Here is a 72089-nt window from a genome sequence, read left to right on the forward strand (position 1 = left end):
AGTCTAGACAAATTGAAAATACTGAAACTCCTAATGCTGCTACACCTGTTAATTCACCTGAGTCTGTTGAATATTCTAGTGATGATCTTGATGAAGATTATGTAGAGCTTGATGATGATTTTATTGAAAAATGCAATGCTACTACTGATGCAAGAAAAATTAAAAAGTTGCTTGCAGAACATGCTGTTAGATATAAACCATCTCCTGATCCTAAATTTGCCACATCTCCTATAAACATTAGGGATAAAGATTATGATTTTTCTCTTGATCTATCTCATATAGCTATTGTTGAGAAAACACCCTTTTGTGGTACTGAAAAAGAAAGTGCTGTTGAACACTTGACTGAGTTATCTACTCTTAGTGGCGTGTTTTCTGATGATGTCAAGATGCGTACTTATTTTGTCGCTAAAATTTTTCCTTTCTCATTAAAGGATGACGCTAAAACTTGGTATAATAATTTGCCTCCTGGTTCTATTAAAAGTCCAACTGACTTGCGTGATGTTTTCTTTCGAAAATACTTTCCTGCTAGTGCTCAACATGCTGCTTTGCAGAGAATTTATAATTTTGACCAGGAAGATGGAGAGAAATTGCCTGAGGCTTGGGCTAGATTTTGTTCTCTTATTAGAGCTCAGCCTGACCATGATTTAGAAAAGCATGATTTACTTGATATATTTTATAGTGGACTAACTATTGAGTCTAGGGCATACCTGGATAGTTGTGCTGGTTGTGTTTTCAGGAAAAGAACTCCAGGGCATTTATTTGAAGAATTATTGGCTAAAATAGGCCGGAATCATGATGATTGGTCTACACCTGAACCAACCCCGACACCGATAGTGAAGAAGAGGGGTATGATTAAATTGAATGATGAAGATATGATGGAAGCCAAGAAGTCTCTTAAGGAGAAGGGTATTAAACCTGAAGATGTGAAGAATTTACCTCCTATAGAAGATATATGTGAGACAATTCCCCCTTCATCCATGATTGAGGTACACTCGCTTCAACACTTTACTAGGGAAGATATTCCGTATTCAAAATCTCCTGCTCAATGCTTAGATGAATTTGATAATTATATTGTTAAGCAAGAAAACTTTAATATGAGAGTAGAGAATCATTTAATGGAAAATTCCTGAGCTATTAGTGAATTGCATGGTATTGTGGAGAGAACCTCCAATGATGTTAAGATACTTGTTAAACATTTTCAAATGGTTCAAACTCAAATTGATCAACTTACTAAAGTGCAAAATGACTTGTTAGGAAATAATTCTAAAGAAAAACATGCTTATGAAATAACAACTAGAGGTGGTGCTTCTACCCAGGATCCTCTATATCCTGAAGGGCATCCCAAAAGAGTTGAACAAGATTCTCAACTAATTAAAATTAGTGCTCCATCTAAGAAAAAGAAAAAGAAACATAAGAATGTTGTAGAATCCTCTGAACCTGTTAATGATCCTAATAGTATTTCTATTTCTGATGCTGAAACTGAAAGTGGTAATGAACATGATAAAGATAATGATAAGGATGATACTCCTGATAAAGAAGAAATCGAAAAAGAACCTGAAAAGCCTGCTAAAAATAAAAAGTACACTAAAGAAGACTTTATTACTGAGAAGCATGGTAATGAAAGAGAACCTTGGGTTCAAAAGCAAATGCCTTTTCCTGCTAAGAAACTAAAATCAAAGGAGGAGGAACATTATAATAAATTTTGTGATTGGATGAAACCTTTATTTTTGCAAATCCCTTTGACTGATGCTATTAAATTGCCTCCTTATTCAAAGTATATGAAAGATATTGTTACTAACAAAAGGAAAATCCCCAATGAGGAAATTTCTACTATGCTCGCTAATTACTCCTTCAATGGTAAGATTCCAAAGAAGCTTGGAGACCCAGGTATACCGACTATTCCTTGTTCCATGAAGAATAATTATGTTAGAACTGCTCTATGTGATTTGGGAGCAGGTGTTAGTGTAATGCCTTTTTCTCTTTATAAGAGACTTGATTTAGATAAATTGATACCAACTGATATATCTTTGCAAATGGCTGATAAATCTACTGCTGTTCCTGTTGGTTTATGTGAAAATGTTCCTGTTCAAGTTACTCAGCATTGCTTGATATTAACTGATTTCGTTGTGTTGGAAATGCCTGAAGATGATAATATGTCCATTATTCTTGGAAGACCCTTTCTTAATACTGCAGGGGCTGTTATTGATTGCAATAAAGGCATGGTTACTTTCAATGTTGATGATAAAGAACACACTGTCTATTTTCCCAAGAGGATTGATAAAGTATGTGGAGTCAATACAATTTTTAATGTGAAAACTATCAAAGTGGGATCCATTGATTGTCCTATATATGAGCCTAAAGAAGAATATCAAACTCTTGTGATTGGATCCATATCAATCCAATATAAGGTAACATGATTGATTTGAGGTTTATTTCTTCTTATGTCATATAAAATTTATTTGATAGCAAGACTTGATCAACCTTGTTAACAAGTATATTTTATTGCATAAAAGAGCTAAACAACACTTCTTTCTTTCTTTCTCCTTCCACCTATTTTATTTGCTGTAGCACTTTTATTTTGCAATATGCTTTAGTCATTTAAGATTTTAGAAATCATTTTACTGCGCAGTAATCATTAATTTAATACCCAGAAATGTGCATTTTTCAAAGTTCTCTAAAAATTACAAAAATTACACCGTTGGTCCTATTTTTCGACGAGGCACCTGGGAGCACCAGAGGATGACCTGTGGGGCACCAGGGGGTGCCACACCATAGGGTGGCGCGGCCAACAAGGGGGCCGCGCCACCATGTGGTGTGGGCCACCCCTTGCCCCACTTCACCATCTCTTCCTCCCAGCACCTTCTCTCTCCCGAAAAAACTCGTACCAAGTTTCTCTCACTCGTGTTTCTGCTCAAGAACTCGCGATTTTTCGATCTCCTTGCTCAGCCCAGATTTCTGTCTGAAATTTGGCACATTTACTCCTTGGTATGTGACTCCTTTGATTGTCCAATTAGAATTTCATTTGGTTGAGTATATCTTGAATATTTTGCTGCTGTAGATAACATGTTTAGTGAGCTTGCATGCTTGTTCTAAGTGGTAGAAATTAGTTTTGATGCATGTGTAGTACTCTAGCAAGTTCCTATAGTAGTTCCCTTCAATTACACACCTTGAAATCAAATTTTATAATGATTGTTGAAAATTTCAGAAAATGGAAGGAGGTGTGCCCCAATTGAACCAAGAAGAATTGGAAGTCCAGCAAGTTACGAGAGTCAATCGTGAGGAGGGAGTATACCCCTCTTACTACCCATGCGTGGACTTTATGAGAAGTGCGGGGATTTTACAAGATGTGCAAACTCTAATCTCTCGTGCAGGGCTGAGTGGTTTTGTTGAAGGAGAGCCAAGACAATATGCAAAATTAACTATGTCTTTTGTGCAGGACTTCAAGTTCAATTGGTCGCGATCTGACCCCATGGTCCAGTATAAAATTTACAATAAAGTCATCAACTTGTCATTTAGTGTTTTTTGTGCAGCAATTGGAGTACCGCAATGGGGATCCTGCGAGAAGATCAGGGGAACACCGCGGGAGCTCTCAGATCTTTATACAAGGATTTGTAATGGGAGGAGCCTCTCCAATGATGGTGGTAAGATTAGTAGCATTCAACATCCAGCCATCCGCTACTTTGCCTATTTCATTACAAAGTGCGTTCTTGCAAGAAGGACTGGAGGTAAATTATCTGTCCCAGACTTGGCTTTCTTAGCTGCTGCTTTGCAACAGGATAGGACTTATAATTTGGGTGCTTTAATAGCTTGTAGACTTGCTACTAACCGTGAGAAAGGAGGAATTTGTGGAGGTCTTATCGCCTCTCGCTTATTAGCTATGCATGGTGTAGAACCTCACCATTTAGATATTCCGCTTTCTATAGAGAAGCTTGATGTGGTTTCCATGATTAGACATGAGTTTATTTCAGATGCATCTAGTTTGAACAACCTGCATTATAGTATAACTTTGTATAAGAAAAGTTGGAGTATAACTAAGAAAATTGAAAAACTAGTACGATTGCCTGCACCTGCTTTGTTTAACCTTGATGCCAGGAACGGGTGGTCGATCACAGAAAATGAGCTAAATGCATACATAGAAAGAGAAAGCCGTCGTGCGAGGGAAAATGTGGAGGAGACCGAGGAGCATCCCGACTCTTCATCCGATGCAGCAAGCTCCTCATATCAACATCATGGTCACGTGGAGCCTCCACGATATTCTTCTGCACAGGGGCCCTATTACCACTCCATGTATGATCCACCGGCGTGGAACTCCGACCCTCGTTGGGAATGAACTCCACTTAGGCCAAAAGCCTAAGCTTGGGGGGAGGTATACCGGCATCACTCATTCTTTGCATATTTTGATTGCTGGATACTTGTACATACTTGTTTAGTCTCTAGAGTGGTTTTCTAATGAGAGGGAGATGATATTTGGGGAAGTGCTGTCCAAAAACAGATTCTGTGCTGTTACCAAAAAAATTCGTACGCACAGCCAGAACGTTATTTTGAGTTGCCAATTTTTGAGCATGTTCCCCAGGTTGTTATCTAACTTTAATTAGTTGAACACTTTTTGGTCTGAGCAATGGAAGATTTTTGTTAAATTCGATTTCTGTACTGCTGTCAGGATTTGGCAGATTTCTGTCATCCTGCTTTTCTGTGTTTCTGTTAGTTTGCATTCTTTAGTTTTCGCTTTGTTTCTCTCCTAAAACACAAAAAGACCAAAAATATTTCTGTTGTTTCTCTTCACCATTTGTTTATTTGGTATCTTGCTCTTAGTTTACTTTATTTGCTATCGTTAGTTTGCTATAAGAAAACCCAAAAAGATTTTGCTTTGTTTGCTTGTTTTCTTTCGTTCTTGTTTCTAATTCGAAAACACCAAAAATATTTGCTGTTCTTCTTTGGTTTGTAAAGTTCATCACGAGTTCAATGGTCTTCGGTGGCTGGAGCGTGGTTTTCATTTCATATTATCCAAGCTACACAAGTGAAAAGGGCAATAATGACGATCTACGACAATCTGATTGTGGTGAGAGGCTGGTATGAACTCTATTTGCTTTCATTTTTGTACATATACTCATCCATATGAGCATACTTAGTTGGTTCATGTGAGGTATATGTTATTTGAGAAAGTCTAGTAGCTCATGATCTCTCATGTTTAGTTCCAATTTATTAATATGAGTAGCATGTCATGTATGTTTGCTTGCATTGTTTTATTCATAAGTAAGTATGGCATTGTGGTATCCTCCTCTAAATAATTCATTTATATCGACTTGGCACATGCTCACGCATGCATATGACTGAACAAAAAGTCAATTAAGCCTCGATGATTTATATTGCTTCAGAGTTATTGTATCACTTTTATGCCTCCGTTAATTTATTTTGCCGCAAGCATGATTATGACAGTCACTGCTCTCTTGATTTGTCGCTCCCTAGTCTTTTGCTAGCCTTCACTTGTACTGAGCGGTGACGCCGCTCGTGCTTCCAAACACCTGAAAACCAAGTTGTTCCAAAAGCGTCCACCATAAATACCTATGCATGGCATTTCAAACCATTCCAAGTAAATTCTCATGCGCTACCTTTAAAACTTTCAAAATGCTTCTCAATTTGTGTTAATGTTTCATAGCTCATGAGGAAGTATGTGGTGTTTAGCTTTCAACCTTGTCATTTACTTTTGACGGACTCTCATATGGACTAGTGGCACATCCGCTTATCCAATAATTTTGCAAAAAGAGCTGGCAATGGGATTCCCAGTCCCAAATTAATTAACTTAAATAGACACTCCTCCATGGTTTATGATTGTTGGACGGCACCCGAAGGATTCGGTTAGCCATGGCTTGTGTAAGCAAAGGTTGGGGGGAGTGTCATCATCATAATAAAACTTAAATAAAAAGGCACTCCTTCATGGTATGTGATTGTTGGTAGGCACCCGAGGATTCGGTTAGCCATGGTTTGTGAAAGAAAGGTTGGAAGGAGTGCCAACCAAAAATAAATAAATGGGAGCCGCTCTTGTGAGTCCGGTTGATGAGGTAGTTAGTGTACCCATTATCATTCGTTGACAACAACAAACACCTCTCAAAAATAATTTTACTCCTGCTTTACAAATGAAAAGCTCTAGCGCATGTTAATCCCTGCTTCCCTCTGCGAAGGGTCAATCTTTTACTTTTTATGTTGTGTCTCCATTCTTTCTTTGAGCACTATCCTGAGAGCACGACTGTCATTCTTAGTATAATATGCTTGTCTCAAAATATGATTAATTGTGGTATAACTTTGATGCTTTTATCTTTGACAATCACTATTTCTAGTCTTTCTATGAACTCAAGAGGTGCCTCGGCATTTATGTTTTGCCGATCAAATACAGGCAAGCGAGATACCACTTTATCATATTCTCTTATGAACATTGCAATCTTGCTTATATACATGATTCATGGTGCTTATTATTAATTGTTGGTACCTCTCCATGATTGACATAGCTGTTGGATGATCTTATTTGCATGTATCTCATTATGAACTGCTTAAGTATTAGCCATAGCATGAGAATATATACATCATATGAGCAAATGTGTTCGTGAAAGTTCTTTTATCGCTCAGTTGTTAACTGAATTGCTTGAGGACAAGCAATAAGCTAAGCTTGGGGGGAGTTGATACGTCCAAAACGTATCTACTTTCCCGAACACTTTTGCTATTGTTTTGCCTCTAATTTGTGTATTTTGGATACAACTAACACGGACTAACGCTGTTTTCAGCAGAACTGCTCTGGTGTCTCGTTTTTGTGCAGAAATCCAACTTTCGGGAAAATCCTCGGAATTTCTTCAGATGGCCCTATTTTACCAAAATATTGACGGAGCCAGAAGGGCAAAGGAGGTGGAGGCCCGAGGGCCCCACACCACATGGCGGCGCGGCCCAGGGGGGGCCCGCGCGGCCATGTGGTCTGGCCCCCTCGGCCGGCCTCCGACGCCCCCCTTTGGACTACTTATCGGGTTCGACCTAAAAACGCACAGAGAGAAGTCGACATCGCCAGAAACCCTCCAGAGAGCCGCCACATCGCGAAACTCCGTCGCGGGAGCCAGAAGTCTCCGTTCTGGCACTCCGCCGGGACGGGGAATTGGAGGAGATCTTCACCGCCATCACCGCCAACGCCTCTCCATCAACCAGCAATGTTTCCCCCATCCATGTGTGAGTAATTCCCCCGCTGTAGGCTGAAGGGGATGGTAGGGATTGGATGAGATTGGTCATGTAATAGTCATAAGATTGTTAGGGCATAGTGCCTAGTATCCGTAGATGTCACTTTTATGATACTGTTGCAACTTGTTATGCTTAATGCTTGTCACTAGGGCCCGAGTGCCATGATCTCAGATCTGAACATGTTATTGATTCATGAAGATATTCGTTGTTTATGATCTTACCTATAAGTTGTATACACATGTCGCTGTCCGGAACCAATGGCCCCGAAGTGACAAGAATCGGGACAACCGGAGGGGATGGTAGTGATGTGAGGATCACATGTGTTCACGGAGTGTTAATGCTTTGCTCCGGTACTCTATTAAAAGGAGTACCTTAATATCCAGTAGTTTCCCTAGAGGCCCGGCTGCCACCGGCTGGTAGGACAGAAGATGTTGTGCAAGTTTCTCATTGCGAGCACGTACAACTAAATATGGAACACATGCCTATTGATTGATTAGTACTTGGATACCGTTTTATTATTATCTGCAAATGCCCATGCTTTGATTGTTACATGAGTTTCTCTCATCCATGCAACGCCCGTTAAATCCGTCCCTGTGCCTACAGTATTTTAATCCTGCTGTTTACTATAATCACTACTGCTGTCTTTGTTTCACCGCTGCTGTTATTTCACTATTTCCACTGCCATAAAACTGTTACTACTGATAAACTCTTGCGAGCAAGTCTGTTTCCAGGTGCAGCTGAATTGACAACTCCGCTGTTAAGGCTTACAAGTATTCTTTGTCTCCCCTTGTGTCGAATCAATAAATTGGGTAATACTTCCCTCGAAGACTGTTGCGATCCCCTATACTTGTGGGTCATCAATAATCCCCTCGTTGCTACCGTCTTCTAGATTGCATCTTGGCTTGGATTGCGTGTTCGCCGTAGGAAATTTTTTGTTTTCTATGCTACGTTATCCTACACAAAGGAAATATTCTCGGAATTGGACGAAATCAACGCCCAAGATCTTATTTTTCCCGGAAGCTTCCAGAGAGCCAGAGAGGCGCCAGAGGGGAGCCAGGGGGCCCCACCCCACAGGGCGGCGCGGCCCTGGGCGCGCCCCCCTATGGTGTGGCCCCACCAGGCCCCCTTCGAGGCTGCCCTTCCGCCTATATAAAGTCTCCGCCTCGAAAACCCTAAAAAGATAAGCGAAGATTCGGGGGACAGAAGTCTCTGTTCCGGCACGCCGCCGGGACGGGGAAGTGCCCCCGGAAGGCATCTCCATTGACACCACCGCCATCTCCATCAACGCTGCTGTCTCCCATGATGGGGAGGGAGTAGTTCTCCCCCGAGGCTAAGGGCTGTACCGGTAGCTATGTGGTTAATCTCTCTCTCATGTACCCCAATACAATGATCTCATGAATTGCTTTGCATGATTGAGATCCATATGATGAGCTTTGTATCACTATTAATATATGTGCTACTCTTGTGATGTTATTAAAGTAGTCTATTCCTCCTCATGATGTAATGGTGACAGTGTGTGCATCATGTAGTACTTGGCGTAGGTTATGATCATAATCTCTTGTAGATTATGGATTAATTATTACTATGATAGTATTGATGTGATCTATTCCCCCTTTCATAGTGTAATGGTGACAGTGTGTATGCTATGTTAGTACTCGGTTTAAATTGCAAAGATCTATTATGCTCTAAGGTTACTTAAATATGAATGCCGAATGTTGTGGCGCTTGTTTACTTCGGCTTGAGGGAGCTCTTGTAGCCCTACACAATGAATAGTGTTTGTTATCAAACAAGAGCATATGTAGCACAAGTGAGGAGAAGTTATTAATTTATTATGTGATCAATGTTGAGAGTGTCCACTAGTGAAAGTATGATCCCTAGGCCTTGTTTCCAAATACTCCAAACATCGCTTGTTTACTGTTTTATTGCATCTTTACTTCCTGCAATATTACCACCATCTATACCACCTGTGTTTTACTATCTCTTCGCCGAACTAGCGCGCCTATACATCTGACAAGTGTATTAGGTGTGTTGGGGACACAAGAGACTTCTTGTATCTTAATTGCAGGGTTGCTTGAGAGGACTATCTTTGACCTCTACCTTCCTGAGTTCGATAAACCTTGGGTGATTCATTTAAGGGAAAACTTGTTGTTGTTCTACAAACCTCTGCTCTTGGAGGCCCAACACTGTCTACAAGAATAGAAGCACACGTAGACATCAGGCGGCGTCCGCCAGCTGCCGGCGCCGCGCCTGGCTCCTCGGCAGCCGCCGGCGACCCTCCACCAGGAACCTCACCAGCCCTGCAAGACCGAGTAGACGACATACCTGCGCTCGCCGCCCGCGAGGAAGACTCCCAGATCCTAGACGCCGGAGTGGGGTAGCCCATCTCCGACCAAAAGTCGGCAGCCATCTCCTCGTCCGACCTGTTCCCTCGCCGCACCAACGTCAACCACTCCGGCGCCCTCGGCGACCCAACCACGTCCATGGCCACTTTGATCAGAACGTCGGAGTCACATGACTCGTCGTAAGAACTGTACGTGGCCGCATCCTCCACGAGGACGTAGAAAAAACTCTCGCCCCCTACCATAGAGGCTTCCTCAATCCCGCGCAGCTCGCCAGGGGCTAGGGTCTTGCGGCGGCGCCGCCCAGCAGCCAGGTCCGGCGGGATCCCGGCCTCCGCCGGTGGGGCGGCGAGAACGGTCATATTTTTCGGTCCATTCTTGAGTATCAATTCCCATTTTTTATTTATAGTTTGTTGGCAACCTTTTTACAGACAAACTAAAGTAAAAGCAACTTAAACACAATAGTGTTTCCTAAATACGGAGTACATATATTACAGTTCATGGACTTAACACTTGAATTTCTCTTGCCAACCTAATGGTAAATTCAGTTGTATATTTTCACCATTTTTTATAGGGTGTTTCTAACCCCGCTCAGTCGACTGGGACTTAACTTATACCTCAGTAAAATTACATCAACGTGTTTCAATGCGAGCCTAAACAAAGTACAAACAATAACAAATACGAATCTTCAAATAAAAAAAAATCCAACGCTGGAGCACGTGACTGAGACATAAGCTACGTCTCAGCTAGCTGAAACTTAGCAATTCCGTTTTTCATATCAGCTTGCAAGCCACGCTTTCCTACCTAGTAGAAAATAATGAACGGCTTAAAAGTACTTTACGTAGTGAGTTGTTTGATTGAATCCTATTTTACCGTTACTGAAATTCGTACCAAAATATTTAAATAAAATAAGATATTGCTTTATACGTGTCTTAGATGCCTTGGTTAGCCTGCCGCTTCTTTAGAGGCGCCTTGGGCAGGACGGCGCTGCTCATTTCTTCAACCTCTTGCAGTTTATATGGACCGAATTTTTTGTACACCGACGGCATTGGACAATATGCTGGAAATTCTGGAACGTACGCGGGGGACGTCGGTTTGTATACTGGTGATACTGGACTGGATGTAGGAGATGTCGGCGTGTATACCGGCGACACTTGACTATATGCATTGTTGAATCTGCGGTTAAAATCATCAGTGAACTCGTCAAATTGTGTTTCTGTTGTGGCATACTCCTGGACCGGAGCAGGGGACGACGGGATCACTACCCCAGAACCGTTGCTAGGGTCAACAACATGTCCGGCGAATATGACTGCATCTGACCCCTCCTCGATGATGAAGTAGGCAAACGGGTGGTCGGCGACGAAATTAACTCTCAGCCCGCACTTCGCTATACCAAATGACATGGTGACAGCGGCGGCTCTGGTTCCTTCCTCGTTGACCTCGATGACAGCCTTCTGAAATACCTCCTGCAGGTGCAACGGCAAGTTGGAGCCATCGTCCTCCAGCATCTGGGACAGGTTGGCCTTTGGACCGAAAGGCAACCGGAGCCCTAGATCTTTCAGCACGCTTGTGACGCTGCTGCAGGAGTTGAGCTCGAACTTGGGCACCCTGAACTGGCCGACCCCCACCGTCGTCGACTGTGGCAGGTGCTGGCGAAGGAAGCCTGGGGACGACGTGATCTTGTCCAGCAGGCTCCCAAGGCCGTCACGAGCGTCGGGGAGGAAGATGCACATGGAGTGGTGGGAACTGGTGTTCGGCGAGCTCTTGTAAAGCAGCTGGAGCACCTTGAAGCCGTCGTGCTGGCCGATGTAGTGCCTGTCGGAGTTGGTCATGAAAGGGACGTTGACGGCGGTGCCGTCGAGCCGGTAGAAGGGCCTGTTCTCGGTGTCGCTCGCGCAGAAGGGCAGGTCCCACTTGCCGCTGAAGTAGAGGGCGTTGGCCAGCACGAGCCTGGTGTCCGGGTGCAGAGACTCCCCAGGAACGGCGGACGTGATGAGGTTCCTGGTGGCCTCAGCAGCCCACGCGTTGATCTGCCCGGCTGCATGGTGTGGGTCGTTGAGGAAGTCGACGACGTTGGCCTCAGCCTTGTACGTGCCGACGACGGCCTCGCGGTAGGCCGGCTTCATCGGCATCGTCAGGTCGCTCCACACGCCGTAGGCGAACGCCACGCTCGGCCCGCCGGACTTGGACGTGTCCCTGAGGGGGCCGTCCAGGAGACGCGCCACGCAGTCCTCTACCTCCTTGCGCGACCGCGCGCCTAGGACGCGGAGAATTTCGTCCAGGGTGTCCCCGCCGGCGCCGGCGGCCAGGAGCGCGAGGACGGCGTAGATTGAGAGCGGCGAGAAGACCAGGTTGCTGTTGCTGTTCGCGTCCCCGAGTCGCTTCGTGAGGCGGGCGGCGAGATCGGCCATGCCGGACTGCTGCGCCTCCATGATAACCTATCGACGGGCACGGCGGCCGGAGATCTGAGATGAGTTGGTTTGACGTTGTACTCCGGCCTGACCGCCTGATATATGGAGTCGGTTGTGTTTTCTTTTCAATAGTCGGTTGTGTTTACCTTTTGGAATAGTCGAGTTCAATTCCAACACGGCCTGATTACCTGACTTGAACCAGATAAAATTTACGGAGGAAAAGATTACTTTGTGGGCGATACGGAGCTGTCCAAGAATTACAGAGGCAAGCGCCGCAAGGAGCACTGCATGATCACGAAGGATATAGCGACGTGCTCTCAAAAAAAAAGGAGATCGCGACGAGGATAGGAGAATTTCAGTAGGTGATGTTTTTGCACGAACGGCGAGAAGCTTTGGTTTTGTCCCGAGACAACTTAGGGGTTCTTCGCTAGTTGATCAACAAAGCTCAAGCTCTCCGTTCTACTAAAAAAAGATTGCCTGACTTGACCCGTGCGTGCGTTCTGAACGCCAGTGCATGCTACATCGACAGTTTCCAGAGTCTAGATTCATTCAGCTCAAGTAGCAGCATGGATCAGCAGATTCATTCAGTTCAAAAAATAAATAATCATCTAATTCAATTATATTTAATAGCATACAACCACTATATTTTACAGTCGAAATTTACCAAACACCATTTGAGGAACAAAAACCCACCCCATGTATCAAGCTTCTAGGGAAAAAAAAACACTAAACATGAATTGAACGCGAATTGACATGGAATCTGATTAGTGGAACCCACTAGTTAGAGCTGAGGTGGCAACATACTCCAATGAATTTGCTGATGTAGATTGGGTCCCGTGTGTCAGGTCAATTATGGGCTATATTTAGAGGAACATAGAAGACAGATTCTCATGTGAATAGTGTCACTTTGGTGAGTAATATGTCACACTATTCACTCCTGAATTTATTTATTTTTGACTCTCTAAATGTAAGCCAAATTTGAAGCAGCAATTTTTTGGTGTTGCGTATATAACACACACAGATGTATGTTCTATTTTTTTAGAATATTCAAATATGTTTTTTGTTTTCAGAAAAAAATAATCTTATAGATCCCATCTAAGCCCTGATCCTATCTAAGTTGTCTCCTCTTAGGCCAGGCCATCTTCAATGGGCCATAGAATACCGAAATTTGGGTTTGGTTTGTGGTGGCTGCAGACAGCATGCGTGCCCTCGCGTGTCTGCGCTAGATTGCGTCGGGCCCGCTCGTCAGTGGCTGGGGAGCCGCACACACATTGTATTCTTAAATGAAGACCCGACTTTCTCGAGGGAGCCACTCGCCCTCGAGAAAGTCGATTGAGGAGTCGCTCCCACTCCTCAAACCGTAGCTCGAGGTCATCACGAAGGGCGCGGTGGATGGTTCCAGCCTGGCCGCAATGATCACGAGGCCGGCGCGTCTCGCCAAGGCTGTTGCGGCCTCTTTCGTGAGGCCGCGCATAGGACACCTTGTCGCCTCCCTGCCGCGCTCGAAGCAACACGTGTACGTGGAGGTCAAGACCGCTTGCCATTTCGCAGAGGCCGGCCCGCATCTGCTCTGGCCCGACGTCCACCTACACATGGGTGGCACCTCAACCAGGCACGGGTACCGGTGCCCACCATTCCCGCGTGTGGGCCTGCTCTCCGGTGGGAGATCCTACGGCAGTGCGCGTACATGTTGCCAGATCTGAGGAAAGACCCGTCATACGCCGTGGACTCCCCATTGTGGGCTTGTTGGTTCGAGGCCGAACACGAGGAGCGGCGGGCGGGCATCGAGGCGCACCTCAAAACCCTCGACGACGAGGACGTGGACTACGAGGCGTAGCCAGAGGAGTGGCCCGAATACACCTTGCCCACAAGCGCCTGGCGTCACCGACTGGTCGTAGTACCCTGGGGGCCGGGGCCGTCATGAATTACGCCGAGCCGCTCCCGTGCGCGTCGTCGTTGGCGCCAGAGGTGTACTACCGGGCCAGGCTGGTGAGGGATATCGAGGACCCGCGTGGCCATCCAGCTCGCAGCAGGAGGCCGCATAGGTGCCACCTCCTCCTTCAGGGGACAATGTGTGGCTGCCGCAGGTCTTCATCGACCTCGGCGAGAAGGACTAGAAACCGCCGGCGAGAAGGACCAGAAGCACCCAGCGGCATTATCTGCATAGTTTTCATATTTTTAGCTATAAAAATGTGCCCATTTGGACACCTAATTAACGTAAATTATGTTTTTATTTTGTGTGGCCCAACTTTTTTGTGGTTTACAGCCGTTGGGGCCACTCACTGCCGCGCAAATGGACCGAGGCCTCAATCATATCCGCGGGCCACCGCATATGAACCAAAACGGTATGTTTACGTGTTCAAAATGTTGTTCCCAAAACGGCCCCCAACGGTGCCGGATTCGAATGTTTGGGGGACGCCTCTGTTTTGTGCCGTGTTTGAGGTACGTCGCTACCCAGTCACGGCCCCAAACATTAAATTTTTTTTGCATTTTGATTCCAATAGAGAGAAGGAATTTGTAGGTAGAATTGAGATTTTGAAAGTAGCGCTGAAAGGACACAGATGTCGCCTAGAAGGGGGGGGGTGAATAGGCGATTTAAAACTTTTACGAGATGGGCTTAACAAATGCGGAATAAAACTAGCGTTTACTTTGTCAAGCCCAAAGCCTATATACTATGGTTCACCTATGTGCACCAACAACTTATTCTAAGCAAGAGTTCACCTATGTGCACCAACAACTTATGCTAAGCAATACAAGCAAGTATGTGATAGCAAGATATATATAACTTCAAGCACGATGGCCATCACAAGGTAAAGTGCATAAGTAAAGAGCTCGGGTATAGAGATAACCGAGGCACGCGGGAGACGATGATTTATCCCGGAGTTCACACTCTTGCGAGTGCTAATCTCCGGTGGAGAGGTGCGGTGGCTTAGTGCTCCTGAACGCCACAAGAGGTTCACCTTGAGGTGTGGTTGCTCGATGCACACCAACGCCACAAAGGCCTCACCCCAAGATGCGGTACTCACACCACACACCGAGCGCTACGAAGGCGCCTCACCTAAATCTCCGGTGACCCTCGCCACAAAGGCCTAGGTCACGGTTCCACTAAGGGATTTCCTTCGAGGCGGAAACCGGGTTTTACACAAAGGTTGGGGCACACATCCACAACTTAATTGGAGGCTCCCAACAAATCACCACAAAGGTCTAGAATCCGTCTAGGGTTCCAAGAACCCAAGAGTAATAACCTTCTTGCTTTCACCACCACGAATCACCGTGGAGAACTCAAACCGATGCACCAAATGCAATGGCAAGAACACCACAAAGATGCTCAAATCCTTCTCTCTCAAATTCCAACAAAGCTACAAAAGCTATTGGAGGAATAAGAGAGGAAGAACAAAGAAGAGAAGGAACACCAAATTTCTCCAAGATCTAGATCTAGTGGATTCCCCTCACAAAGAGAGGGATTTGATTGGTAGGAATGTAGATCTAGATCTCCTCTTCCTTTTCCCTCAAAAAGATTCAAGAAGCATAGGAGGAGTAGAGGGAAAGGGAAGTTCTCAAGGTCAACAATGGTGGAGAGCACAAAGGGGAAGAGGTATCTGCCCAAAGAGGAAGAAGGTGGGCTTAAATACCCCCGCCCATCGAAATATGACCGTTTGGGTCAGCTCAGGCCGGATTTTCCGTGCCGGATATTTGCAAAATATCCGGGCCCCGAAAAATGGCTAAGGACATGAGAAAACTGCTCTCAGGATGGGGGCCGGACATTTGGCCGGATATTTGCCCGGATTTGTCCAAAAACCGGATTTTTTTTAAAGCTAGGAACAAGCTCTACAAGATCATGCAGGAAACCATCATAGTCCAACAAGGGAGGATAGAAACAAATGATGAAAGGTTTGACCTATCTAAAAAAGACATACCGGTAAAACCTCCAATCTTGAAAATGCAACAAGTTGCCCGTGCAAAAACCATTCTTGATGAACTAGAGCTTGTCATGAGAATAAGCACAAGCTTTAAATCATCGCATGGATAAGATCCAAATAATAACCAAGAAAGATGATGCAAGGATGCAAAGGTTTGAGCTCTCTCCGAATGATACGATCGAGTTACTCACTCGAGAGCCCTCTTGATAGTACGGCAACTAAACTATAAACCGGTCTCCAACTACACTATGAGACCGGTGAGAAAGAAACCCTATCAAGAGCAAACCTTATACTTGCGCATTCCACTTGAGCTTGATGACGACGATCTTGACCTCAACAAGATGGAACGCCTTTCTTGCTTGTGCTTGCTTGACGAAGTCTTGTAGATTGCTCCCCCATAAACCACCATGGGAGAGCTTCTTCTTCGGCGCATCTTCACATAAACATGACCACCATGTGGATTGCTCCCCCATAATCCACCATGGGAGAGCTTCTTCTTCGGCGCATCTTCACATATCCATGATCACCATATGGATGGCAAGACTCAAGCAAAGGATCTCTTCGAGATGGCTCATCTTGAACTTGCACATCATTTCTTCATTCTTCATCATGTTGATGTCTTGAAGTAACTTGAGGGCTCACTTCATCTTCATCTTCAAGACATACTTGACACTTGATATCCTTCATCAATTTCTTATTATTGCAACCTTGAAGCCAACATATGGTTCAAGAGTTGCCTATGGACAACTCCTACAAATATAACTCAATGCAAACATTAGTCCATAGGGATTGTCATTAATTACCAAAACCACACATGGGGGCTCCATGCACTTTCAATCTCCCCCATTTTGGTAATTGATGACAATCTCTTTGAGAGGGTTTATATAAGGAATTTAAGTAACAAATAAGTTGAATCTATAGAGCAAACTCCCCCATAATATATGCATGTGTGAATGATCTTGACTTTCATTGCATGTATTGGCATTCAAAGCCTAGTGGAGTTTCCTCTAAATATTCAACTATGCAAAGCAACAAGATGCAATGCAATAAAGGCACATGCTTAAGCACAAAGCAAAGACATAACCAAATTCCCTTAAACCCTCCAAACTTCTCCCCCATTGGCACCAATTGCCGAAATGGGTGAAAAATTTAGAGGGCCAATATAGTGAGAGTTCCTCCATAGCGTGTGCATTTCTCATAATTTGAGTGGAATCAAATGCACATATCCAATTACGAATATTCGGAAGGAGTCACACCATAGATAGGATCAAAGATTGCAAAAAGATAACAAAGTGAAGAAGCTTCAACAAATGAAGCAAGCAACCAAATGAACCACAAAGAAGATACCAAAAGAAAGAAAGATATTATGATAAGATCAAGAAGATTGCTCTAAATAATATGAGGAAGCTCCCCAAGGTTTGTGCACAAAACAAGACAATTTGCATTGGAGTATAAAGTGCACAAACATGGAATCATCACTCCCATAATATCATTCAAAAACAAAATATACCAAGTGAATCAAACTCTAATGATCACCAAAAGATAGTGCTCTAAATTAAATGAGGAAGCTCCCCAAGGTACATGCATAAATTAAAATGTTGTATTTGAATACAATATGCATAACATGGAATCCTCACTCCCTCATTACCATTTAAAACACAAACATTTGGAATAGATCATAGATAGAGAAATAAGCTTAACACTTGCAACAAACAAATAGTTGAGCAACAAGTAAGAGGCACCATTATAAAAAGGCTCAACCAAGAGGATATGTGAAAGGCATGATAAAGCATATTATAAGACTATTACAAGGATGAGCAAAAAGCATCATCATAGTCTTCAATGAATTATATTGCTTAGCATGACCAATCAACACGCAATAAATAAATAAATAAGATATCAAAAGGAGATGTATCATCTCTTATGTGTATAAGTTTCTCTAAGTGGGCAATATCACAAAGATATTTATCCACAAAGAAACATGCACACATAAAATAGATACGCAAGAAAAATAGTATGATATCCAAGACGAAGTCATGCAATATACCAATAAGAATTTTTGCTTAATAGCATGGCCAAAGGCTCAATTTTATCTTATTGTACATTCATGAACTTCAACCACAAACATCTAAAATACATCACAAATATCAACAAGGGATAGAAGATAGTTGAGATGCATTTAGAAAGGCAAAAAGTATCACAAGCGAGGATACCAAAAGAAATAACTAAATTTGCACTTTCATCTATATTACACACGTGAGAGCCTTGAGGAATTGATATGCAATAAAATTGCTAGATGGGCATAGATGGGATGGGTGAATCATGAGCATGATTTTATATACTTCCCAACATATGTACTCATCTCAAATTACTCACATTCGCAATAAAGAGGTTTCGTTAAAACTTTATCAAGAAGCACAATATTTGCAAATAAAGAGATTCATGCCAAGATGCAACCACATGGTTGGATGCTACAAAAAATATGCATGAGAAGATACTTGTTACCGAGATAGCATTGGTGTGGATGTAGTAGATATGTGTTCATTGACCATCCTAGCTTGCCTCAAGTTACCATTGAGTCACCACTTCTTCCTAAGTGTGAGACAAGCATTCAATGTATCTCCTTGTACCTAACACAAAGGTAAGTACAAAATGGTCCCAAACTAATTGGGTCCGAAGTAGTTAGACACACTACAACATATAGGACAAACTCCACAATACTATGTGCATATAGATATGAAATTGAATTTCATGCACATCTTAGCCAAATTAGGATTTGATGGAGTTTACCCTATATATTGGATCAAAGAAAGTAACACATGCCATAAGATAGACATAAATTAAAGATGCATGCACAATACTTTCAAGAACCAAAGGAAGATATAATTTGGAAAAAACACCAAATAAATCAAGAGACAATGGTTGTCCAAATTATATCAAAGAATCAAATCAACACAAGATTGACTCCAACGAATTATCTCATTATAAGAAGCTAATTAAACCTAAACACAAAGGAATGAGATAACCAACTCCCAAGAGAGCAAGGTTCCAACAAATAAACCAAACCCTCGAAACTTTTTATGATGGCACAAAGTACCAAAAAAAAGAAAATTTATGTCTCCCAAAACCAAATTTTTGATAATGATCAAGAGAAGTTTAAGCATTATAACAAATATAGGAGAGCTCCCCCAAGATTAGTGCATTATCTAGGATTTTGCATATGAATACAAAATGCACAAAACTAGGATCATCACGCTACCTATATTCTAAGAAAGTTTGAATAGACAAATTAGATCCATAAGATGCAAGGAAGACACATGGGAGTCAAAGCGCAACAAATTTATGGCAATAAATAAGGCAATATAAATACAAGAGCCAATGTAGATATGATCAATAAATATCTACCTCATAATTGATTACCGATTGTCCTAGGACAAGAGGTATTAGGAAATATTTCCCGGTGGTAGTTTGTAAGTATACATAAGATCATATTTACAACGAACAAAGCATATGGTAAAAGATAAGAGTTAACCATCATGCAAAGATAGTTTCTTGATAGCTTCATTTAGTCATACCAACATGCAAGGCAATTAATAGTATTCATACCAACATGCAAAGCAATTAATAGTATTCATACCAACATGCAAAGCACTTAATAGTATTCATACCAACATGCAAAGCAATTAATAGTATTCATACCAACATGCAAAGCAATTAATAGTATGACTTGAAGCATATGGTTTTCCAAGAATGTATCGAGGGACACATTGTGAACAACCATGCCAAGAAAAACTTTCACAAATAAGATCCACAAAGATATTAGCAATGAAGCCATTTAAGCAAATTGGACCTTGTTTGAGAAAACATGTCACATATGAGAGATAATTTACAATATCAATTCTATGTGACACAACCTCAAATGTTCACATTTCCTAGGCTTGTAATATGCACAAAGCTTATTACTCCCCCATAATGTGATAATGAATTTATTTTCACAAGAGGAATATAAGATCCAACTAGAGATATTAATGGACATTAGAATTTGAATTTCTCATGAAGATGACATACCACATAGAGACTAGATAATCTTGCAATATCAATTCTAAGTGATATTCCTCATGTACACACATTGTTAGGATTGTGAAATTCCTAAAGGCATATCACTCCCCCAAAATGTTATAGTCCATTAATCTCTCATAAGAGCCATATAAGATACAACAAGATGCAAAGAGGCTCCAACACAAACACAAGTACACGGTGTGCAACCCAACATACATAGACTTGATTTCTCAAGAAAAGCAAGTAGGAAGCACAACATATACAAACACATGCTAGGAACAAAACTAACACATGCAAAGGGGCGAGTAACTTTCAATATAAGTGAGTTGAGAACATGTTACCGCAAGGAGGAACATTGAATACATGATATAAGCAAGATAACCAAAAGACTTGGCTTGAGATAATATAAATGATGAAGATCCCTTAATTCTTCATGATGTAGCCAAGTCTCCAATGCCCTCCAATAAGCACCTATTGATCAAGTTTTGGATTGTTGGTCCCCAACTAAGTTGGGTCCTAAGAGGTTAGTCACAATAGGCTTGGCAACCCAAATGGTTCTTTTCTTGACACCACTTTGAGCACCAACAAATTTGGCAAACACATTGCCACCCTCATCCTTACGAAGAGAATAAACATCATCAACGGTGATAGAGTTGGATGAGGTACCAATAGTGCAAAAGGAGGAGATGTGGCCCATCTCACGGCATATGTAGCAAGTTCTTTTCTTCTCCTTCTTCTCACTAGATTTCTCCATAATGGGAGCATTGGCTTGGTTCTTCTTGGGAAGTGGCATTTTTTCAACTTGAGGTTGAATATGAGTTTGAGCTTGAGGCCGCTTCCCTTTTTGCTTCTTCTTCAAAGGGCAAGATCTAACATGGTGCCCTTCAATATTGCACTTGAAGCAAAACAATCTTGGCCGGGTCTTTGACTTGTACTTGGCCATTCTTATTCTTGTTGTTCTTGGACTTGTTCTTGTTGTTGGATTTGAATCCAAGTCCACTCTTGTCACTTGGGGATTGTTGCACACTCAACATCGTGTCAAGTTTGCATTTCCCTTCATGACTCTTTACCAAGTCATTCTTCAAAGAAGTGACTTGGGCCTTGAGCTCTTTGATTTCCTCTACATGGTTAGTAACAACACAAGTACTAGAGGAAGTAGAATCTTCATTGTTAGAGCAACAAGGCAAGGAAGATAATTCATCACAAGATTTAGCAATATTATGAGTGGATAAATTACTAGGACTAGCACATGGTAATATAGCATTTTGAGTAGTAGTGCTAGTATCCACATGAGGCTCACAAGGTGTTGCCTTAGATATGATAGCCTCATGAGCTAACTTTAGCCTATCATGAGAGGCTAGAAGATCCTCATGGGAGCGAGAAAGCTTTCCATGGTTTTCTTCCAATTTCCCATAATTGCAAGTTAGCAAATCAAGTTGAGCCCTTAGCTCAACATTCTCCTTCAAGATAGATGCTTCACAAGAAGTAGAGTTAGTAGCACAAGCATCATTATTAGTAGTAATAGGAAAAGGCAAGTTGGCATGCTTTTTTAGATAAGAAGCTTTAAGTTGCTCATGCGACTCGGTGAGTTTGGCGAGCGCACTCTCAATGACCCTTGAGCCCTTTTTGAGTTGCTCAAAATCCTCAAGGAGTTTAGCATTAACAAACACAAGCTTATCATTTTTTAGCTTTAGTTCATTTGCCATCTCAAGAGCTCTATCATGGTTTTCCTTTTCTCTAGACAATTCTAGAGCAAAGGTCTCCTCAAGAGCTTCCTTGATGGTTTGTTCTTCTTCAAGTTCATTCTTTAATGATGCTACATCATCGGCATACTCTCGTTCAAGAGCACCCTTTTTATCAATGGTGTTCTCATGCATCCAAATAAGTTTTTGGCTCTCAATAGCGGTAGTCAAGATTTCAAAGAAGTGAGTGCTAGCAATTTTATCTTTGCAAATAACCTTGAATACGCTCTTACCCTTATCGCGTAGAGAGACAACCCAATCATCTTCTTCATATTCATCCTCATCCTTATCACCACGAGACATATTAGGTTCCATGGTAGGAGGTACCGTGGAACCCTTGGCCATAAGGCATATATGAGGACCGTGAGATAAAGATGAGGAGTTACTTGAGGCTCCTTTCAAGATCTTGTCTTGACCAATAGAATCTTTGGTTTCCTCTACATTGTTAGACACACAACAACTAGAGGAAATAGAAGCATTTTTATCATGGCCACTAGACAATGCGAGCATATCATCATTAGATTTATTCAAGCAACTTACACATGATATGCAAAGACTATCAACACAAGCATGTAAATAATTTCTAGTGCTAGATGTGTTTGAGTCCGTAGATGAAGCATTGCAATGAGATAGAGATGAAGAATCATCACTAGTAAGCTCAATATCAACATTGCAATTTTCATCACCACTCACCATATCATTACCTTGTGTCTTGACACACTTTGGTGAAGTGGATGAAGATGAGAACTCATCACGGCCGGAAGTGGAAGCAATACAATCATCCTCAATAATATTGGACACATCATATTAGTCTTGAAGCTTTGTCCATAATTCATGAGAGCTCCCAAAAGGCATGATTGACGAAGTAACTACATTGCTCACAACAATGGAAAACACATGAGAAGCAAGAGCATCGAGGCAAGAGTTTTTCTCCTCCTCAAGAGATAAATTTTGAGGATCCTTAGGAGAAGAAAAACCCATGTCAAGATATTGCTCCATGTCCGGGGACATACCCCGTAAGATTTTAAGCACATAAATTTTCCATAGATCATAATTTGTGCCATCAAATATAAACAAGTTATTGTGCGCTAATCCCCTAACCGACATCTTTACTCTCAAGGCGGTGAAGCCTAATAATGAGAGACCTTGCTCTGATACCAATTGAAAGGACACAGATGTCGCCTAGAAGGGGGGGGGGGTGAATAGGCGATTTAAAACTTTTACGAGATGGGCTTAACAAATGCGGAATAAAACTAGCGTTTACTTTGTCAAGCCCAAAGCCTATATACTATGGTTCACCTATGTGCACCAACAACTTATTCTAAGCAAGAGTTCACCTATGTGCACCAACAACTTATGCTAAGCAATACAAGCAAGTATGTGATAGCAAGATATATATAACTTCAAGCACGATGGCCATCACAAGGTAAAGTGCATAAGTAAAGAGCTCGGGTATAGAGATAACCGAGGCACGCGGGAGACGATGATTTATCGCGGAGTTCACACTCTTGCGAGTGCTAATCTCCGGTGGAGAGGTGCGGTGGCTTAGTGCTCCCGAACGCCACAAGAGGCTCACCTTGAGGTGTGGTTGCTCGATGCACACCAACGCCACAAAGGCCTCAAGATGCGGTACTCACACCACACACCGAGCGCTACGAAGGCGCCTCACCTAAATCTCCGGTGACCCTCGCCACAAAGGCCTAGGTCACGGTTCCACTAAGGGATTTCCTTCGAGGCGGAAACCGGGCCTTACACAAAGGTTGGGGCACACATCCACAACTTAATTGGAGGCTCCCAACAAATCACCACAAAGGTCTAGAATCCATCTAGGGTTCCAAGAACCCAAGAGTAATAACCTTCTTGCTTTCACCACCACGAATCACCGTGGAGAACTCAAACCGATGCACCAAATGCAATGGCAAGAACACCACAAAGATGCTCAAATCCTTCTCTCTCAAATTCCAACAAAGCTACAAAATCTATTGGGGGAATAAGAGAGGAAGAACAAAGAAGAGGAGGAACACCAAATTTCTCCAAGATCTAGATCTAGTGGATTCCCCTCACAAAGAGAGGGATTTGATTGGTAGGAATGTAGATCTAGATCTCCTCTTCCTTTTCCCTCAAAAAGATTCAAGAAGCATAGGAGGAGTAGAGGGAAAGGGAAGCTCTCAAGGTCAACAATGGTGGAGAGCACAAAGGGGAAGAGGTAGCTGCCCAAGGAGGAAGAAGGGGGGATTAAATACCCCCTCCCATCGAAATATGACCGTTTGGGTCAGCTCAGGCCGGATTTTCCGGGCCGGATATTTGCAAAATATCCGGGCCCCGAAAAATGGCTAAGGACATGAGAAAACTGCTCTCAGGATGGGGGCCGGACATTTGGCCGGATATTTGCCCGAATTTGTCCAAAAACCGGATTTTTCCGGGGGGCGGATTATCCGCCCCAAACTTGGGCCGGAATATCCGCCCCCCTGAAAACTGGCAGAAACATCAAACTGAAACGGGCATAACTTTAGCATCCGGACTCCGATTTTGATGATCTTGGGCTTGTTTTAAAGCTAGGAACAAGCTCTACAAGATCATGCAGGAAACCATCATAGTACAACAAGGGAGGATAGAAACAAATGATGAAAGGTTTGACCTATCTAAAAAAGACATACCGGTAAAACCTCCAATCTTGAAAATGCAACAAGTTGCCCGTGCAAAAACCATTCTTGATGAACTAGAGCTTGTCATGAGAATAAGCACAAGCTTTAAATCATCGCATGGATAAGATCCAAATAATAACCAAGAAAGATGATGCAAGGATGCAAAGGTTTGAGCTCTCTCCGAATGATACGATCGAGTTACTCACTCGAGAGCCCTCTTGATAGTACGGCAACTAAACTATAAACCGGTCTCCAACTACACTATGAGACCGGTGAGAAAGAAACCCCATCAAGAGCAAACCTTATACTTGCGCATTCCACTTGAGCTTGATGACGACGATCTTGACCTCAACAAGATGGAACGCCTTTCTTGCTTGTGCTTTCTTGACGAAGTCTTGTAGATTGCTCCCCCATAAACCACCATGGGAGAGCTTCTTCTTCGGCGCATCTTCACATAAACATGACCACCATGTGGATTGCTTCCCCATAATCCACCATGGGAGAGCTTCTTCTTCGGCGCATCTTCACATATCCATGATCACCATATGGATGGCAAGACTCAAGCAAAGGATCTCTTCGAGATGGCTCATCTTGAACTTGCACATCATTTCTTCATTCTTCATCATGTTGATGTCTTGAAGTAACTTGAGGGCTCACTTCATCTTCATCTTCAAGACATACTTGACACTTGATATCCTTCATCAATTTCTTCTTATTGCAACCTTGAAGCCAACATATGGTTCAAGAGTTGCCTATGGACAACTCCTACAAATATAACTCAATGCAAACATTAGTCCATAGGGATTGTCATTAATTACCAAAACCACACATGGGGGCTCCATGCACTTTCAAGCGCAACATATTGAAACAAATTAAACATAAAAACTACGAAAAATATGTTCAAACTAATTTTTAAACTACTTTTTCTTTGATGCCCCCACCTCATCATCCATACGGAGGCGGTTCCTGTTCGTCAGCTCTTCCGAAGAGGTAGTGGCGTTTGACGCGTCTGATGACCCACAAGTATAGGGGGTGTATCGTAGTACTTTCGATAAATAAGAGTGTCGAACCCAACGAGGAGCAGAAGGTGTTGACAAGCAGTTTCGATGAAGGATTCACTGTAAATGCTCACAAACAAGTTTTCAGGGGGTTTTGATATAGCAGATAAATAAAGTACAAGTAAATAAAATACGAGAGAAATAATTGCAGCGAGTGGCCCAATCCTTTTTAGCACAAAGGACAAGCCGGTTTGTTTACTTATAATGACCAAACGTTCTCGTGGACACACGGGGATTTTAGTCTAGTGCTTTCGCTTCATATAGTTGATTAATCTTCATTGTTTTGATAAGTGTTGTGTGGGTGAACCTATGCTAATGCACCGCCCTTCCTAGGACTAATACATACTTGTGATTATACCCCTTGCAAGCATCCGCAAATACAAGAAAGTAATTAAGATAAATCTAACCACAACCTTAAACTCTGAGATCCTGCTATCCCTCCTGCATCGATATACCAACGGGGGTTTAGGTTGCTGACACTCCGGCAACCCCACAATTAGCAAACGAATACAAGATGTACTCCCCTAGGCCCATAAAGGTGAAGTATCATGTAGTCGACGTTCACATGACACCACTAGAAGAGTAACACCACAACTTAAATATCATAACATTGAATATTACTCAACCATAATTCACTACTAACATTTAGACTTCACCCATGTCCTCAAGAACTAAACGAACTACTCACGAGACATCATATGGAACATGATCAGAGGTGATATGATGATGAATAACAATCTGAACATAAATCTTGGTTCAATGGTTTCACTCAATAGCATCAATAACAAGTAGTAATCAACACCGGGAGAGTTTCCCCTATCAAACAATCAAGATCTAACCCAAATCGTTACAGCGGTGACGAGATGCAGCGGTGTAGACGGCGGTGTAGATGGTGGAGATGATGATGATGATGATGGAGATGATGTCCAGCTCGATGACGATGGCGATGGCGTCGATTTCCCCCTCCGGGAGGGAATTTCCCCGGCGGATTCCTGCCCGCCGGAGAGCTCTTTTCTCTCTGGTGTCTCTCCGCCCCGCAGAGGCGGCTCTGTCTATTCTCCGTAACTCCCTGTGCCTTAGGTTTTCGGGACGAAGAAGTACGCGAAGGAGAGGCGGCCAGAGGGGGCTGTGGGCCCCCTCCCCACATGGCGAAGGCCAGGGCCTGCGCCGGCCTATGGGGGGGGGGGGCCATGGCGGCCCCTCTCGGCCCCTCCTTTTGGCTCCCTTCGTCTTCTGGAAAAATAGGATTTTTCATATAATTTCCGTCAATTGTTGATCTTCCGAAATATGGTGTCCTGACGGTGCTTTTTCTAGCAGAATCCTGACTCCGGTGAATAATTCTCCAATGATCATGAAACATGCAAAATAGGTGAAATAACATAAGTATCATCTCTAAATATGAAATATATCAATGAATAACAGCAAATTATGATATAAAATAGTGATGCAAAATGGACGTATCAGCGTCCGATGAGCTTGTGTCCCCTCCGACGAGTAGTTCTTGGTGTCTTCGTCGTTGTCGGCGCTCGCCGGCTACGCCTCCGCCCGGGCCTTGCCTCCTTCTTTGCCGCCGCCGCCTCCTCAACCGCCTCCTCCGCCTCCAGCCGTCTCCACCTGGCATCTCCATCCTCTTCCTCTTCTTTCTCCTCCTCTTGCCCGTCGTCGGCGATGGCTTCCCCCTCCTCCTCCGGGCCGTTGTTGGTGACGGCCTCCCCCTCCTCCTACTGGCCGTTCGTCGGCGGGGAACTAGAGCTGCTAGGCGTGGCAGTTCTTTCCCACCAATGGTGCCATCCCGGTGGCTTCCCCTCGCAATTGGAGTCCGATGGCAAAGAGAGGTTGCTCAGCTGTAGAGATGAAGGGCGCCAGCCGGTTGGAGATTTGTATGCGCATACATAGGGGTCTTATTGAGTTGGTATGAATGGCGGCACATATATCGAAGAGAAATGCGGTTGCTCTTCCATGGAGTTCACGCTCCATTCCGGTGGTTTGCACGTCGATCGACGCGGTTGCCACTCTGGTGGTTCCCCTTCCCGGCAACTCCACCATCGCTGCGCGCCAATAATAATTTTGTGGCGAGGTAGGCGATGGTTGGGCGTCGTTCGCGTGTCAATAACGTGTCGGGCCCGCTACTCCCCGCATCGCTTCTCGCTCGGTTCGGTGTGCCTGAAGCGTCCCCCGTGGAGCGGAGACGAGCTCAGATGCCGGACATCGTATTAGACCGCGCTGGGCGAAAGAGGGCTTTGGACCGTCGTGTGTGGGGCCGAAAGAATGTCGTCCCAAAAAACATTTGGGGAGGCTTAGGGTACACAACTGAAGATGCTCTTACTCCTATCGAAACGGTCTTACTACCAAAGCTAGCACTCCGAATCGACATACTTTACGTGTCACGGCAGTCGCCACCCAAAAACCCCGTCACAAACGTGTTGAGAAAGTGTGTCATCCCCAAATTTCTCATCACAAAACTAGTCAACGATCAGTTTGGCAAGCAGAAAAAGGGCCTGGCTACATTGAAGTCGACCTCGATTAGTCCTTACGGCGAGGTCACATGGACAGCTAAGAACCTTTCCTTTTATGGAAACAATGCACTCCCGCCTTTTCCTAGAAACAGCAAGTCCCACCGCCCGGTCAAAAATGCCTCTTTTCTCGTGTGCAGTGCCCATTTCTTCTGTCCCTTAAGCAAAAAAGCGAAACACACCATTTCGTCATAAACGATCATCCTGCTATGTCTCCAGCCACACACACCGACTGCCATCAGGATCTGAATATTCGGTGTATAAACTGTCGCTCTTACACGTACACGACTAAGCTATATACTCCCAAAACACACTCACTCCATTTCATAAAACTTGTCTTAAAATTGTCTAGATTTGGTGCCGTGAGGATGGAGCCACTGCCCCGTGGATGTAGTCGCCGCCACGGGATGTAGTGGCCGCCACAGGAATGTAACCACCAACCCTTTGATATAGCAGCAGCCATGGGATTTAGCCAGCACCAGGAGGATGTAGCTGCCGCCACGAGGATGTAGCAGCCACCTCAAGACTCAGCCAGAAATGAGGATGGAGCCGCCCCGCCGCGAGGATGTAGCAGCCGCCTCAACTCAGCCGGCCATGAAGATGGAGCCGACGAGAGGATGTAGCCGCGACGAGGATGCAGTCGTTGCCGCAAGGATGCAACATTCGCCTCAGTAGCCTCCGACTTGGCCATGTGCCATCTAAACCAATGTTACACCTACAAAAAATACCATCTATGAAAAATAGATGGAATTCCCATCTAAGATAATTACACCTGTGGAACTACCATTCTAGCGGTAGTTGGTCACCATAATTTAACTAACATCTGGGTGAGCTGCGTCGATGATAAAAAAGAACTACCATTGTTGGTGAATTACATCACCGTAATTTAATTAAAAACTAGGTGAGTTACATCGACGATAAAAATGAAATACCATCCCAGCTGACGACAAAAATCAACTACCATCCCAGCGAGTTTATATCGGGGTAGTTGAACTAACATTCCTGGTTAGGTATGTCCAGATAAAATTAAACTAAGATCCCAGTTGAGTTACGTCGCAATAATTTAACTAACATCTCGGTGTTACAATGCAATAAAAACTGAATTAACATCCCGATGAGTTACACCATGATAAATTTAACTATTTCCGGTTGTCTATCGTCGACTTACATTTTCAGTGGTCCTAACTTGAGTTACGTTGCAGTAATTTAACTAACATCTCGGTGTTATGTTGCAATAAAAATTGAACTAATATCCCAATGAGTTACACCATGATAAATTTAACTATTTCCGGTTGTCTACCGTCGACTTACATTTTCAGTGGGTCCTAACGTTGAATTACATGCTGATTAAAACTAATATCCCAGTGGTTTGGTATCAGTTATGAAGTTAAGGTTAACCAGTGATTACATGTAGCCGAGAAAATAATTTAATTAAACCCTCATAAGTACATCCAGATGGTTTAGAAAAGTACAATAACAAAGCTGCTATGAAGTACTTTGAGAAAATTGATCAAAAGAAGCAAAAAATGCTACCCCGTGACTACGGTTGCTAGAGGATGCAAGGTAAATAAGATCATCAGGTGACAAACATCAACGGAGGAGAGTCCCTAGAAAACTACCAAGTAATTGGACGTAAAAAAATTACCAGATGGTGTATGGAAAAGGGATTGCACAACCAATCTGTTGGAACGATCTCATAGCCTGCCAAAGAATGAGCCCGCAAAAGACATGACTTACCTGAAAAGTATGCCTGATCCCCATGGGACAAGCGTTTTGGCAGCAGCTTGCCTGCAATCCCGCGGACAAGTCCCCAGGCAAGGGCGCACGGATTGGTGGTCACGACTGGGACGACGGTGACAAAACTCTTCCATCCCATTTATGTGAATGTGATAAGCTGGCCCAGAGATTCATAGAAGTGCCCTGGAAGACAGTGCTGCCTGAGCTACATCTAACATTGAGCTACAAAAATGCCAAACCTCCCTATCTGAACGAGCTGGTCATAGTTTGTGTCAAGTAGTTTTATCAATGCAAATAATTGAAATTAAAAATGAGAAAAGAGCATGAAGTGAAATATTACAGAGTGCCAGTACTTACACTAGGTCCCTTCTCAGATATATTCAGATCCGTCAACCCACGATATAGTGGTTTACTAATGATTTACTCAAGCTCAGATTTCTCCCGCAAGAGATCTTGCAGGGTGGCATTAACTAAACTACGCTACGACATACTGGTGGGATCTTGGGCGGAGCTTTCCTCGTCTTCATCCTTAAACGGAAACAAAATTGGAAGAAAAATTCCAGCAGAACCGTAAAGGGGGTGGGCATTTTCCTAGATCAAGGGGCTCGACCAGAAACCGAACAAACTCGTCAGTTAGCTTTTTAGGCAGTAACTGAAGATACAGAGCAATACTTCAATCCACTAAATTTATTTAAACTTAATGATGCACGAATTTGTCATCATAAAGAAATTTCAGAAACATTACATGTACTTAATATAGCACTGACACTCAAAATGTCCATCAGCAAGATAGATTCGTTGTGTAGCATTTCATTTTAACTTTCACACACTCAACTAATTTTCCCAAGAAATACAGAAAGTAGATGGATATAATGGTCCCACTAAATGGAATTACATGCTGAACTAATCACATCAACTGTCAACTACTCCCCAAGACTCGTCGCATGATATGTTACTTAGGTAAACGACACTGCACTAAGACTACTAAGATCACCAACACAAACAGGAAGGCAGAGGAAGGGTACAGCCAAGTGTGAAGTCCACAATGGTGGTACAAAATAAATCATTGGCGCAACAACATGCCAAAGATGTCCTAACTACGCTCCAAAGCTGCGCAGGCAATAAGCGTGAAACTGCAAGACTATGCTTAGGGGAAAGCAATAATTATGCAGAGCTCTCACCCCCCTCTCACTTCAAGTCTGTTCTTGTGAATGGTGGCTTAACCAGGACATTTCTGACAGGACTGATGCATCAAATGACAAAACAGAAACTCAGGAATTCGTGGTGTGTGTTGGCAGAGAAGCAAGACAATGGTGTGTTCCAGGCTCAAAGGCGATGCAGCGACATGGAATTGTGGACCAGAGAGAGATGTGGAGAGTTTGATAGGTTTGATGTAACCAGGACTCATCACCCACTACATAATATCTTCATGAGCTCACTCACTAAGCAAAACAACCAGGGGACCAGCACCCTAGACTGTCACTTTCATGAATCCTCTACAGGTTTCCATGTGATCATCGGATCAGTAAAATATAACGACAGCACATGCTAGGTAATGTGAGCTGAAGGGTATCCCCATTCTGCTCATCAAAATCACAATGCTAAATAAGAGACGAGTACAAAATTAAGCCAAACAGGTCTCAGTGCCTTGATTCGAACCTATAGCAGCCGAGGATGATGACGTTGTGCACGGAGCCATCGAGCCGCAGATAGCCCTGGCGCCTGGTGACGTCCCCGGACACGAGCAACCATCAGTAACTTGCATGTAATTTGCAGAAGCATTGGAAAAGTTCCGTTAGCTTCAGATGGAAACTACAGGTGTATGTGCAAGTTCAGAGGACGGTATTAGTAAGTAACATGGAACAGGCATCATTAACATCACATGGAACTTGCATATAAAAGCATTGGATGAGTTCCATTAGCAGGAGATGGTAACACATAGTTTCATCAAAATCTTGAAGCTTAGCTGTATCTAGTAGTTTGGTTGCAAATGCAAGGGGGAAATCCTGGGTTACATCTACAGGTTAGATTTGTAAATTCAGATGCAAAATTGTTCCAATGCATCTACATATTCCACGGAATTTGGATCAGATATGTACACTACTGTTTTGATGGAACTACAAGCTAGTGATTACATGTTATTTTTCACCGGTATGAGAAAAAAGGAACTGTTTTGGGGAGTCACATTCAAGATGGCATCAATTGCATAAGTTTTGAAAAATGCCAATCGGGGAGAATTTAAAATAGGTTACATGTGGTGTGTTTACAAGATGCATCTAGCAGGTTACAGGTAACTGTTAATCAAGTAGCTAAAAAGGCAGATGCTACTATGGTACTGCAAACCAGTGACTACATGTTTTTGCAACAGGTGCATCAGTAGGAAAAAAAGGGAATGTACAGGAGTTATATCCTAGATAGTACTATCATAGCATTTACAAAAGGTGAGATTAAATAGTATGTTACATATGGTGGGATTAATATATGCATCCTACATAGTACTATCATAGAATTTTGTGCTGGGATTAATATATGCATCCCTAAATAGTATCTCACCTTTTGATGATGCAACCTCCGCCCCCCGCAAGTATTAATCCTCCCCCGAGAAGATGTAGCATTGCCATGGGAAATGTATCCCAAACCTCGAAGATGTAGCCACCATTGGCTAACACTCATCTAGTTTAACAATTAAAAGTAACACTACGGAACATCTAACAACAGGGTGTAACACAAAAACAGAATGTATCACCCTTTGTAGATTACATCTACCTTACATTAAAAAAATCATCAAACTAAAACTCAAGGAGCGGCACCATCTAGTTCACAAATTCATTACATCCTGAAAAAAACATATGATGTAACACTACCAGAAAATGTATCATCATTTACACATAGGAGGTTTGTGTAGTTGTTTACCTGAATCTGACCATAATCCGACCAAAACGGAAGAGAAATTTCGCCGGAGTACCAGCCAATCTACCAGAAATCCATGCCTATTTCCCTGCGGCGCAGCCTAGATCTCCCTCGCGGCGGATGCGGGCGGAGCAGCACGAACATGGAGCGCCACCGCCCCAGATCCCGAGCCATTCCGTCGTTGTAGACATCGGCCCGGACGGCGAGGCCCAGAAGGTCGGCGAATCGGCGCACGTGGAGGTTGCGCGGGTCACAGCTGACCACAAGGTCAAAGTGGAGGTTGCGCCAGCAAGCTCGCGGCCTCGCGCGCCGCGTCGACGACGGTGGCCTTCGATGGCGTACGCGAGGGTCGGGTTGCCAAGCAAGGCATGGAGGAACGGGATCTCGTGGGGGCTGCGCAGGAGCTCGCGGTACGGCGGAGCAAGAGGTCGGGCGGCGGCGGCGCACCGGCCGAGGACGTGCGGGTTGGGGAATGCGTGTGTGGCCTTGTTTCCTTGTGGTGCTGCACTTCCACCACGAGCTGAGAAGGACCGCTAGATTGAGATCGCACGGCAGCGCGAGTGACCTCGCTGTAAAGCCCGATCAAGGTCGGCTGCCAAATAGAAATTGCGGGGAAAAAATCCTGTGCCGTGCGAGAAAGGGAAGGAAGCGACGACCCGGCCAGCGCAACGCGCTGACTGACGTCCACAACGCGGAAAGCCGCCAGCCAGTTTCTCAGTATTTACCACCCTGCCACTAGCCGATCCCCACGCGCGGGCGCCTGCGACTGCTTCCCTTCCCAGCTCCCTCTCATGGCCGGCGACCGCGAGAAGCCCCCCGCGCAGCGCCCGTCGTCGACGTCGTCCGCGCCGGAGCGGGTGGCCAGGGCGGTGGAGGCCGTGGCGGCGGCGGGGGAGTTCCGCAACGCGTACCGGCGCCAGCTGCTGGCGCTGTCCCGCCGGATTCGCCTCCTCGGCCCCTTCGCCGAGGAGCTCCGCGAGCGAAGGCGCCGGGTGGACGAGCGGGAGGAGCGCGCGCTCGCGCCGCTCGCCGCCGCGCTGGAGAGGGCGCTCGACCTGCTCCGGCTCGGCCGCGACGGGAGCAGGATCTCCTTGGTACGTGCGTGCGTGCGTAGTTACCTCCCTCCCTCCTTCCTTCCTTACCTACCTACGCGCTACGCAGCCGCCGCCAGCGGTTCCTGATTCGGTCTGATTCCTCGTCCCTTGCCTGCTTCCGTGGGCGAATTGGGTGCGTGATTCGCTAGTAGTATTATCGATATTTTAGGGAGATGCGAAAGTGCTTGGTCACTTTGCAGCAACCAGTTTACTTCGGTATCCTATATTAAGAAAATGGTATCAGGGGGGCTTTAGATTCTCGAATCAGAATAGTGATTTTCATCTGGTATATGTGGCATTTGCTTGACCAACGACTATAATCTGGTTATACTGCGTGAACCTAGTTTTATTTCCTGAGATTATTGCAATTCCTTCTGTATTGGCCCTGTTGTCTTAGGATGGTCCTCTGTTATGATTCTGTTGATTTTTTTTCTACTCGCCATGCATTATGGGTGTGATCAATCAGACATCTCTTCCATTTCTCTCTGCTCAATCTCTCGATCAAGCATCAAACTATTCATCTTGAGATGTTTCATCACGCTAGGATAACAACAATTAGTGTGTTACAGCGCGATATGAGGTGGTGGATTAAGGGAGGGGTGTTAACATTCTCCAAACCTATGGCTTATGTGCTTGGACTTTTTTATTCCCTTGGGCATCATGTTCTACCAAACCTGGTTTGTCTGATCAAATTTGGTGTTTCAGTTCCCTTTGAACATTCATGCTATCATGCCTTGATCCGATCACTTATCTATTAATCAATGGTTTCACCTACAAATGGAGCTAGTCTGGGAACCTTTGGTATTGTTTCCAGTCTGGGTAACGTATACATTTATTTTATGAGGGAATTTCTGAGGTAATTTTCAGATCTTCCAAGTAGTGGTTGGTTTTGGTTCAGGTTAGGCCCTCTGTTTTTTTTTTCAAGACAATACATTCCATACAGTGCCTATATAATTCCTACCTGCCTTCAGATTTTTAAGGCCCCGCTTGAAAGCAGCACAGAAACAGGAAGAGGAAATGAATGCATGTTGCAAAACATGCAAACTTTTCATACAAAGCCGTTTGAAACCAAGTAATAGGAGAATGTAGGAATCTTCTTGAAGGCTGTTTTACAGCAGTCTTAATAAAGGCTAATAGTAATGCATGACAGCTATATCCTGACAAACTTAACTCAAAAAATATTGTAAAGAGTCATCTACATTGTTTTGCATGATACCATGATAGTCTTAAACCAATGACAAACAGGCTCATTTGAGCGGGAAGAAAATTGGTGGACTTTGTCGTTCTCATCGAATCATAGGTCCCCATGAGGCCATGCCCTCACAAAATTGCTCCCTCGATTCCACGTGATCCTCACAGATGTGATGCTACTCTGGCTGAAGCAGCGGATCTCTACCGCGATTTCTCTTGACATTTTCCATCTATTCAGCCTATCTGCTTCTTCGATGAAGGCATTCTGCTGTTGCCTCCGCCTGTCTCAATTTGGTGCGACGGCAAGCATCAGCCCAATGGGAGGAGGCCCCCTTCATGGGACGCTGAGGCTCGATCCCTTCTTTTCTGTGTGTCGTGCACAATAGTCCACATGAAAGTTTCCAAGAGGTCCTAGTGGATTCTTAGTTTCCTGTGAAAGCGTAGGATAGGAGCAGTGTTCCATAATAATTTGAGTACTGCTTTTCTCCTCCGTTACAAATGGGCCAAAGGAAACTGTTTCTATGGAATCAAATTTCCTGTGAAAATACTACTAAGGGTCTATTTGGTTTTCAGCCATTTTCAGCCTTACCAAAAGTTTGGCATGCCCATGATTTTTAAATGTTGTTTGGTTTCCCACCAATATTTTGGCCTACTGAACTGTCGTTGTTAAGCTTGTAGGAGGTCAAAATGGATGAAGATACGATAGCCACACAGTTAGCTAGACACGTAACTTATTAAGGGCGATGCTAGTAAGAGACAATCAAAGTCACGCACTCATTAACGGTCTGATCAACTATTGTATTTTCAAAGAATCAAAATATTGCCACCACTCTGAAATTATACCTCCGCCGACGGCCAAAAATGTCCCCATTGTAGGTTCGGTTTTGGCATTGGGTGGTGACTGGATGACAAAGGTTGCTCATCTCTTTCAAATGACTAAACTAAATTGAATCACCACAATCCTATGAGCCGAGCGGTCACACATTTTCTTCACAACGGGGAGCACTTAAATACCTCCTGCATCCTCCTCCCATCTTTCCCATATTTCCAGCCAGATGGTTATGCCATACCACTTCACAAGTCGTTGAGATATTGAAGATAGACAAAGCCTAGTCCAGCCGAATGAAGCAACGTCCACATAAGTGATTTCTGAAACAGTTATGACTGCGAATCCAAGGTGGCCAGGATAGTGAGCTGTTCTTGTGAATTTCGAATCCGGTATTAGCTCCCACGGTTTGCCCGAATTTCTATTGAGATCTGCACATGATATATGTAAAGTCTTGTCATTAAATTGCAGAGCTGGTGAATAAGTGTGCATTGTTATGCACACAACTGAGGCGAGATTTCCTACGGCAGGACTGTTCCCAATTCTAATGCAAATTGCTGGAGTAGCCGGTGAATGTGGGTGATGTATTGAACAAATCATCTCCACTAGCGGAGGTGTAATTTCACAGTGGTGGCCGTGCCTGACCACCCGCAGTCTGAACACCCCTCGCTAGGATCAAATTAGACGAGGAATCGAAATTTCGTTGGCTTGATGTTTCGTTGCTTTCATTATCTGTTTAAAATTCAAACTGTGTATTGCTTTGGTGCAAATACTTCTGTCCATTTAATTATGTACGGGCGCGAGCTGCAGAGCTAGAGTGCTGGTGCTGCTTGTGTTGCACTGGTTTCTCTCGAAGTAATGAGGTGTGCGGCTAACAAAGGGACAAGCCCAGCCCAGTTTGTACGGTGCAGTTCATTTCTTGCCAATTGAAGGCGATCTGCCGACGGTCAAATTGTTCGCTACAAGATCGATCATGCCAGGAATTTGGTTGTGCTTATGTGGGTGTAAACCAAACATGCCCCCAGTTCCCTCAATCCAAATGGCGCACTAGTTTTTGATAGTCTGGCAATTGCTCATATATCTGAAGAATCATCCAAGCGATTTGAACTTGAAGCAGCCATTGTTCTTAGTAATCATCTTTTACTTTCTATTTTCTGAATGCTGAGCACGGTGACCAAAGGCCCAAATTCTTGCTATGCACGATAGGTAAAATTGAATCTTGTACAGAAATACAACAAATTATCGAACATTATCAATGCAAAAGATCCATAGGTTATGCCTGCTAAAACTAGAGTACATAAACAAAGTTGTTGCTTCTGTTGACTAGAGAAGGGGTGAGATTACTGAGTAAAAATATGAGGATGTGATGGCAGCCTCTGGTGAAAAAGGAATTCCTTAATATGTACCATATCACTTGTTATATTGTGCCATATTACTTGGTAATAGTGCTAAAATGTCCCATCTTACTTTGGCTCCTCCTTTTATTCTATTCCTTCTCCCGAGCATTACCACCATACCTTGAATCCGTAGTCCAGACCCATCCGACAAGAAACTAGGGTTTCATGTGGGTGGGTGTCCCAAGCGTAATGTTCATGATCCTCAAGTGTTTCCTTTTATTTCTAGACATGAAGAATATTGTGTGCCTTATTATGTTGTGTCACAGCTTTGCTGTTGAGGCACCCAGCAAAATAATACCAGGCAAAGCTATAGGCTTATAGCTTATTTCTGGCATATGCTTATTGAACCGCAGTCTTTGAAGCATATTAAAGATTAAGTGCTCTTATAGTGCATTTTTATGTTGTCATTTTGTTGCTTATATTTGTTATCTTCTTAATCTTGGAATATATCTTGATGACTTTATGAATTATCAGTTCGCTCTGAATTATAAGATCTTCTAGCTTTTTCTAAATGGTATGTATCTAGACGCATTTCAGTGTCTGCTCACTCATATAAGTCCATATGTAGTTCAAATTGAAATATCCAAAACATCTTATTATTCGGAACGGAGGGAGTGCAATTTTATGAGCATGCTCTTCAAATTGATACTTAATCTGGAGAGCATATCTGGTGCATTGGCGCATGTGGCTGCACCTGATCCCAGTTGACCCTCAAGAATTCTTTAAAAAATTCCAAAAATAATTGACAACGTAGAAAAATATGAATATACTATTCCATAAAACTCAAAACCAAATTCCATCTACATCTCTAGAAAAAAAGAAGAAGACAAATCTGACTATGAATAGTACATAATTTACACTGAGCTATTAATTCAACCCATTATCAAAAAAAAAAGCGACCCATGGGCACTAGCACCCAGGGCATATTCTTATAGAATAAGCTAAGTGAGCCACAAATCCGCGTTCGAGGAGATTCGAACCCGGGTTGCGGGGCAGCCATCAACTCGAGCTAACCATCTGACCCTCCGGTCATAATTTACACTGAGCTATTAATTCAACCCATTATCATTCTCAGCACTAAAATGTTCACTTTGGCTATAGAGCTGTGCAACATTCTCAGCACTACAATTTTCACTTCAGATTGAATTGAATTTCTGTGGAATTATATGGACATGCTCTATTTATGTTACTGTACATAGTTTTTGGGCCCTTTTAAAAACTTCTATCTTGTGCAACATGCTTCAGGTGCACCATATACTTCCTACTTACAGTTACAGTTGTGTTGCTGCATCCCAGCGAGGTATATAGATAAAGTAACTTATTTTTACGCGCTTGCAGGTTTTTGAAAGGGATAGAATAATGAAGAAATTTCAGGAAGTAATTGCTCAGTTGGAGCAAGCTTTGTGCGACTTCCCGTACAATGAACTGGATATATCAGATGAAGTTAGAGAGCAGGTAACATCGACTACACGCCTGAACAGAATCCCTCTTCAATCGTTGTTAAGTGCTGAACTCCAGTTTTAGTGATACTTGATAATGCTCTGCAGGTTGAGTTAGTGCATACACAGCTCAAAAGAGCAAAAGAACGGGTTGATACGCCTGATGATGAGTTCTACAATGACCTGATATCTCTGTATAATAAGACCTATGACCCAAGTGCGGAACTGGCTATTCTTGAAAGTTTGTCAGAAAAGCTTCACCTGATGACTATCACTGATCTCACACAAGAATCACTCGCTCTGCATGAGATGGTGACATCCGGTGGTGGCCAGGATCCAGGAGAGCACATTGAGAAGATGTCAATGCTACTGAAGAAAATCAAGGACTTTGTTCAAACTCACAACCCTGAGATGGGCCCTCCAATGACTTCCAAAGTAATGGAGTCCAATGGGGAGCAGAAATCTATAATCGTTCCTGATGAATTCCGATGTCCAATTTCCCTTGAGCTGATGAAAGATCCTGTTATTGTTGCTACTGGACAGGTGAATCAAATATTTTCGACCTGAACTGCAAAAGTTCTGATACAACTTCAGTACATATTCTGACATAATATTCTTATCCATGAATTTGCAGACCTACGAACGCTTGTGCATCGAGAAATGGCTAGCATCTGGGCATCATACTTGCCCAACTACACAACAAAGGATGGCAAACACGACATTGACACCAAACTATGTCCTTAGAAGTCTCATCTCACAGTGGTGTGAAACCAATGGGATTGAACCGCCCAAGCGCTCATCTCAGCCTAACAAGCCGACGCCAGCATGCTCTTCAAGCGAACGTGCTAACATTGACGGTCTTCTATCCAAGTTATGCTCTCCAGACCCTGAGGAGCAGAGGTCAGCTGCTGCAGAGCTTCGGCTCCTAGCAAAGCGGAATGCACACAACCGACTTTGTATCGCTGAGGCTGGTGCAATTCCCTTGCTATTGAGTCTGCTGTCGTCATCTGACTTACGGACTCAGGAACATGCTGTTACTGCACTGCTGAACCTCTCCATACACGAGGACAACAAGGCAAGCATCATGTCCTCTGGTGCTGTGCCGAGTGTTGTCCATGTGCTGAAGAATGGCAGCATGGAGGCCCGGGAAAACGCTGCCGCCACACTTTTCAGCCTCTCTGTGGTCGATGAATACAAAGTACAAATTGGGGGAACAGGAGCTATCCCTGCCCTTGTAGTGTTGTTAAGCGAGGGCAGCCAGCGGGGTAAGAAGGACGCAGCGGCAGCTCTGTTTAACTTGTGCATATACCAAGGGAACAAAGGCCGTGCGATACGGGCTGGCCTTGTGCCACTCATCATGGGCCTGGTGACTAACCCCACAGGAGCTCTCATGGACGAGGCTATGGCGATACTCTCAATACTATCCAGCCATCAGGAGGGGAAGGCAGCTATCGGTGCAGCGGAGCCTATTCCTGCTCTTGTGGAGTTGATTGGAAACGGGTCACCAAGAAACAGGGAGAATGCTGCAGCGGTGATGCTGCATCTGTGCATTGGCGAGCAACAGCTTGTACATTTAACTCGTGCACACGAGTGTGGGATCATGGTCCCATTGCGGGAGCTGGCACTGAACGGCACAGAAAGGGGGAAGAGGAAGGCGGTACAGCTGCTGGAGCGGATGAGCAGATTCCTGGTTCAGCAACAAGAGGAGCAGGAATCCCATTCTCGGCTGCAGGCCGCCTCGGTGCAGGTCCTACCCCAGCCCCCTGAACAGGTCCCAGAAAACGAAATCCCCGATCAAATTGACAGTCCAGCGTCTCAATACCCTACGTTGTTATGAATATGATGAGGATACTGCCGTACCGGCAATTCAGAACCACGATACTAGCCAAAGTGGGAGTCTTTTTGCGTTTGGCGATTGATTCGCGCGAACTGGGAGATATGTATGACATTCCTCCGTGATTGTAGCTGGAACTCCAATCAGGTTGTTGTGGGCAGGTGAAGTAGCCCAGTCTTGGTAATGTACAGTTCTTGAATATGCACTGTCAGAAATCAACTAGTGTCAGAATGCAAGGTTTCCTCCATGTATATATCTCCACTGTAATAATAATAATAAAATTAATATCGGATTTAACAAGGAGTACAGTAAACCTTGGCATCTCGTGCTACCGTGGGTTCACACTAAGCTTGATAAACTGAATCAGCTGCTGGCTGCATTGTTTGTTTTCAACATGCTTACCTTTTTCATCTAAAAATGCATCAAATTGTCGTCACCATTTTGACGGAACATTCGTTTTTTGAATTTGCACCGCTGTTTTCGTGACATGATTGTCACTAGAGAATTTCGTACTCCCTCCGGCCCGAATTAGTGTACGCGACGGATGTTTTGCAAAAACCACCTTAATGAATTTCCGACACAACTGGAGGTCCTCCCACCGCTAATCGCGTTCAGTTGTCTTCCTCATCCGTCTCTCAAGCTCCGGTGGCCGGCTCTCACGCCGTTCAGCCCCCGCCCCGCCCACCTCCGCCCGAAGCCGCCTTCTTGTTTACCTCTGTTGCGCTGCCGCCTCCTTTCTCCCCCGTTGCCTTGGTCCCCGCACTGTTGCCGCTTGTGAAGATACAGCCGCCGGGAAAGGTTGGATTTTCCCCGCCCAAGACATCGTCGCCGCCATGCTTTCCCACCCTCCGCTAGATCTGCTAGAACGAGTTCAAATCCGTGCTCTGCTTTTGACCCAGCATGCCACCGCTCACCCCTCCTCTCCGAGCTGATCCCAAATCAAGGTCATTCCGTCCGACCTCTACGGCACGGCCTGCCGCCACGCCACCGTCTGCAGCTCCTGCGGCAAGGCCATGGCGCATGCCAGAACGCCATGCGCCGGTGGGTCGCTGGTTCAGGTGAACAAGTTCTGCTACATGAAGAGTGGCAAGGATGATAGCAGCCAGGACCCCATGACCCAACCTGCCAGCTCGCCCTTGAGAAGACAGAGCCTGTCCATGCTCACAGGGTTTTTCCTGAAGAACCAGGAGTTCCACAAGATGGCCATGGCTGTCAAGAACCAGGTAATAACACTACTTCTTGTTTGTGCATGTGCTTTTTACTTCCAACATTTTTACTGCTGGTCTAAAACATATGAAACTCTAATAACCGCCAATATTATGCTGGTCCTGGTGTTTCATTTGATAGAGCCTTGTCTGGCACATGGAGCTGAAAGATCAAGTGGTACTGAAAGTCTGAGACAACATGGGGTACGATAGATACAGCAATTTCCTCCCAGGACATGGTAAAAAGGTCAGCATTACAAGCTCCATATATTTTTACAACATTGAAAAATAAATCCCACCTACGGGAAGCCATCTTGCATCTGTTAATGCCCATCGCTGGTATGCATACCATGTCCATGTTGCATCTTGGATCTGTTAATGCCTAGCGCTAGTAATTTTGCAGCTCTGACAGAAAAACAGGTGGTGTCATTTTTGCAGAGACAAGGTTCTCACCGGCAGGGCCCTCGTCCCCGGCGGGTTGGTTGCAGAATGTAGCAGCAGCAGCACGATCGACCGGCGGCAGCAGCCGTTGCGAGCTGCTCCTGCGCGTCCCCCGTCCCCGGCGGAGCAGGGCGACGTCCCGGACCACGACGCGAGGGGCACGGACGGGACGGCCGCGAGCGCGGACGAAGGCGGCGCAGCGGCGACGGAGTGGGTCTCGAGGAAGAGGAGGCCAAGCCTCGACGGCCGCCGGACGACCTCGACGGCACAGTTGGTGTCGAGGAAGAGGAGCTCGGTGAGGTCGCCCACGAGGCCTTCCTTCGCAGGGAAAGGAGAAGCGACCGGCCGGCGGGCCCTCCGCGGGAGCCTCCCGACACCGAGCGGATCCGCCCCGAACTCCCTCTCGCCGGGGAGCTGCGGACGGCAGCGCCGCGCCGTCGGCCTCCTCCTTGAGGAAGACGACTCTAAATTTGGACCTGATTGAAAATTATTTTGAATTCGCAAGGGGGTTATTGTAAAAACAACTTATAACACTCGCCCGAACAGTAATTCGGGTCGGAGGGAGTATTTTTTTTTTACAAAAGCTCAAGGACGTGCTCCTCGCCGAAGTCATTTGAGTTATTGCCACAAAGTCAAACCCTTGATCCTTAACACAATCAATCAGCTATACGTCTATGTTTAGATGAGAACATGCATGGCACGGATTGCTCTGCAAACACACACATTCCTCTTCCATCTAAAATGCACCGACTTGGCGTCGCCATCTCCTAGGCACGTCTGAAACCCAAAGAAACGTTCGAATCTGCGTCGCCATTTTCGAGACACATTTGTCCCACAAGAGTTTCCGACAAAAGCTCGAGCACACAGTACACTCCACCGGCCTGGAGACTGGAGAGCAGTAGCAGATCGACAGTGGTACTGGCTAAGCTAGTGGGTCAAAAGCACTGAGCTAGATTGCACTTCCATGTCACGCTCTGACGAAATCAAACACGCCCGCAAAGATCACATGACAGGATCTGACTGGACTACAGGGCCTAGCTTCAAGCTCAAGCTGCTTCTGCCGCTGCTTTACACACTGTTCATCTGATTCGGAGAAGATGAAGAAATTTAAAAAAGAACGAGATGTTCTGTTGCGCTTTCTGATTTGTCGCGAGCATCTGTGATCCGTGATCTGACAGCCCGCAGTCACCGGCCGGCAAAGACATGCATGCGATTATGCGTGGGTTTCTGTGCTCCATGCACCCTAGCTGCCTGCGTATAGGCAGCCTTGCCGTACATACGTAGGCTGAACGACCTTGTAATCTGGCCTTCATCCATTGCCATCTTTTTTGACCGGTTTCTGTCGTACGTGGAAGCTAGGCAACGGTAGTAGATTTGGAAGTTGTGTAGATGTTGGCATTTTCTCTTATACGCTTAGCAAAGCTAGTTGTGTAGATGACTGGTTTCTAAACTCATTTTGGAGGTAGTACGAAAAGGTAATTTCACGGTGAATAGCCTGAACATATATTCAGCCAAGTCTCAAGTACAGAGTCAAATTACAAGTTTGAAGGAGAAAGGAGAAACAGAAATAACACCGCTAAGCCTAGCAACTAAGCATCCAGCAACAATGGAACAGATCGAGAAGAGCAGGAAGGTGTCGCGATGTAACCTCGGCAGTGGGAATCGCCCTGTTAGCCATTGTCAAAAGGCATCCCACTATCGAGGTCGTGACGCGACGCCGAGAGCCGCAAACACCACCGAAGGGCAGAGTTCCACCAAGACAGTCGCTGCACATCCTCTTGGCCTCGAACTAGGAAGGTCACAACAGCTGTCGAAGGGCATCCCACTGCCGAGGTTACATCGCGACACCGAAAGCCGCCGACATCACCGAAGGGCAAAGTTCCACCGAGACGAACTCCGCACTTCCTCTTGCCTCCGCCATCACCGAATGAGCAAGCCTGGGCACAACACAAGGCAACGAGAACCTCATACGCCATCGAAGGACGACAAAGAAGAGATTGTCGGAATCGCCCTGTTAGCTAATTTAAAAATCTTCATCTACTAATGAACACAAGCTAGTTTCACAAAATATCCATCGGAACCAAGCTATGGTCAACTATGTTTCCAAGTTTCTGAAAATTCTGATGAAAAATAATAGGTGATATGATGTTCTACAAATGTGTAAATTTCGAGTTTTAAATCGATCAAACTCATTTTGGAGGTACAAAAAGGTAAATTCACGGTGAATAGTGGTGGACATTACAACATCAAAGATGAGATTGTCGGAATCGCCCTATTAGCTAAGTAAAAAACCTTCATCTACTAATGAACAGTAGCTAGTTTCAGAAAATATCCATCGGAACCAAGCTATGGTGCAAACCGATGAAAACTACCAAGTGCATACTATGTTTCGAAGTTTTCTGAAAATTCTGATGAAAAATAATAGGTGATCTGATGCTCTATAAATGTGTAAACTTTGAGTTTATAAACAAATTCACTTTGGAAGTATAAAGAAACGTAATCATCGATCAGTGAATAGTGGCAAACATTACTTGCCAAATAATTGTCTTTGAGCTTCCAAATTTCACATGTTATATAAAACATCACCTTTCCTAATATAGCAGATATATTTTTACAATTTCTTGAAACATCCAAACATGGCCGGTTTTCTCGGCGTTTTCATGATATGGTTTGCACTGGATATTTTCTTAGACAGTTTAATGAACCATGCACTATACTTCTTTCAGGCCACGTGGCCTCAATGACCTTCTAAAATGGATTATACAAGCGGGTGGTGCTTGTCATGCTTTGGTCAGAGTTGCTAATGTCTTGGTATTGTGAATGAACCTACCATTTCATGTCCTCGAGGTTCAAGCATATGCACTGGAGTTAGCAAAACTTCGAGAGCCCCACACCTTTTGTCAGCACACTGTCTCGATCTCTCTCTCTCTCTCCCCCAACACTTGTTGATGCTCATACTCACATCTTAGAGGAAGAGAGAGAGAGGGGGAAGAGGAGATGCTTGCATGATTGTGTATGATCTGTCTAGACGGATAGGGTGTGGGGCCAGGGGAACAGGGGCTTCTCTTTCTCTTTCTTTGATGTGATATTTTGCATCGGCCGCTTTATTCCCTCCTCTCCCTCCCTCCTGAAGAAGAGAATAGCTACGCTAGGCTAGTCTGCATTGGAGTTAGCAAAAGCAGATCTACCAAAGAACACACAGATTCCCTCTGATGGTGACTGCAGCAACCACATGCATCATTCTATCGCCACACACACTAAGTCCAACTTAATAATCTCTTGCCCAAGGCACCCAATCTCTTGGTTTCAATCCGCCCGTTCTGAATTACAAGAGTATTCCCACCGGAGTTCCTAGCCAAACGACTTTTGGGGATTCAGGCCTAAAATCGCCTTCCACTGGTACCCCCTTGAACCATGGAGGAGCATAGGGCGGCCTGATAAACCGACCATCACCCGTACCGACCCCGTGGTTCGGGGATCGAACGGGGAGCGTTGGCAACGCACGCCGCGCGCGTGTGTAACGACATGTGGGACTAGCCTGGCAGCATCACAACCGCATTCAAAGCAGCGCTGGCTCCTTCATCTTCCTCGACGGGATGTAAAGCCTGGTCTTCAGCTCGCCGCCCGACGCCGAAGTAATGGCGACGTGCGCCGTGTCACCTGCCACCGCCACGCTGTCCGCCAAAAAAAACCACCGCACCGGCCAGTCCTCGCCCACCTCACCATTCCTCTGTCCACGCAAAGAACCCTAGCCGAGCCCCCCACGATGGCTAATAACTACGAAGCCGGCGGAACAAGGGCGCCTGGCGGCATAGGCGACAGAGAAACCCGCTCCCGCAACCTCACCATCAGGGAGACGCACGCACTATGCAAGGTGGGGTTCTTCCTTCCGCCGAATTGGGGACTCCAAATTGCGAATCCGCTTGCCCGACGGATTTTTTAAGTGTACGCGTTTATTTAGGGCCTGAAACAACCCATAGCATGGCTTTATCTTATTGATACGTTACAAAAAACTTCATTTGAATCGTCTGATTCTTCTTTAACAATCCCACCTAGAGTTCAAATTTTCCTTTGGCGGCTGTCTCAAAACAAAATCATGACTAGAGACAACCTTAGGCATAGAGGTATACAGAAACCTCTTGTCTGTAAAGTTGTGCAGTGAATTAGAATCTGTTAAACACCTGTTCTTTGATTGCTTAGTCTCTAAAATGCTTTGGGCTGATGTGCAAGAGATTTTGGTATAGAAATAAATGATTATTTGTCTCTTGCCTCCAAATGGCTTTGCAATAAGAGGTTTGAGCAATTAAATGTAGTTTCATATGCCGTTATCTGGGGCATTTGGAACAAAAGGAACCATTTGATGTTTAACAGAAAATCTTGGCTTTCTATGAAACAGGTTTGGGGTTTAATTCTGTCATATCTAAGGACTTGGCAGATCCCTTTCAAAACCCTGGCATGGGATATGGTGGGAAAATTCAAAGCTGCCCTGGTGAGAAATCTGAAGATGTTGTTGTCGCTGATGCCGGACTGAAATGCACGTCGTTCAACTGGATTTCGACCTGGAAATCTTCTGCGATATCTCTCCATCAGGACGCCCCTCCAAAGCCTACCTGCTGAAGCACTCAGAGGAGTCGGACATCATCCATGTGGTGATATGATGAGGGGTTGGCTCCCTGAAGCGAGAGTCGATGCTTTTAGTTGCGTATATCTTAGAGTAGCTTTGGTACAAACGGTAGATGGTTTGGTTTCCTAGTGTTCCCTGCTGGTTGTAAGTGGCTGTGTCTGTTGTTCTTTCTGGAGTTTCCTTTGACTAAGACCTCCAGTTTAGCTGGTGGGCTGGATCATTTTTACTTTCTGTTTCGAAAAATGCTATTATGTTTCATTTTTAATGAAAATGGAGCCGGAGAGCGCCCCCTGTAAGTCTAAAAAATTGGCGACTCCTATCGGCCAAAGATCTCTGCATGCGGCTACATCGTGCCACCGCTGCCGGAAGAACCGTTGTGCGAGGAGTATGTGCGATGGTGGTGGAATGAGCTCCCTGCAGGAGGACCCGAGCTAGGCCACCGATCGCTAGCTCAAGGGCCCGCTCTTCGTCACCGAGCGCGAGGTTGCCCTCTCTGCAACCCATGGGCCACACAGAAGCCCCTACAAAACATTTGGCCAGTGGGATTGGTCGAGGGGCCGCAACGTCGATGACGTGATTGCGCAAGCCGGCTACCACCCCGGCGCGGCCCCACATAGGATGCCGCAGTGGCGCACTACATCACGGAGTCGCCACTTCTCCGCCGCACGCCCTCAATTCCAGCGGTCGCACTGGCGCGAGTTCCTACGTGGTTGTCATCCTCGTCTTCTTTGCGCGGGTGCTGCACCGCCATCAAGCTGGAGCCGCTATCGCCCCTCGAGGCTGCTCTGACCGTTTCGCCGCTGTTAAGCTAGAGGCGCCTTCGCCCCCTCGAGGAAAATATGTCGGCAATGTCTTCCTATCCATGAAGCCGGAGCCACCATCACCCCCTTGAGGCCAAATTTCCTTCCACCACAACAGCGCACTGAAGCGAAAGACGTCGCCTCCTGAGGAGGACAAGAAACTGGCCGAGTACCTTCTTGGCTAGTCGGCGTTGCAGAGCGCCGATGACCCCGAGGACTCGCCTGGCTTCGTGAGAGCCATGACATCGTCCATGAACGACATCCAAGCCATAGCGGTCGACAAATAAGTACGGAAAGTGGTGGTCCGCCACTGACAGCGACAACGTCATCGACCTGGATGCCGACGCTGTAGGGTAAAGGTAGCGATAGCAGCTGGAGCTTCTCGCCCTCCGACTACAGCGGCGACGGCGACGCTGGCCTCGGCGCCAGTGACGCCCTCGACTTTAGCGCCTTCAACTGGCGCTTTGATTAGTTTAGATTATTTTTAGTTTAAATTCATTCAAACTTTGTTTAAATCTTAAATGTTTGAATGAGTTTTGTCTAAATTTCACATATTATTTTTTATCCTTGGAGGGAGGGTGTCGATTTGGGCAACACCGGTGGGGTTGAGGGGGAGGGAGGGAGGGAGACCCCCAAATAATAGAACGTCGTGCCGGCGCCTCCCAAAACCTATTGCCAGCGCTGCTGCCGTCTTACATTTGCGGGCTACCGGTGGGATTCTCTAAGATGTTTTACTCCCTCTATCTCAAAAAATATGACGCCAGGTTTGTTTAAATTTAAATAGATCTATACATTAAATCATGTCTAGATACATTAGACAATTCCTCGACATCCTTTTTGAGATGGAGGTAGTTGTTTTTTTGAAGCGGCATGTTTCTGGACACTTTTCAGCTGCTTACTCATTTCGGTCCGTATATAGTTCACATTAAAATATCCAAAATATCTTATAACTCGAAACGAAGAGAGTATTTATCCTACTATATTGGTTAAGTGTTGCGCTCCAGCAAGCGTGATAGGGTTAAGGAGAAGCAAACTAATACCCGCGGCTTAGGGCGCGATTGGTAGCTCCCATCATCTCGAAACAGGTCCTAGGAGCATAATTCGGTACATTTGATTGCTTAGAACACCCCTGCGTAGCGGTCAACGCGTGTCAAAGCAGCCTGAGCTAGGTTCAATGCGAACGCCCGAATCAGCGGTTTCCCTAGAGCCAGGCTCGGGAGAGCCAAAAACCGACTCTTTTTCTGCGCCGATCGCACGAGTGGAGAAATGCGGATACAACATAACTCCCTTGCCCTACTCCCTTGACTCTAGTCACCGTTGCACTACCACCCCGGTCTTTTCCCCTCGCGTTCTATCAATTGTTGCATGGACGCTCCTCCTCTACGTCCATCCATCTCGACCCATCAGGACCCAGCGCCTGCCCTCGAGAGGCCGAAAAAGGCTGCGACCTACCAATCACGTCCTTATTGTTCCGCCGAATCTTTGCCTTCATCGTTTAACATTGGTATTTTTCAGTTGTAATAAGTTATAGTTAATTGTGTGCATCCTATAATGCATGAAGAAGCCGAGAGGCTTGGGATTCTATTATTTGGTGAAGCACCAAAAGGTGACAATGACACTACTGATGAAGCGATGGATGAATTCGAGTACACGTAATAAGTACTACCTCCGTTTCAAGGAATAAGGCGCACGCGCATTCCAAGACGAACTTTGACCATAAAAATTGAGCAACAAAATCTTAATTATATTATATGCAATTAACACCGTTGGATTCGTATTGAAAAACACTTTCTAATGATGCAAATTTCATACAAATAATCTTTATATATTTAAAGTAATTCTTGGTCAAACGAAAAGCTCGTAAAACGAGGACGCCTTATTCCTTGAAACGGAGGTAGTATGTCACAGTCGAGCCCGCCAGCGCCCTCTACATAATTAAGGGTATCTTTAATGATGTTAATGTTTTCAGTGGAGCGGAATGTGTGGCTCAAAGTGAGTGATCATTCTGCAGGGCATTCTCTTCCTGTCTTATACCTTTTTCACATACTAAAAACTAAGGTCAGATCTAGCACATGGATCCGTGACCAGCTAGGGCTACCTTATGATTGGTGTGAACCAGACGGATCGGGTATAATCATTTGATACCAAAAGCAAATATTCCTCGTCCGATCCATTCATCGAGTGGCCGGAAGTTCATGTCATCATGTCTTTAGTTCATATAGGCCATGGATGCATGCCCCTTTATGAACAAAAATAAGTTATTTTTTGCTCATGTGATCATTTCTTTCTTCATTTTTTTTTCTCGATGAAGATGTTTTACTACTTAATAATTTAAGCATTACACCAAATTCTGCATAACTAGGATGCGCACGGCCGCATAAATCCACATGTCTCAACCAAAAAGATAAGAGATGCAATAAAAGTAAACAAGAAAATGTATAGCCGCCTATGCTGACGGAGGGCCAATCCAAACATTAAGTTGCCATTCATGTTGGGTAAATATCTCTCGCGGTATCCTCCAACCGAATAGACACCTCCGTAGATAGACCGCGATGCTCCACACGTTGTAGAGAAGACCATGAATGGAGTGCAGTTTTGCAACTGTAGATGGCTTGCATATGAAAACTATTCTAAAATTCTTGTCATTTGTACATACATAGTCAGTGCGACCAAATAACAACACTCGCTCCCACCCTAATAAGTAGCTTAAACCTAGGACCATACCGTTAATCCAATTACCGAAAATATCCGCAACGCTACATGGTCGGTATAACGTAGAACCAATCTGGGTGGTGATACGTCTCCAACGTATCTATAATTTCTTATGTTCCATGCTACTTTTATGACAATACTCACATGTTTTATACATATTTTACATCATTATTATGCATTTTCCGGCACTAACCTATTAACAAGATGCCGAAGCGCCAGTTGTTGTTTTCTGCTGTTTTTGGTTTCAGAAATCCTACAAAGGAAATATTCTCGGAATTGGACGAAATCAACGCCCAGGGTCTTATATTTCGCGGAAGCTTCCAGAGAGCCAGAGAGGGACCAGAGGGGGGCCCTGGGGGCCCCACCCCACAAGGCGGCGCGGCCTGGGCCTTGGGCGCGCCGGCCTATGGGGGGCCACCCCCTGGCCCCTCCGAGGCTGCCCTTTCGCCTACTTAAAGCCTCCGTCGCGAAAACCCTATTACCGAGAGCCACGATACGGAAATACTTCCAGAGACGCCGCCGCCGCCAATCCCATCTCGGGGGATTCAGGAGATCGCCTCCGGCACCCTGCCGCAGAGGGGAATCATCACCGGAGGGCTCTACATCATCATGCCCGCCTCCGGACTGATGCGTGAGTAGTTCATCCTTCGACTATCTCCTCTTGTGCTATCATGTTTAGATCTTGTGAGCCGCCTAACATGATCAAGATCATCTATTTGTAATGCTACATGTTGTGTTTGGCGGGATCCGATGAATATAGAATATTATGTCAAGATGATTATCAATCTATCATATATGTGTTGTTTATGTTCTTGCATGCTCTCCGTTGCTAGTAGAGGCTCTGGCCAAGTTGATACTTGTAACTCCAAGAGGGGGTATTTATGCTCGATAGTGGGTTCATGCCTCCATTGAATGCAGGACGATGTGAGAAAGTTCTAAGGTTGTTGATGTGCTATTGCTACTAGGGATAAAACATCAATGCTTTGTCTAAGGATATTTGTGTTGATTACATTACGCACCATACTTAATGCAATTGTCTGTTGTTTGCAACTTAATACTGGAAGGGGTGCGGATGCTAACCTGAAGGTGGACTATTTAGGCATAGATGCATGCTGGATGGCGGTTTATGTTCTTTGTCGTAATGCCCTGATTAAATCTCATAGTGATCATCATGATATGTATTGAATCTTTATTTGTCAATTGCCCGCCTGTAATTTGTTCACCCAGCATGTTATTTATCTTATTGGAGAGACACCACTAGTGAACTGTGGACCCCGGTCCATTCTTTTACATCTAAATACAATCTACTGCAATCATTGTTCTCTATTGTTCTTTGCAAACAAACATCATCTTCCACACTATACGTTTAATCCTTTGTTTTCAGAAAGCCGGTGAGATTGACAACCTCACTGTTACGTTGGGGCAAAGTATCTTGATTGTGTTGTGCAGGTTCCACGTTGGCGCCGGTTTCACTAGTGTTGCGCCGCACTACACTCCTCCACCAACAACCTTCACGTGTTCCTTGACTCCTACTGGTTCGATAACCTTGGTTTCATACTGAGGGAAACTTGCTTCTATACGCATCACACCTTCCACTTGGAATTCCCAATGGACGTGTGCTTCACGCGTGTCAAGCTAAATTTCTGGCGCCGTTGCCGGGGAGATCAAGACACGCTGCAAGGGGAGTCTTTCACATCCAATCTCTTTACTTTGTTTTTGTCTTGCTTTACTTTATTTTATTTACTGTCTTGTTTGCTCTATATTTAGAACACAAAAAATTAGTTGTTACTTTATTTCATTTGTCTTGTTTACTTGCTCTATATCAAAACACAAAAAAATTAGTTACTTGTCTTTACTTTATTTTATTCTGTTTGCTTAGTTTACTTTTACTACTGTTAAAATGAATACTCCTGAAAATACTAAGTTGTGTGATTTCACTAGCACAAATAATAATGATTTTATAAGCACTCATATTGCTCCACCTGCTACTACAGCAGAATTCTATGAAATTAAACCTGCTTTACTGAATCTTGTTATGAGAGAGCAATTTTCTGGTGTTAGTACTGATGATGCTGCTGCCCATCTTAATAATTTTGTTGAACTTTGTGAAATGCAAAAGTATAAGGATATAGATGGTGATATTATAAAACTAAAATTGTTTCCTTTCTCATTAAGAGGAAGAGCTAAAGATTGGTTGCTTTCTTTGCCTAAGAATAGTATTGATTCATGGACTAAATGTAAAGATGCTTTTATTGGTAAATATTATCCTCCTGCTAAGATTATATCTTTGAGAAGTAGCATTATGAATTTTAAGCAATTTGATGATGAACATGTTGCTCAAGCATGGGAGAGAATGAAATCTTTGGTAAAGAATTGCCCTACCCATGGACTAACTACTTGGATGATCATCCAAACCTTTTATGCAGGATTGATTTTTCTCAAGGAACCTATTGGATTCATCTGCTGGAGGTACTTTTATGTCCAGCACCTTAGGCGTCGCAACAAAGCTTCTTGATGATATGATGATCAATTACTCTGAATGGCACACTGAAAGAACTCCTCAAGGTAAGAAGGTAATTTCTGTTGAAGAAACCTCTTCTTTGGGGGATAAGATTGATGCTATTATGTCTATGCTTGCAAATGGTAGATCTCATATTGATCCTAATAATGTTCCTTTAGCTTCATTGGTTGCTCAAGAAGAAAATGTTGATATGAATTTCATTAAGAATAATAATTTCAACAACAATGCTTATAGGAATAATTATGGTAACAACAACTATAGGCCATATCCTTCTAATAATGGTAGTGGTTATGGTAATTCTTACAACAATAATAAGAGTGTACCCTCTGGTCTTGAAGTCATGCTTAAAGAATTTATTAGTACACAAACTGCTTTTAATAAAACTGTTGAAGAAAAGCTTGGTAAAATTGATGTTCTTGCTTCTAAGGTTGATAGTCTTGCTCTTAATGTTGATCTTTTAAAACTGAAAGTTATGCCTGAGGAAGTTAAAGATGCTAGGTTTGCTAAAACAAATGCCATCCAAGTTCGAATTAATGATAATATAAGAATGTTGGATGAATTGCATGCTAGGTGGGATAGAGAAGAAAAAGAAAAACTTGCTAAAGAGAATAATATAGCTAAAGTTTGGACTATTACCACCACTAGTAATGTTGATTCTTCACATGTTGCTACACCTCCTACTATGAATGGTAAAATAATTGGTGTTGGCAATGTTTCTACTCCTAGTGCAAAGCGTGCAAAATTGCCTGAAACTGCTGAAACTGTTTGTGATAATAGTGCTGAAATTTTTCAGAATGCTGTAGATCATAATGGTTTAGATTTTGATGATTGTCATATTACTGAAGTTATAAAGTTCTTACAAAAACTTGCTAGAAGTCCTAATGCTAGTGCTATAAATTTAGCCTTTACAAAACATATTACAAATGCTCTCATTAAAGCTAGGGAAGAGAAATTAAAACTTGAAGCTTCTATCCCTAGGAAGTTGGAAGATGGTTGGGAGCCCATCATTAAAATGAAATTCAATGATTTTGAATGTAATGCTTTATGTGATCTTGGTGTAAGTATTTCTGTTATGCCTAAGAAAATTTATGATATGCTTGACTTGCCACCATTGAAAAATTGTTATTTGGATGTTAATCTTGCTGATAATTCTCTAAAGAAACCTTTGGGGAGGATTGATAATGTTCGCATTACGGTTAACAATAACCTTGTCCCCGTTGATTTTGTTGTCTTGGATATTGAATGCAATGCATCTTGTCCTATTGTCTTGGGAAGACCCTTTCTTCGAACTGTTGGTGTTGTTATTGATATGAAAGAAAGAAATATTAAGTATCAATTTCCTCTCAAGAAAGGTATGGAACACTTCCCTAGAAAGAGAATGAAGTTGCCTTTTGATTCTATTATTAGAACAAATTATGATGTTGATGTTTCATCTCTTGATGTTACTTGATTTGCACTTTCTGCACCTAGCTGAAAGGCGTTAAAGAAAAGCACTTCTTGGGAGATAACCCATGGTTTTATTTTACTACTGCATTGTTGAGTCTTGGAAGTTGTTACTACTGTAGCAACCTCTCCTTATCATGTTTTGTGCCAAGTAAAGTCTCTATGGTAAAGTTGATGCTAGATTTGGATTGCTGCGCAGAAACAGAATTGCCATCTGTCACGAATTTGCGTAGATCTCTCAGTAGAAAAATCAAAAAAATCTGTCAATTTACGTGCATGATCCTCGGATATGTACGCAACTTTCATTAGTTTTGCGTTTTTTCGTTTGAGCAAGTTAAGTGCCTCTGGAAAATTCGTATTTACGGACTGTTCTGTTTTGACAGATTCTGCCTTTTATTTCGCATTGCCTCTTTTGCTATGTTGAATGGATTTCTTTGTTCCATTAACTTTCAGTAGCTTTGTGCAATGTCCAGAAGTGTTAAGAATGATTATGTCACCTCTGAATGTATGAATTTTTGATTATGCACTAACCCTCTAATGAGTTTGCTTTAAGTTTGGTGTGGAGGAAGTTTTCAAGGGTCAAGAGAAGAGGATGATACAATATGATCAGGAAGAGTGAAAAGTCTAAGCTTGGCGATGCCCCCGTGGTTCATCCCTGCATATTTTAAGAAGACTCAAGCATCTAAGCTTGGGGATGCCCAAGGCATCCCCTTCTTCATCGACAACTTATCAGGTCACTTCTAGTGAAACTATATTTTTATTACATCACATCTTATGTTCTTTACTTGGAGCGTCTTTTGTTTTTGTTTTGGTTTGAATAAAGTTGGATCCCACCATCCTTATATTGGAGATATTACGCTCCGCTTTTTTATATGGAACACGTGTGTTCTTAGTTATGCTTTAATGTTCATGGCGAAGGCTGAAAATTGCTTCGTTGATTGCTATTTGGTTGGAATCAGAAAATGCTTCATATGGTTTTGAATAACTTGATACTTGGCAATTGTTTTGAGCTCTCATAGATCATGTTTAAGCTCTTGCATCATGTAGTTTAATCTATTAGTGGAGAACTACCATAGAGCTTGTTGAAATTTGGTTTGCATGATTGGTCTCTCTAAGGTCTAGATATTTTCTGGTGAAGTGTTTGAGCAACAAGGAAGATAGTGTAGAGTCTTATAATGCTTGCAATATGTTCTTGTGTAAGTTTTGCTGTACCTGTTCGTACTTGTGTTTGCTTCAAACAACCTTGCTAGCCAAAGTCTTGTACTGAGAGGAAATTCTTCTCGTGCATCCAAACACCTTGAGCCAAAACCCATGCCATTTGTGTCCACCATATCTACCTACTATGTGGTATTTTTCTGCCATTCCAAAGTAAATTACTTGAGTGCTACCTTTAAAATTTCATTCCTTTGTCTTTGCAATATATAGCTCATGGGAAAATAGCTTAAAAACTATTGTGGTGATGAATATGTAGCTATGTGTCTTAGTTCTTATAAGTTGCTTGTTGAGCGGTAACCATGTTTCTGGGGACGCCATCAACTTTTTACCTTTGTTGGATATCATGTGAGATGCTAAGCATGTTCGTCTTGTCTGAAGTAAGGGTGATTTATCATGATCAAATGGTTTGAGTATGCATATGTTAGAGAAGAACATTGGGCCGCTAACCAAAGCCATCTATCATGGTGGAAGTTTTCAGTTTGGACATTCATCCTCAATCTCTTATGAGAATATTATCTATTGTTGAATGGTTATGCATTAAAGAGGAGTCCATTATCTGTTGTCTATGTTGTCCCGGTATGGATGTCCTAAGTTGAGATCTATTAAAATCGAGAAATCAAATGCGATTGATCTCCTTGGACCTTTGTACAGGCGGCATAGAGGTACCCCTTTGTGACACTTGGTTGAAACATATGTTATGCAATGATAATCTATGTAAATCCAAGCTAATTAGGACAAGGTGTGGGCACTATTGGTATTCTATGCATGAGGCTTGCAACTTGTAGGAAGTATTATGCATAACACATATGAATTAGTACTACCGTTGACAAAATTGTTTCTATGTTTTCAAAATAAAAGCTCTAGCACAAAAATAGTAATCCATGCTTCCCTCTGCGAAGGGCCATTCTTTTACTTTATGTTGAGTCAGTTTACCTACTGATACGTCTCCGACGTATCGATAATTTGTTATGTTCCATGCTACATTATTGATGATATCTACATGTTTTATACACATTATATGTCGTATTTACGCATTTTCCGGTACTAACCTATTAACAAGATGCCGAAGAGCCGATTCTTTGTTTTGCTGTTTTTGGTTTCAGAAATCCTAGTAAGGAAATATTCTCGGAATTGGACGAAATCAACGCCCAGGGTCCTATTTTTGCACGAAGCTTCCAGAAGACCGAGGGGGAAAGGAAGTGGGGCCACGAGGCGCCGCCACACTAGGGCGGCGCGGCCCAGGTCTTGGCTGCGCGGCCCTAGCGTGTGGGGCCCTCGTGTGGCCCCCCGCGTTGCCCTTCCGCCTACTTAAAGTCTTCGTCACGAAACCCTCTGTACCGAGAGCCACGATACGGAAAACCTTCCAGAGACGCCGCCGCCAATCCCATCTCGGGGGATTCAGGAGATCGCCTCCGGCACCCTGCCGGAGAGGGGAATCATCTCCCGGAGGACTCTTCATCGCCATGATCGCCTCCGAAGTGATGAGTGAGTAGTTCACCCCTGGACTATGGGTCCATAGCAGTAGCTAGATGGTCGTCTTCTCCTAATTGTGCTTCATTGTTGGATCTTGTGAGCTGCCTAACATGATCAAGATCATATATATGTAATACTATATGTTGTGTTTGTCGGGATCCGATGGATAGAGAATACTATGTTATGGTGATTATCAATCTATTACCTATGTGTTGTTTATGATCTTGCATGCTCTCCGTTATTAGTAGAGGCTCTGGCCAAGTTTTTGCTCTTAACTCCAAGAGGGAGTATTTATGCTCGATAGTGGGTTCATGCCTCCATTAAATCTGGGACAGTGACAGAAAGTTCTAAGGTTGTGGATGTGTTGTTGCCACTAGGGATAAAACATTGATGCTATGTCTAAGGATGTAGTTGTTGATTACATTACGCACCATACTTAATGCAATTGTCTGTTGCTTGCAACTTAATACTGGAAGGGGTTCGGATGATAACCTGAAGGTGGACTTTTTAGGCATAGATGCATGCTGGATGGCGGTCTATGTACTTTGTCGTAATGCCCTGATTAAATCTCACTATATTTATCATATCATGTATGTGCATTGTTATGCCCTCTTTATTTGTCAATTGCCCGACTGTAATTTGTTCACCCAACATGCTTTAATCTTATGGGAGAGACACCTCTAGTGAACTGTGGACCCCGGTCCTATTCTTTACATCGCATACAATCTACTGCAATTGTTCTTTACTGTTTTCTTCGCAAACAATCATTTTCCACACAATACGGTTAATCCTTTGTTACAGCAAGCCGGTGAGATTGACAACCTCACTGTTTCGTTGGGGCAAAGTACTTTGGTTGTGTTGTGCAGGTTCCACGTTGGCGCCGGAATCCCTGGTGTTGCGCCGCATCACATTTCGCCACCATCAACCTTCAACGTGCTTCTTGGCTCCTCCTGGTTCGATTAAACCTTGGTTTCTTTCTGAGGGAAAACTTGCCACTGTGCGCATCATACCTTCCTATTGGGGTTCCCAACGGACGTGTATATCTACGCGCATCAAGCCTGTTTTCTGGCGCCGTTGCCGGGGAGATCAAGACACGCTGCAAGGGGAGTCTCCACTTCCCAATCTCTTTACTTTGTTTTTGTCTTGCTTTATTTTATTTACTACTTTGTTTTCTGCATACTAAACAAAACACACAAAAATTAGTTGCTAGTTTTACTTTATTTACTGTCTTGTTCTCTATATCAAGAACACAAAAAAATTAGTTACTTGCATTTACTTTATCTAGTTTGCTTTATTTACTGTTGCTAAAATGAATACCCCTGAAAATACTAAGTTGTGTGACTTCACAAACACAAATAATAATGATTTCATATGCACACCTATTGCTCCACCTGCTACTACAGCAGAATTCTTTGAAATTAAACCTGCTTTACTGAACCTTGTTATGAGAGAGCAATTTTCTGGTGTTAGTTCTGATGATGCTGCTGCCCATCTTAATAATTTTGTTGAACTTTGTGAAATGCAAAAGTATAAGGATGTAGATGGTGATATTATTAAATTGAAATTGTTTCCTTTCTCATTAAGAGGAAGAGCTAAAGATTGGTTGCTGATACGTCCCCGACGTATCCATAATTTCTGTCGTTCCATGCTTGTTTTATGACAATACTTACATGTTTTGCTTGCACTTTATGATGTTTTTATGCGTTTTCCGGAACTAACCTATTAACGAGATGCCACAGTGCCAGTTCCTGTTTTCTGCTGTTTTTGGTTCCAGAAAGGCTGTTCGGGCAATATTCTCGGAATTAGACGAAATCAACGCCAAACCTCCTATTTTTCCCGGAAGGCTCCAGAACACCGAAGAAGAGTCGGAGAGGGGCCAGGGGGCCACCACACCACATGGCGGCGCGGGCCAGACCCTGGCCGCGCCGGCCTAGGGTGTGGCGCCCCCAGGTGCCCCCTGCGCCGCCTCTTCGCCTATAAAATCCCTTTCGACCTAAAAACACCGTACCACTTGACGAAACTCCAGAAAGACTCCAGGGGCGCCGCCACCATCGCGAAACTCCAATTCGGGGGACAGAAGTCTCTGTCCCGGCACCCTGCCGGGACGGGGAAGTGCCCCCGGAAGCCATCTCCATCAACGCCATCGCCTCCATCATGCTCCGTGAGTAGTTCCCCCATGGACTACGGGTTCTAGCTGTAGCTAGTTGGTATTCTCTCCCCCATGTACTTCAATACAATGATCTCATGAGCTGCCTTACATGATTGAGATTCATCTGATGTAATCGGTGTTGTGTTTGTTGGGATCCGATGGATGATACATTATGATTAGTCTATCTATAAAGTTTGTGAAGTTATTGTTGCTGCAATCTTGTTATGCTTAATGCTTGTCACTAGGGCCCGAGTGGCATGATCTTAGATTTGAGCTCTATAATTATTGCTTAGATTGTATCTACAAGTTGTATGCACATGTCACTGTCCGGAACCAAAGGCCCCGAAGTGACAGAAATCGGGACAACCGGAGGGGATGGCGGTGATGTGAGGGACACATGTTTTCACGGAGTGTTAATGCTTTGCTCCGGTGCTCTATTAAAAGGAGTACCTTAATATCCAGTAGATTCCCTTGAGGCCCGGCTGCCACCGGCTGGTAGGACAATAGATGTTGTGCAAGTTTCTCATTGCGAGCACATACGACTAAATATGGAAAACATGCCTACATGATTAATGAATTGATGTTCTTTCTTAATGCCTTATCAATCCTATCAATTGCCCAACTGTAATTTGTTCACCCAACACTTGTTATTGGAGAGTTACCACTAGTGTAGATAGCTGGGAACCCCGGTCCATCTTTCATCATCATATACTCGTTCTACATGTCAACTATTTTCTGGTACCATTGCTCTCATATTGCTATTACTGCTGCTGTGTATTCTTTGTTACTACTGCTCTCATATTACTGCTACTTTCACATCACCCCTGTTACTAGTGCTTTTCCAGGTGCAGCTGAATTGACAACTCAGTTGTTAAGGCTTATAAGTATTCTTTACCTCCCCTTGTGTCGAATCAATAAATTTGGGTTTTACTTCCCTCGAAGACTGTTGCGATCCCCTATACTTGTGGGTCATCAGTTGCTATCTTTGCCTAAGAATATTATTGATTCATGGACTAAATGTAAGGATGCTTTTATTGGTAGATATTATCCTCCCGCTAAAATTATATCTTTGAGAAGTAGCATAATGAATTTTAAGCAATTAGATACTGAACATGTTGCTCAAGCATGGGAGAGAATGAAATCTTTGGTAAAGAATTGCCCAACCCATGGACTGACTACTTGGATGATCATCCAAACCTTCTATGCAGGACTAAAGAATTTTGCTTGGCAAATGTTTATGATAAAGCTCTAGATGATGGTCCTATGTTACTTGATAATATTAATTGTACTACTAATGAAAATGGGATTGGAGAGTTCTTGACTTATTCTATGATTCCCATATCTATTGAGATTGATCACCTACCTTGTTATATTATTAATAAAAGTAAGTTTGAAAGTTTTAATTCCACTATTCTTGAACTTGATAAAAATTATGTGTTTGGAAATCATGAAAAGTATGCTGCATGTGATAGTTATATTGTTGAGTTTATTCATGAAGCTACTGAAAATTATTATGAGAGAGGAAAATATGGTAGTAGAAATTTTCATGGTGCTAAAACACCTCTCTATATGCTTAAAATTTTGAAGTTACTCTTGTTTTATCTTCTTATGCTTATCACTTTGTTCTTCATGAATTTATTTGTGTACAAGATTCCTATGCATAGGAAGTGGGTTAGACTTAAATGTGTTTTGAATTTGCTTTTTGATGCTCTCTTTTGCTTCAAATACTATTTCTTGCGAGTGCATCATTTAAAACTGCTGAGCCCATCTTAATGGCTATAAAGAAAGAACTTCTTGGGAGATAACCCATTGTTATTTTGCTACAATACTTTGTTTTATATTTGTGTTTTGGAAGTTGTTTACTACTGTAGCAACCTCTCCTTATCTTAGTTTTGTGTTTTGTTGTGCCAAGTGAAGCCTCTAATCGAAGGTTGATACTGGATTTGGATTTCTGCGCAGAAACAGATTTATATCTGTCACGAATCTGGGCTTATTTCTCTGTAGGAAACTCAGAAAAATCTGCCAATTTACGTGCGTGATCCTCAGATATGTACGCAACTTTCATTAGTTTTGAGTTTTCTGATTTGAGCAACGGAAGTACCATTTTAAAATTCGTGTTTACTGGCTGTTCTGTTTTGGCAGATTCTGTCTCTGTTTTTTGCATTGTCTCTTGTGGACTTTAAGTGAGGCTTTCTAGACGTGGAGAGCTGTAGCTAATGTTTTATTGAGTTCTTGCAATGTGTCACTACAGGACCAAGGTGGATTCAAATTTTTTTTTTGAGTACTAACCCCTCTAATGAAGTTTATGAGAAGTTTGGTGTGAAGGAAGTTTTCAAGGGTCAAGAGAGGAGGATGATATATGATCAAGAAGAGTGAAAAGTCTAAGCTTGGGGATGCCCCCGTGGTTCATCCCTGCATATTTCAAGGAGACTCAAGCGTCTAAGCTTGGGGATGCCCAAGGCATCCCCTTCTTCATCAACTTATCAGGTTTCTTCTATTGAAACTATATTTTTATTCGGTCACATCATATGTGCTTTACTTGGAGCGTCTGTGTGTTTATATTTTTGTTTGTGTTTGAATAAATTCGGATCCTAGCAATCCTTGTTTGGGAGAGAGACACGCTCCGCTTTTTCATATGAACACTTGTTCTTTGTTTACTTTTAATGTTCAATGATAAAAGTTGGAAGCTACAATACTTATTGGTATTTGGTTGGGAAAAGAAAATGCCTCATATGTCTTGGATAATTTGATACTTGGCAATTGTTTTGAGCTCTCGAGTAGATCATAAGTTTTTGCATGTAGTTTAAACCTATTAGTGGAGAACTACCGTAAAGCTTGTTAAAATTGGTTTGCATAATTGATCTCTCTTAAGGTCTAGATATTTTCTGGTAAAAGTGTTTGAGCAACAAGGAAGACAGTGTAGAGTATTATAATGCTTGCAATATGTTCTTATGTAAGTTTTGCTGTACCGGTTCATACTTGTGTTTGCTTCAAACAACCTTGCTAGCCTAAACCTTGTACTGAGAGGGAATACTTCTCGTGCATCCAAAAACCTTGAGCCAAAACCTATGCCATTTGTGTCCACCATACCTACCTACTATGTGGTATTTCCTGCCATTCCAAAGTAAATTGCTTGAGTGCTACCTTTAAATAATTCAAAATGCTTCTCAATTTGTGTTAATGTTTCATAGCTCATGAGGAAGTATGTGGTGTTTAGCTTTCAACTTTGTCATTTACTTTTGACGGACTCTCATATGGACTAGTGGCACATCCGCTTATCCAATAATTTTGCAAAAAGAGCTGGCAATGGGATTCCCAGTCCCGAATTAATTAATTTAAATAGACACTCCTCCATGGTTTGTGATTGTTGGACGGCACCCGAAGGATTCGGTTAGCCATGGCTTGTGTAAGCAAAGGTTGGGGGGAGTGTCATCATCATAATAAAACTTAAATAAAAAGGCACTCCTTCATGGTATGTGATTGTTGGCAGGCACCCGAGGATTCGGTTAGCCATGGTTTGTGAAAGAAAGGTTGGAAGGAGTGCCACCCAAAAATAAATAAAATGGGAGCCGCTCTTGTGAGTCCGGTTGATGAGGTAGTTAGTGTACCCACTACCATTCGTTGACAACAACAAACACCTCTCAAAATTTTACTTTTATGCTCTCTATATGTTTTCAAAACCAAAGCTCTAGCACAAATATAGCAATCGATGCTTCCCTCGTAGAAGGGCCATTCTTTTACTTTTATGTTGAGTCAGTTACCTAATTCCTTCCACCTTAGAAGCAAACACTTGTGTCAACTGTGCATTGATTCTTACATACTTGCATATTTGCACTCATCATATTACTCTATGTTGACAATATCCATGAGATATACATGTTGAAAGTTGAAAGCAACCGCTGAAACTTATATCCTCCTTTGTGTTGCTTCGATGCCTTTACTATGAACTTATTGCTTTATGAGTTAACTCTTGTGCAAGACTTTTGATGCTTGTCTTGAAAGTACTCTCCATGAAAAGTTTTGCTATATGTTATCTACTTGTTAGCAACTATAGATCATTGCCTTGAGTCACTTCATTCATTTCATATGCTTTGTAATAGTATGATCAAGGTTATGTAAGTACCATGTCACTACAGAAATTATTCTTTTTATCGTTTACCTGCTCGGGACGAGCAGGAACTAAGCTTGGGGATGCTGATACGTCCCCGACGTATCCATAATTTCTGTCGTTCCATGCTTGTTTTATGACAATACTTACATGTTTTGCTTGCACTTTATGATGTTTTTATGCGTTTTCCGGAACTAACCTATTAACGAGATGCCACAGTGCCAGTTCCTGTTTTCTGCTGTTTTTGGTTCCAGAAAGGCTGTTCGGGCAATATTCTCGGAATTGGACGAAATCAACGCCAAACCTCCTATTTTTCCCGGAAGGCTCCAGAACACCGAAGAAGAGTCGGAGAGGGGCCAGGGGGCCACCACACCACATGGCGGCGCGGGCCAGACCCTGGCCGCGCCGGCCTAGGGTGTGGCGCCCCCAGGTGCCCCCCTGCGCCGCCTCTTCGCCTATAAAATCCCTTTCGACCTAAAAACACCGTACCACTTGACGAAACTCCAGAAAGACTCCAGGGGCGCCGCCACCATCGCGAAACTCCAATTCGGGGACAGAAGTCTCTCTGTCCCGGCACCCTGCCGGACGGGGAAGTGCCCCGGAAGCCATCTCCATCAACGCCATCGCCTCCATCATGCTCCGTGAGTAGTTCCCCCATGGACTACGGGTTCTAGCTGTAGCTAGTTGGTATTCTCTCCCCCATGTACTTCAATACAATGATCTCATGAGCTGCCTTACATGATTGAGATTCATCTGATGTAATCGGTGTTGTGTTTGTTGGGATCCGATGGATGATACATTATGATTAGTCTATCTATAAAGTTTGTGAAGTTATTGTTGCTGCAATCTTGTTATGCTTAATGCTTGTCACTAGGGCCCGAGTGGCATGATCTTAGATTTGAGCTCTATAATTATTGCTTAGATTGTATCTACAAGTTGTATGCACATGTCACTGTCCGGAACCAAAGGCCCCGAAGTGACAGAAATCGGGACAACCGGAGGGGATGGCGGTGATGTGAGGGACACATGTTTTCACGGAGTGTTAATGCTTTGCTCCGGTGCTCTATTAAAAGGAGTACCTTAATATCCAGTAGATTCCCTTGAGGCCCGGCTGCCACCGGCTGGTAGGACAATAGATGTTGTGCAAGTTTCTCATTGCGAGCACATACGACTAAATATGGAAAACATGCCTACATGATTAATGAATTGATGTTCTTTCTTAATGCCTTATCAATCCTATCAATTGCCCAACTGTAATTTGTTCACCCAACACTTGTTATTGGAGAGTTACCACTAGTGTAGATAGCTGGGAACCCCGGTCCATCTTTCATCATCATATACTCGTTCTACATGTCAACTATTTTCTGGTACCATTGCTCTCATATTGCTATTACTGCTGCTGTGTTACTGTTACTACTGCTCTCATATTACTGCTACTTTCACATCACCCCTGTTACTAGTGCTTTTCCAGGTGCAGCTGAATTGACAACTCAGTTGTTAAGGCTTATAAGTATTCTTTACCTCCCCTTGTGTCGAATCAATAAATTTGGGTTTTACTTCCCTCGAAGACTGTTGCGATCCCCTATACTTGTGGGTCATCAGTTGCTATCTTTGCCTAAGAATATTATTGATTCATGGACTAAATGTAAGGATGCTTTTATTGGTAGATATTATCCTCCCGCTAAAATTATATCTTTGAGAAGTAGCATAATGAATTTTAAGCAATTAGATACTGAACATGTTGCTCAAGCATGGGAGAGAATGAAATCTTTGGTAAAGAATTGCCCAACCCATGGACTGACTACTTGGATGATCATCCAAACCTTCTATGCAGGACTAAATTTTTCTTCGCGGAATTTATTGGATTCAGCTGCTGGAGGTACCTTTATGTCCATCACTTTGGGGGCGGCTACACAGCTTCTTGATGATATGATGATAAATTACTCTGAATGGCACACGGAAAGAGCTCCACAAGGTAAGAAGGTAAATTCTGTTGAAGAAACCTCTTCCTTGAGTGATAAGATTGATGTGATTATGTCTATGCTTGTGAATGGTAGATCTAATGTTGATCCAAATAATGTTTCTTTAGCTTCATTGGTTGCTCAAGAAGAAAATGTTGATGTGAATTTCATTAAAAATAATAATTTCAACAACAATGCTTATAGGAACAATTCTGGTAATAACTATAGGCCTTATCCTGCTAGTGGTAATGATTATGGTAATTCTTATGGTAGATATGAGGAAAAGATGCTAGAAATTGAAAGATCCACTAAAAACTTTATGCAATCACAATATGAGCAAAATCAATTGTTTACTAAAACTATGAATGAACAATCTACCTTGTTGAAAAATATAGGAAATCAGCTTGAAAACTTGAATAGGGAGATTTCTGGTCTGCAAACTAAAATTTCAAATGCTGAAACCCGAATCTCATACATGTCCGCATCACAATCCTCTTTAATTAATAAAATGGCTGCTAAACCTGAGGATATTGATAATAAGATTACTACTACAGAAAATGCCATCCAAGTTAGAATTAATGAGAATATAAGATTAATGGCTGAATTGCGTGCTAAGTGGGATAGAGAAGAAAATGAAAAACTAGCTAAAGAGAATAATGTAGCTAAAGTTTGGACTATTACCACCACTAGTAATGATAATGATTCACATGTTGCTGCACCTCCTACTATCAATGGTAAAATAATTGGTGTTCGCAATGTTTCTACTCCTAGTGCAAAGCATACAAAACTGCCTGAAATTGCTAAAACTGCTGAAACCATTTGTGATAAAACTGCTGAATTTTTTCCAACCTTGGGGACAATGATCCCATTGCTGTAGCTCATAATGATTTAGATTTTGATGATTGCCACATCTCTGAAGTTATAAAGTTCTTACAAAAACTTGCTAGAAGTCCCAATGCTAGTGCTATAAATTTAGCCTTTACAAAACACATTACAAATGCTCTCATTAAAGCTCGGGAAGAGAAATTAAAACTTGAAGCTTCTATTCCTAGGAAGTTAGAAGATGGTTGGGAGCCCATCATTAAAATGAAATTCAATGACTTTGAGTGTAATGCTTTATGCGATCTTGGTGCAAGTATTTCTGTTATGCCTAAAAAGATTTATGATATGCTTGACTTGCCACCATTGAAGAATTGTTATTTGGATGTTAATCTTGCCGATAATGTTAAAAAGAAACCTTTGGGGAGGATTGATAATGTGCGCATTACGGTTAACAATAACCTTGTCCCCGTTGATTTTGTTGTCTTGGATATCTAATGCAATGCATCTTGTCCTATTGTGTTGGGAAGATCTTTTCTTCGAACCGTTGGTGCTACCATTGATATGAAGGAAGGTAATATTAAATATCAATTTCCTCTCAAGAAAGGTATGAAACACTTCCCTAGAAAGAGAATGAAGTTGTCTTTTGATTCTATTATTAGAACAAGTTATAATGTTGATGCTTCATCTCTTGATAATACTTGAATTACACTTTCTGCGCCTAGCTGAAAGGCGTTAAAAAAAAGCACTTCTTGGGAGATAACCCATGTGTTTATTTTACTACAGCAATTTTTGTTTTGTTTAGTCTTGGAAGTTGTTTAATACTGTAGCAACCTCTCCTTATCATGTTTTTGTGCCAAGTAAAGTTTCTATGTTAAAGTTGATGTTATATTTGGGATCGCTGCGCAGAAACAGCATTGCTGTCTGTCACGAATTCTGGCATAAGTCTCTGTAAAAAATTCGAAAAAATCTGCAAAATTACGAGCGTGATCCTCAGATATGTACGCAACTTTCATTAGTTTTGAGTTTTTCCATTTGAGCAAGTCTAGTGCCCCTTTCAGGTTCGTCTTTACGGACTGTTCTGTTTTTGACAGATTCTGCCTTTTATTTCGCATTGCGGTATTTGCTATGTTGGATGAATTTCTTTGATCCATTAATGTCCAGTAGCTTTGTGAAATGTCCAGAAGTGTTAAAAATGATTGTGTCACCTCTGAATATTTGAATTTTTAATTGTGCACTAACCCTCTAATGAGTTTGCTTGAAGTGTGGTGTGAAGGAAGTTTTCAAGGGTCAAGAGAGGAGTATGATATACTATGATCAAGAGGAGTGAAAGCTCTAAGCTTGGGGATGCCCCCGTGGTTCATCCCTGCATATTTTAAGAAGACTCAAGCGTCTAAGCTTGGGGATGCCCAAGGCATCCCCTTCTTCATCGACAACATCATCAGGTTCCTCCCCTGGAACTATATTTTTATTCAGTCACATCTTATGTACTTTGCTTGGAGCGTCGGTTTGGTTTGTTTTTGTTTTTGTTTGAATAAAATGGATCCTAGCATTCACTGTATGGGAGAGAGACACGCTCCGCTGTTTCATATGGACAAATATGTCCTTAGGCTTTACTCATAATGTTCAAGGCGAAGGTTGAAATTTCTTCGTTAAATTGTTATATGGTTGGAATCGGGAAATGCTACATGTAGTAATTCTAAAATGTCTTGGATAATGTGATACTTGGCAATTGTTGTGCTCATGTTTAAGCTCTTGCATCATATACTTTGCACCCATTAATGAAGAAATACATAGAGCTTGCTAAAATTTGGTTTGCATATTTGGTCTCTCTAAGGTCTAGATAATTTCTAGTATTGAGTTTTGAACAACAAGGAAGACGGTGTAGAGTCTTATAATGTTTACAATATGTCTTTTATGTGAGTTTTGCTGCACCGGTTCATCCTTGAGTTTGCTTCAAATAACCTTGCTAGCCTAAACCTTGTATCGAGAGGGAATACTTCTCATGCATCCAAAATCCTTGAGCCAACCACTATGCCATTCGTGTCCACCATACCTACCTACTACATGGTATTTCTCCGCCATTCCAAAGTAAATTGCTTGAGTGCTACCTTTAAAATTCCATCATTCGCCTTTGCAATATATAGCTCATGGGACAAAATAGCCTTAAAAACTATTGTGGTATTGAATATGTACTTATGCACTTTATCTCTTATTAAGTTGCTTGTTGTGCGATAACCATGCTTCTGGGGATGCCATCAACTCTTTGTTGAATATCATGTGAGTTGCTATGCATGTCCGTCTTGTCTGAAGTAAGAGAGATCTACCACCTTAATGGTTAGAGCATGCATATTGTTAGAGAAGAACATTGGGCCGCTAACTAAAGCCATGAATCATTGTGGAAGTTTCAGTTTTGGACATATATCCTCAATCTCATATGAGAACACTAATTGTTGCCACATGCTTATGCATTAAAGAGGAGTCCATTATCTGTTGTCCATGTTGTCCCGGTATGGATGTCTAAGTTGAGAATAATCAAAAGCGAGAAATCCAAAATGCGAGCTTTCTCCTTAGACCTTTGTACAGGCGGCATGGAGGTACCCCTTTGTGACACTTGGTTAAAACATGTGTATTGCGATGATCCGGTAGTCCAAGCTAATTAGGACAAGGTGCGGGCACTATTAGTATACTATGCATGAGGCTTGCAACTTGTAAGATATAATTTACATAATACATATGCTTTATTACTACCGTTGACAAAATTGTTTCATGTTTTCAAAATAAAAGCTCTAGCACAAATATAGCAATCGATGCTTTCCTCTTTGAAGGACCTTTCTTTTACTTTTATTGTTGAGTCAGTTTACCTATCTCTCTCCACCTTAAGAAGCAAACACTTGTGTGAACTGTGCATTGATTCCTACATACTTGCATATTGCACTTGTTATATTACTTTACATTGACACTATCCATGAGATATACATGTTATAAGTTGAAAGCAACCGCTGAAACTTAATCTTCCTTTGTGTTGCTTCAATACCTTTACTTTGATTTATTGCTTTATGAGTTAACTCTTATGCAAGACTTATTGATGCTTGTCTTGAAGTACTATTCATGAAAAGTCTTTGCTTTATGATTCATTTGTTTACTCATGTCATTACCATTGTTTTGATCGCTGCATTCATTACATATGCTTACAATAGTATGATCAAGGTTATGATGGCATGTCACTCCAGAAATTATCCTTGTTATCGTTTACCTGCTCGGGACGAGCAGAACTAAGCTTGGGGATGCTGATACGTCTCCGACGTATCGATAATTTGTTATGTTCCATGCTACATTATTGATGATATCTACATGTTTTATACACATTATATGTCGTATTTACGCATTTTCCGGCACTAACCTATTAACAAGATGCCGAAGAGCCAGTTGCTGTTTTCTGCTGTTTTTGGTTTCAGAAATCCTAGTAAGGAAATATTCTCGGAATTGGACGAAATCAACGCCCAGGGTCCTATTTTTGCACGAAGCTTCCAGAAGACCGAGGGGAAAGGAAGTGGGGCCACGAGGCGCCGCCACACTAGGGCGGCGCGGCCCAGGTCTTGGCCGCGCGGCCCTAGCGTGTGGGGCCCTCGTGTGGCCCCCCGCGTTGCCCTTCCGCCTACTTAAAGTCTTCGTCGCGAAACCCTCTGTACCGAGAGCCACGATACGGAAAACCTTCCAGAGACGCCGCCGCCGCCAATCCCATCTCGGGGATTCAGAGATCGCCTCCGGCACCCTGCGGAGAGGGGAATCATCTCCTGAGGACTCTTCATCGCCATGATCGCCTCCGGAGTGATGAGTGAGTAGTTCACCCCTGGACTATGGGTCCATAGCAGTAGCTAGATGGTCGTCTTCTCCTAATTGTGCTTCATTGTTGGATCTTGTGAGCTGCCTAACATGATCAAGATCATATATCTGTAATACTATATGTTGTGTTTGTCGGGATCCGATGGATAGAGAATACTATGTTATGGTGATTATCAATCTATTACCTATGTGTTGTTTATGATCTTGCATGCTCTCCGTTATTAGTAGAGGCTCTGGCCAAGTTTTTGCTCTTAACTCCAAGAGGGAGTATTTATGCTCGATAGTGGGTTCATGCCTCCATTAAATCTGGGACAGTGACAAAAAGTTCTAAGGTTGTGGATGTGTTGTTGCCACTAGGGATAAAACATTGATGCTATGTCTAAGGATGTAGTTGTTGATTACATTACGCACCATACTTAATGCAATTGTCTGTTGCTTGCAACTTAATACTGGAAGGGGTTCAGATGATAACCTGAAGGTGGACTTTTTAGGCATAGATGCATGCTGGATGGCGGTCTATGTACTTTGTCGTAATGCCCTAATTAAATCTCACTATATTTATCATATCATGTATGTGCATTGTTATGCCCTCTTTATTTGTCAATTGCCCGACTGTAATTTGTTCACCCAACATGCTTTAATCTTATGGGAGAGACACCTCTAGTGAACTGTGGACCCCGGTCCTATTCTTTACATCGCATACAATCTACTGCAATTGTTCTTTACTGTTTTCTTCGCAAACAATCATTTTCCACACAATACGGTTAATCCTTTGTTACAGCAAGCCGGTGAGATTGACAACCTCACTGTTTCGTTGGGGCAAAGTACTTTGGTTGTGTTGTGCAGGTTCCACGTTGGCGTCGGAATCCCTGGTGTTGCGCCGCATCACATTTCGCCACCATCAACCTTCAACGTGCTTCTTGGCTCCTCCTGGTTCGATTAAACCTTGGTTTCTTTCTGAGGGAAAACTTGCCACTGTGCGCATCATACCTTCCTCTTGGGGTTCCCAACGGACGTGTACATCTACGCGCATCACCTACTTCCTTCTATCTTAGAAGCAAACACTTGTGTTAACTGTGTGCATTGATTCTTACATGTTTACTTATTGCACTTGTTATATTACTCTATGTTGACAATTATCCATGAGATATACATGTTACAAGTTGAAAGCAATTGCTGAAACTTAATCATCCTTTGTGTTGCTTCAATGCCTTCTACTTTGAATCTATTGCTTTATGAGTTAGCTCTTATGCAAGTCTTTTTGATACTTGTCTTGAAAGTACTATTCATGAAAAGTTTTGCTATATGATTCAGTTGTTTAGTCATTATCTCTTTGTTAGCAATCTATTGGTTTGAATCACACCATTCATCTCATATGCTTTACAATAATGTTGATCAAGATTATGTTGGTAGCATGTCACTTCAGAAATTTTTGTTGTTATCGTTTACCTACTCGAGGGCGAGTAGGAACTAAGCTTGGGGATGCTTGATACGTCTACAACGTATCTATAATTTCTTATGTTCCATGCTACTTTTATGACAATACTCACATGTTTTATACATACTTTACATCATTATTATGCATTTTCCGGCACTAACCTATTAACAAGATGCCGAAGCGCCAGTTGCTGTTTTATGCTGTTTTTGGTTTCAGAAATCCTACAAAGGAAATATTCTCGGAATTGGACGAAATCAACGCCCAGGGTCTTATATTTTGCGGAAGCTTCCAGAGAGCCAGAGAGGGACCAGAGGGGGGCCCTGGGGGCCCCACCCCACAAGGCGGCGCGGCCTGGGCCTTGGGCGCGCCGGCCTATGGGGGGCACCCCCTGGCCCCTCCGAGGCTGCCCTTTCGCCTACTTAAAGCCTCCGTCGCGAAAACCCAATTACCGAGAGCCACGATACGGAAATACTTCCAGAGACGCCGCCGCCGCCAATCCCATCTCGGGGGATTCAGGAGATCGCCTCCGGCACCCTGCCGGAGAGGGGAATCATCACCGGAGGGTGATGCGCGTAGATGTACACGTCCGTTGGGAACCCCAAGAGGAAGGTATGATGCGCACAGCAGCAAGTTTCCCTCAGTATGAAACCAAGGTTATCGAACCAGTAGGAGCCAAGAAGCACGTGAAGGTTGTTGGTGGAGGAGTGTAGTGCGGTGCAACACTAGTGAAATCGGCGCCAACGTGGAACCTGCACAACACAATCAAAGTACTTTGCCCCAATGTAACAGTGAGGTTGTCAATCTCACCGGCTTGCTGAAAACAAAGGATTAAGCGTATCGAGTGGAAGATGGTGTTTGTTTGCAAAGAACAAGAAAGAACGAGAGAATGTATTCAGATGTAAAAGAATGGACCGGGGTCCACAGTTCACTAGAGGTGTCTCTCCAATAAGATAACTAACATGCTGGGTGAACAAATTACAGGCGGGCAATTGACAAACAAAGAT

At 43.3% G+C, this 72089-nt stretch overlaps 3 protein-coding genes across 3 annotated transcripts; 2 read left to right on the top strand and 1 right to left on the bottom strand.

Annotated features, from left to right (window-relative positions):
• Window positions 1-10486: 10486 nt before the first annotated feature.
• LOC127303340 (putative serpin-Z8) lies at window positions 10487-12018 on the bottom strand. Its single transcript, XM_051334083.2, has one exon. The coding sequence runs from the start codon at window positions 11984-11986 to the stop codon at window positions 10487-10489; it is 1500 nt and encodes a 499-aa protein (XP_051190043.1). The 5' UTR covers window positions 11987-12018.
• Window positions 12019-33306: 21288 nt separating this feature from the next.
• LOC127299192 (protein spotted leaf 11) lies at window positions 33307-40723 on the top strand. Its single transcript, XM_051329120.2, has 4 exons — window positions 33307-33643; window positions 38396-38512; window positions 38605-39039; window positions 39131-40723. The coding sequence occupies exons 1-4, from the start codon at window positions 33341-33343 to the stop codon at window positions 40331-40333; spliced, it is 2058 nt and encodes a 685-aa protein (XP_051185080.1). The 5' UTR covers window positions 33307-33340; the 3' UTR covers window positions 40334-40723.
• A 668-nt stretch (window positions 40724-41391) lies between these two features.
• Window positions 41392-42538, top strand: LOC127299193 (uncharacterized). The gene is made up of 3 exons (XM_051329123.2): window positions 41392-41553; window positions 41678-41782; window positions 41974-42538. The coding sequence occupies exons 2-3, from the start codon at window positions 41772-41774 to the stop codon at window positions 42458-42460; spliced, it is 498 nt and encodes a 165-aa protein (XP_051185083.1). The 5' UTR covers window positions 41392-41553; window positions 41678-41771; the 3' UTR covers window positions 42461-42538.
• The last annotated feature ends 29551 nt before the right edge of the window (window positions 42539-72089 follow it).

This window comes from Lolium perenne, chromosome 5 (assembly GCF_019359855.2).
Source record: "Lolium perenne isolate Kyuss_39 chromosome 5, Kyuss_2.0, whole genome shotgun sequence".
In the NCBI taxonomy this organism is placed as follows: Eukaryota; Viridiplantae; Streptophyta; class Magnoliopsida; order Poales; family Poaceae; genus Lolium; species Lolium perenne.

Coding starts and splice junctions, on each gene's coding strand:
- LOC127303340 (XM_051334083.2), bottom strand. CDS start 11,986: ATGGAGGCGCAGCAGTCCGGCATGGCCGATCTCGCCGCCCGCCTCACG.
- LOC127299192 (XM_051329120.2), top strand. CDS start 33,341: ATGGCCGGCGACCGCGAGAAGCCCCCCGCGCAGCGCCCGTCGTCGACG. Junction 33,644..38,395: donor ACGGGAGCAGGATCTCCTTG/GTACGTGCGTGC, acceptor ACGCGCTTGCAG/GTTTTTGAAAGGGATAGAAT. Junction 38,513..38,604: donor CAGATGAAGTTAGAGAGCAG/GTAACATCGACT, acceptor AATGCTCTGCAG/GTTGAGTTAGTGCATACACA.